General features: G+C 32.7%; 1 protein-coding gene across 1 annotated transcript; it reads left to right on the forward strand.

Moving 5' to 3' along the window:
- The first annotated feature begins 4,152 nt into the window (after nt 1–4,152).
- LOC127738873 (receptor-type tyrosine-protein phosphatase kappa-like) lies at nt 4,153–40,810 on the forward strand. Its single transcript, XM_052250330.1, has 15 exons — nt 4,153–4,605; nt 8,066–8,209; nt 10,483–10,570; nt 14,007–14,065; nt 16,510–16,546; nt 17,396–17,493; nt 20,176–20,324; nt 20,571–20,706; nt 21,230–21,379; nt 24,372–24,414; nt 24,871–24,944; nt 28,246–28,377; nt 31,385–31,533; nt 39,023–39,158; nt 40,736–40,810. The coding sequence occupies exons 1-15, from the start codon at nt 4,153–4,155 to the stop codon at nt 40,808–40,810; spliced, it is 1,923 nt and encodes a 640-aa protein (XP_052106290.1).
- Nucleotides 40,811–72,089: the final 31,279 nt, after the last annotated feature.

A 72,089-nucleotide genomic window follows, 5' to 3' on the forward strand; every position in this document is an offset into this window, starting at 1 on the left:
TTTCAGACCTAAATATGCAATATTTAATCTGACGCATTGTTAAGTTTCATTAAGATTAATAAAGGCAAACTCCAAAGTTATCTTTAACAAATATCTCATGAAACCATATTCTATATCTCTGTATTAATTCTCGAACTAATAGTGAAAATTGTACCGCTGAGAGCGCTAACAATACAGGACAGACAGATGGACAAACGGATAGACGGACGGTCGCCTGGTTCCCGCAACGCGTTACGCGGGGAACAAAAATGTAGTCATATTTGTTCAAATTTACCTAAGAAGAGGTCTAAATTAAAATTTGTTTAAAGACAAAAAAATCAAAATATTTGTTTAATTTTTTATTAAAATGTTATACAAAATACCCAATTACCCTCCTATCTCATGCTTGCATAAAGTTGAGGTATTCAGTCCACCCCACCCCAACCCCCTGGTCTCCAGTCTTCTCCCTGGTCTTCAGTCCAACCCCTCCTCCACTTCCAAAACCAAATCAAACCAAAGATTTTAAAACTTTTTGTTTGCTACATATCCACTGATCATTCAAAACTGATTTGAATGACAATAAGTCTGTCAGTATTATTTTTAATTAATAACATTCTTAAATTTGAATTTAATTGTTAATTTAATTTAAAAAAGTCCTATATTTTACAAACATCAATAATCATCATAACAAAAGCTATAATATTTCAAAGTAAATTCATCCTTTTGATTGTAGTAATTATCAGATTAAAATCATTATACATACTGGGCAATGTAAATGTTATATGTATTAAGATTATGCCTTGCAGATATTTGAGCAACTGAACATAATTTACTGGTCACATGTTTTATTATTAGTTTCTCACTTTGGGACCGCAAAGTAAACTTTTTAAAAACCCTTAATGTTGATTTGCTTATATATGTACACTTTGTGGATTTTTTTTTAAGATTCATTATAGGGTAATAAGGACGCCATCAAATAGATAGGTAAGAATGACAATTTCAGTCATTGAAACATTCAAAATTCATTTGAGTGTATGAAAGTATGATTCTTTTTCAATTTATACTATAGAAATTTTTAAAAGTGACTATGAATTAGTGAGTCCTTTTTTTATCAATTTGACAACACATTTGTGAAGGGATATTTTGTATTGTTCTTGTGTGCGTTGAGGCCATATACATAGTTTAAAGTAAAAACTGTTTTATTTGATTTAAAAATAAAAAAATACACATCCAAGTTAAAAACGAGATGAAAAAAAGTCCAGACTTATAATTTTTGCAAAGGGAAAAAATCAGCCCGTGGTAGTATAATATAATTTGTGGCCAAATGATGTGTCGTTAAGGTAGATGGGGTGTCTAAATTATAATCCATAGAATTTTTTAATAATTTGACAAAATGTAGTTTATATCAAGCTTTTTAAAAAAAAATGATAAAAAGAATGGGTCACGGGGCTTATTTTCACGCTACAGGTTGTTCAAAATTAACAGATTTTGTATAGATTATGCATGGAAAACCCAATTTTCCACCATAAAACGAAAACTACACCATAGAATTTTGAGATAAAATATGAGAAGATAGCTTTAATAGAATGCTTTCAGATAAGAAAAAGAAAAAATGGGGTCACCGGACCCGTTTTCTTGCTACATAATAAAATAGGTAAATTCCTAACACATTCTATTGTAAAAGTACCTTTATCTGAATTATCTGCCCTTACATTTGAGTTGCCTCCCCTTATGTGGCAAAGTAGGAAAAAATTGAATCAAACAAAAGTTTTCTGTTTTTTGTAAAATGCAACCATAAATATGATAAAACATGTCATTTTCTATATAGAAATGAAAATTCTTACACATGAATTACCTACTACTCTCAAAATTTGCACATTCTATTAAAGATCTAGACCGATTGTTTTCAGGTATTAAAAAATCCAAGATGGAGGAAGACACCCTATCTACCTTAATGGGTGCAAGTCATTGGGACACTGATAAGGGGGTGGACAGAATTATGGAAACTCGGGAATGAGAGGGCTGGAAGTGGGAATTGGGTGGATGGAAGCTGGAGTCAGGGTGGTGTTAACCGCGAGTAAACGGTTGTTAAAACAGGGATAATTCATGCTTGACGAAAAAATGGGAGTTTAGAGGAACACAATACGAATTGGATTTATGTGGAGAGTAGTAGGAGTTTGGGGGAGGTAACTGGGAATCAATTCCCCCCCCCCTTGTCAACCACCTCACTGATACCCATAAAAGAAAAGGGGATGGGGTCATGTATATAATTATAAGAAACATTTTTTTTTTTGGTAAAAAATCACTAATAAAAAAAAAACCACACAGAAGCTAACATTTATTTTAGTTAAAACAACTTTATTGTTAATAAACAACTGCAAAACTGTACCAGAAACAAACACTGTTTTTGGAACAAACTATACACTACGAACGACAACTCAAACTAGTATTTTACTCTTGATAATATAAACAAAATTGATTTAATGAAAACGGTAATACGTAGGAATTAATAAACATCTGAATGCCGTAGTAAAAATCATCAGGAATTTGATCTGTTTTGCCGCTCGGAGATGCCGATAAGTGAAGTTTTACAAAATCATGTTTTTGGGGGAAGGAAACACATGTTGATACCACGATAATAATTCTGTTACCTCGTTCCTCAATTTATATAGTTCGTTTGATTATATTCTTAATCTGTTTCTGTGTTCCTAGCCTAGGATGATTTTTCATTCTTAAACCTTATAAGTACTTTAAACATCGTATCATCGTTACCTTTTCCCTTTCTCACACGTATCCGTTACAGGAAAACTGCAAGGTCATTACGATACCGAAGAATATTTCGTAGAGACGTCATCTTGGACACAATTTGTGGCTAACCACAGAGTGAGTTAATTTTATTACATTGTATCTGAAGCCTTCAAATTGCTCTTCACATATTTGAACCTTTTCTCCGTGAAATACTTGAAATTTAACTGTTCTTGAAAGTACATTTTCTCGCATTCAATGGACTGTGCTATCAATTATATATGACATTTCGTTCATCATAACAGTAATTCACGCATTGTAAATTTGTATTTTATTTTGTATTTCAGCTTTTTACCATTTGTTAGATTGACTCTTGATTAAATTATCAGCACCTGATAGTCTTTTCTGCTTGAGCCCAATCGTCGGTTAAACTTAATAGTCAGGCCATTACAGTAAAAAGTCTACAACTTGCCTGTTGTGTCTCACAGATAACGCCACTCCACGTCAGTTCTACAGCTACAACCTGCCTGTTGAGCCTTGCAAAAACGCGTCATCCCTTGACGTACAGTCAATTGACGACAACCTGTCTATACATATCCAGACAAGGAACTACAACGTAGCATCGTTCGCAACTGTTACAACGACATTACGCAACACAGCTTGTGTGTACCAGGCAGCAAACCGCCAACGTTTGCAACAGTTTATTTTTAATCTTACTATCCGTTAGTTGATTGGAAACATGGATTATGATCACGCAGAACGCAAAGATGACCCGAACGTCAAGAAACAGAACTCCAAACAGAAGAAGAGCGTCAAATAGATGCTGGACAGCTTGTAGACAATCCGCCGAATGTAGAGGAAAATCCCGAGACTAGGCGAGTACGTGACCTCACGGAAAAAGGCCAGGGAGCATTCACAGAAAAACGTGACAAGTTCTGTCAGGAATTAGAGGCCCTCTGGTCTGATATAAAATCCCAGTTATTGGAAGTCAGCACGCCTCCTAACAAGCTCCAGCAACTGTTAACAGCACAGGACAAACTTGTAAAAGCCTGTACTTACTATCGTAGGCTCACAAATGAATACCTGGACTCTCTGAAAAGGACCAGAACATTGGACAGTCTAAAGGACATAGATGCATGTAATCTTTCATTGGATATTCGATTTTCTAAAGTGGACCTGGCAATAGAAACATTGCACGAACATCGCCTCGCCCTGACAAAGGCTAAATCCACTAAAACAAAGAAGTCAAAAGGTAAGAAAAACTCTCACAGCGGAAGCTCTTATTTGTCTGACATGTCAAGCCTAGCACGGAGGAAGCGTGCTAAAGCAGAGGCTGCTAAATCAAAAATAGCATTTGTCGAACAACATGCCCTGATCCTTCAACAGGTAGCAATTATAGAGGAACAAGCTCTGTTCAGACAAGCTGAAATGGAACAGGAAGCCACACGTCAAAAGGCTGAAATGGAACAGGAGGCCATACGCAGGAAAGCACAAATGAAACAAGAGGCCGCACGTGTAAACCGGGAAAAAGCCGAGCTGAAAGCAAAATCAGACCTTCTTGAAGCACGAAGAGAAGCTGCAGCCGCAGAGGCCGAGGCTCGTGTCCTAGAATATGACGACAGACAAGCGTTGGACGATCTTCCTAAAGAAACGGAAGACCCGCTCCAACGTGTGCAAGATTTCGTAAACAAACACCCTGTACCAACTGCCGTACAGGAAGTGACAGGCCCTCTAAAGAAAAAACAAACTCCTATTAAGCTAAGTCATGAAGCACCAGACTTCGTGCCATCCGTGGCTTTGAACTTGCCGTCACAGACACCTCCTGCCTTGCCTACCGATACAAAGTCACCAGAAGTTACTTTATTCCCAGATCTGGGAGCGGTAACTGGCATACAAAAACAAGGCGTTTCAGAGGAGATCCTTGCTCAACACCAATAACAGGGTGTTGCAGAAGAGATCCCTGTTGCATACCCTAGCTACATCGGAGATAACCAGATTTCTCCTACGTAAAGACCTGCTGTTCTCCCGGTTAACAAGCTTTAACGACCGGGCAGAATCCTTCCATACATGGAAAGCTAGCTTTAAAAACGTCATAGACGAATTACAAGTTTCCTACTCTGAACAGATAGATCTACTTATCTAATGCCAACAACCCAACAAGAGGCCTGCAGTGGTTATGGGGGAGACTGGATGAGCGATATGGTGCTCTAGAAATGTTGGAGGCTTCTCTCACAAGTGAACTCGTCAACTTTCCTACTTTGACGAACAAAGACAGTTCACGTCTTTATGATTTGTCGGATATTATCTCAGAAATAGAATATCACAAGGAAAATCCCAAGCTGGGATGTTTGCTAGCTTATTTCGACTCTTCGTCCGGGATAAATCCAATTGTGGAAAAATTGCCATACGGACTCCAAGAAAAGTGGATAACAAGGGCTTCAAGATACAAGTCTAAATATAAAGTTGCCTTTCCGCCTTTCACAGAATGCTCTGCCTTCATCAGGGAAATTAGCAAAGTAAAGAACGATCCTGGGTTCATCTTTGGGTCAAAAGTCACACCAAATACAAAAGGCGCTGCGCCAAATTTCACACCTCAGACGTATTCTAAAGTCAACGTCCATAAGACGGCTTTTGAATAGCAACCTGGAGACAGGAGTCAACAACAAGATCTGTGTATCCTACACAAGACAAAGCATCCCTTGAACGAATGCCGAGCGTTCAGAGCCAAATCAATTGAAGAACGCAAGGAACCGTTAAGACAAATAATGTTTGCTGCAAGTGCTGTGAGTCAACCACACACAGAAGTCGGGACTGCAACGCAAGTATCAGTTGTAATGAGTGTGGAAGTCAACGACACACCACCGCACTACACATAACAAGGGTGCAACCGCACGAACATTCTCAATCTAGTTCCTCTGGCCCAATCTACGGCGGGGAGCAGACAGAGTCCGCTGAAATCAAGTTAACCTCTGTGAGTTCAACCTGCACAGAGATCCACAAAGATCCTAAGAGTGAGAAATCATTGACGACCAAAGCAACCGGTCTCTTGCCTCGCCTGAATTTTTCAGTCTGTTCCATGTTCAGGAAAAACCGGAAAACTACTCTCTAACAACATGCTCCGGCAGAGTAGCTACTACCGGGAAAAGAGGAAGAGATTTCGTCTTAAAATCTGTACATGGTGACGTACAATTTGATCTGCTTACATTAATTGAATGTAATAATATTGCCAATAATAGGGACGAAATACCTACTCCTGAAGTCACCATGCATCATCCTCATTTAAAAGAACTCAGAGGAAGCATTTCACCAATAGAGGAATATTGCCAAATTCTTCTCTTAATTGGAAGAGACCTAATAGAGGCACATCACGTCCTTGAACAACGCCTAGGACCATCTAGAACTCCATTTGCCCAAAGGTTGAAACTTGGTTGGGTCATAATTGGAAATACATACATTGACAAGCAAACTAGTATATATATTTGTTTAGGGGCCAGCTGAAGGACGCCTCCGGGTGCGGGAATTTCTCGCTGCATTGAAGACCTGTTGGTGACCTTCTGCTGTTGTCTGTTCTATGGTCGGGTTGTTGTCTCTTTGACACATTCCCAATTTCCATTCTCAATTTTATGTTCCACTTGAAGTCAACACGAAGATAGCTAACGTTTCAATCACGAGACCAGAACAACTTCTTGCCCCAAGACCGGAACAAGCCTTCAGGAAGAAAATCTAATTTTTGGTCAAGATAACGACCAAAACTTTGAGTTCGAATGTCAAGGTTGCAAAAATGTATTCCATACAATTCCTTGAGTCTGCTGGATCTAGTACCAAGTCTGGTAGATTCGTGAATTTCTCTAAAGGGACAGCACTCGTGTCACCAAAAGCAAAATCTGTGACTTGTATAGAAGATTCTATGGATAAAGAAAATTTCATTCTGAAATCAACAAAACCTGAAGTTCACGGAGAAGTGATAAGTCTCATTCACAAACAAAAACCTATTCCGAAATAAGGACCGATTGCCAATCTCAATCTGCCTTTGAAAAAGCAGGAAATACTCCGAATAAGAAGCTGTATAGTCAAATCTGACTTGGATATTAGTGAAAAGGAACCAGTGATCTTATCTGGACATCATCACAAAGTAACGCCTTTTTTCACACATTACTACGACAAAATCAAACATCGAGGACGCCACTTCACAGATAGAGCGACTAGATCCGCAGGATGGAACGTTAGGACGAAACGCTTAATTTCGTCTGACACTCGCAAATATGTGACATTTCGCCAACTCAGAAGAGGACCAAGTACTAACTCTCGTCTGACATTCCAAAGGACCATCGTCAACCGTCATCGCCGTCTAACAACGTTGGAGAAAACATTTCCTATTATCGATACAGCAATAGTGGAACATTCTACAGATCACAGCGATCTCATTGGAGACATCCTTCTTCTAAGGACAAGAAACTGTGCCGAACCCAGTTTCCCGTGGAATGAATTTATTCAAGAAACTTTTTAGTAAAAAATCATAATTTGCTCTTCACATATTTGAACCTTTTCTCCGTGAAATACTGGAAATTTAACTGTTCTTGAAAGTACAACATTTTCTCGCATTCGACGGACTGTGCTATCAATAAAATATGACATTTCGTTCATCATAACATTAATTCACGCATTGTAAATTTGTATTTTATTTTGTATTTCAGCTTTTTACCATTTGTTAGATTGACTCTTGATTAAAGTATCAGTACCTGATAGTCTTTTCTGCTTGAGCCCAATCGTCGGTTAAACTTAATGGTCAGGCCATTACAATAATACATTGATAACACTGTCTTGTCAAATATACCGTATTGTCAAAGAATGCAGCACTTGTGTCTTCATCGACGGCCATGGAAAAATGGTGATGATAAAGCATGCAATTCCGGAAATTGACCGTCTCCGAAAATAATATATTCTAAAATTGAGTAATCGGCCTTTTCGCGTCAGACAACTATTGAAAAGGCTCAGTACTGTTTAGATCCGATTTCGTTGTGTAGCATGAATTGGGTATATTTGTTAAAGAAGATTTTTATTTATTTAAGATTACGTAAAAACGATATGTTGCTTTCTGCCTATGCAAAGATGACCATAAGTAAAATAACAATCTACAGTTACTTTTTAAATAGCCATGACTATTTTTTACATTTTAAGAAAGCGAACACTATACACAATTGATATATATTCTAATGTTTGTATTAAATAGCAGATATCTTCTTATCTTAATATTAAATTTCATTATTTTTTCCAAGAGACCAAATCATACATCGAAAAACCAGTAGTGGAAAGTCATACAAAAAATGTTTATTACAACGAGGTAAAGGAAGATAACGAAACTGGTGGTTATTATGCATTCAGTGTCGGCTCACAGCTACCTAAGGATGCCATTGAAGTCAAAAACTTTTACGGATATGTTGAGAAGAGAAGAGGAAAAGAAGGGGATATACTTAAAGAATTTCTTGTGAGTATTTTACAAAATATGCATTGTATTTTTCTCAAACAGGACATCACCATTGGAAGAATAGTGAAACAAGTTTCTACTTAAGGTGGCTCGGGTGTCTTCCTCCATCTTGGATTTTGAAGTAGCAGACAACAATTGGTCTAGATCTTCAATGAAATGTGCAAATGTTGAGAGTAGTATGTAATTCATGTTTAAGACTTCTAATGTTAACATAGAAAATTATGTGTTTTATCATATTTACGGCTGTAGTTTTAAAAAACACAATATTTTTGTTTGATTTATTTTTTTCCAACTTTGCCAAATAAGGGGAGATAACTCAGATAGAAGGGGAGATAACTCAGATAAAGTAATTTTACAATAGAAAGTGTTTTGAATTTACCTATTTTAATATGTAGCAAGAAAACAAGTCCGGTGACCAATTTTTTCTTTTTCTTATCTGAAGGCATGTTATAAGAGCTATCTTCTCACATTTTATCTTAAAATTATATGGTGTAGTTTTCTTTTTATCACACAAAATTGGATTTTCCATGCATAATCTATACAAAATCTGACAATTTTGCACAACGTGTAGCGTGAAAAAAAGTCCATTGATCCATACTTTTTTATTGTATTTTTGAAAAAAGCATGATAAAAACTTCATTTTGACAAATTAATAAAAAATTCTATGAATTTTAATTAAGACGCCCCAGCCACCTTAAGGTCAAGGAACAGTAAATGTGCTATGTCACTGACCCTATCATTATTTTACATCATTAAAAAAGAAATTTCTGTATCAACAACATATAGTTTTTCAAGAAAAATCTATGTAGTAGAAATTAGAGATATGATGATTATAAGACAAATTTAAGAATTTTTTTCGCCGATTTAATGTGCTTTCTATACAAATGTTCACCTATTTTGAGAGAATTCAATCAGTAATCTTTCAGACGATAAAAGAGATAAATGCATATTGTTTTCGATTTTCAGTTATAGTTGACCGAGCCGAAGTTGTATGCAAAATTTTAGCAAAATTGGTGACATAGCCCATTTACTGTAACTTGACCATTTAAGAAAAACGTATTCACCTACCGCTGAACATATTGACATGAGCAAATACGTTTTGTTTTGCTACGAAAATTTTAAATACCATGTTCTGCTAACGAATGCAAAGCTTTCCACAACGAAAACGCGTATGCTATATTTAATTTGTATCTGATATTGGTCGTTTTCCCTTGATGCCTTTAGTTTATTTTGAGTAGTTTTCCTTTCGAGTCATATTTGAGCTTGCAGCTATAACAATCTTGACTGCGATGATGTTTGAATCAAAAACTTGAACAATAATAATTATTACAAGTTTGAAACCAATGCTATATAACTGATTTCAGTTCAATAATCAAGATGACATTTCAATAAATTTGACGATTCTATTTGGTGAAGAATCGGATTTGTGAATAATAAAATGAAGCTTTTTTCTATACAGTTGTTTGCTGTTTGAATAATAGATCTGTTTCCAATTCCAAATGCTATTATTCGCAATAAAATAATCACATATATGATTTCAACATCTGTCTGTCCATCTGTCAGTCATTCCGATAATCTGTTGTTTTTCGATAGTCCTTCCCAAATCATGTAAAATTGTTTATGTTCATTTATTTTCATAGCACTTGGTAGATACCGCTGCTTGTGAACTATAAGTTCCTGAAAGTATCATCAGCTCAGTAATAAGTGCTTCGGTACTGACGTGATTTTAACATTCATGTACTTTTGATTAAATTGTGCGTTTATAAATTAAGAAATTTTAAAGAAACTGAGGTTTAAATTCCGTCAGGCAAAGTTGACCTGAGATAGTTTTGGCTATATTTGACAGTCTCATTTTGGTCATATCGCTTTTCATCATATGTTTCGGTACTTCTTTGGCTTCAAATATTTGAATTTGAGTTTATATTGAAGATCAATTCAGAAAGAGCGTCGGACGCATGAAATCTATTAAAAGTTAATTCATTTTTTTTTATTTTTTTTTAGGCAATTAACTATAAAAGTTGGGGTCAAATTAAGTTTAAACTTAATAGTACACTTGTTCATTATGATTTGAAAATAAAATGTATGCCTTTTTTTAAATTGTTTCCGGATTTAAGGGTTAACTTAACATGAAAACGTGATAGTTGGAGGAGGCATGGTGTCCTATGTACACGTATACTTTTTTGTTATTAATTATTAGGATGTGATGTTACATAAACATATGTATGTGGTTTTATATTTATCATTTTCAGTATAATCTTTATCATATGTTGCAGAATCTGAAAAGTGGACTACAAAAACCTACTGACGCTGCATTAAAACCAGGAAACAGACTGAAAAATAAATATAAAGATATGTATGCATGTGAGTTTGTTAGATTAATTGAATTGAATATAAGAAATCATTCGAATTTTGATCCATAAACATGTGACACAAATTTTGAAATATATTGACAATGTCTATGAATAAAATAAAGTAATACATCGTCAAATTAACATTTTATATTTCTTTGCTGAATTTGTATTCCCCGTAAGTTGAGTAACTCATCACATGGGTATTCAGACTAACGCTGCAATCTGGGTAAAATGTGAAACATGGTTATGCAATAAAGTTTTGTTTAATTGTTAAAAAAATCATTCACTAAAACCCGGCACATCTTCTTTTCTCAGTAAATGACGTACTTTTTTCAAACGAAAAAAGGCTCAGATGTTTTTGTGATAATTGTATCGCTTATGGCACCTATGCCTGAGAATAAATACTAAAACATTTAAATAATTGAGGCGTGATGTCGTATGTGATCCAGTTCTTGAATGATATTAAAAAGTTAAAATATACTAAATGGGCCGTGATTAAAAAACTAAAATTCGAAGAAAAACACCATTGTCAGAAGAGCACTTGGTACACGAAAAGACCAACAACATATCAAAAAACGCAAAACAGAAAACCAACGATAAAGTGCCACTAGTGAATTAACCAATCTTTAGAATTCGTTGATTAGTCATAATCAGTGGTAAGTTACAATAACGTTTTGCATTTTGATAATAAGTTATGAGATATAACCAATTTTATAAAAAGAAAACGTATATAGTTATATATATATATTCGACCTGTTAGTCAAATGCGTTTTGTTAAAATATACCTTTTCACTTTTTTGGTCTCTTGGAGAATGTTGTTTGTGCTGTATTTAGACCCCTCTATCAAGAAATTTGTTTTGCATGCACACATATAAATTGCGATTTTTATCCAACGCAATCATAGGTTTGAACGTTGTTTTCAATTTAGACTTGTTTATATTTTTTCGTTTGGGCTTGTATTATATTTTCCTTCGGGTTTATATGATCCGTTCATCCTATTTCTAATATTTCGAGTCTTTAAATTTCAAGAGTCTATCCTAAATTTAGGTGAATCATGTGGCCTTCCAAATACCGTTTCGATCCCTAACATCACTGAAGAGATATTAATTGTCGAAATCCGGATATGGTGTACTAATTTTTGCACCTTTTGTTAGCGGTATACCATCTTTTCCGCAAATTTATTGTTTTTTGTTTGGTATTAAATTAATAATTTTAAAAGATCCATTTTGTAACATCTTGTGATCCGTTTATTTGGCAATCGCCAATGGCAGTCAGCAGGGTTTAAGAACATCAGTTCTTCGATCTGTTAGTCAAATGCGTTTTGTTAAAATATACTTTTTCACTTTTTTGGTCTTTTGGAGAATGTTGTTTGTGCTGTATTTAGACCCCTCTATCAAGAAATTTGTTTTGCATGCACACGTATAAAAATTGCGGTTTTTATCAAACGCAATCATAGGTTTGAACGTTGTTTTCAATTTAGACTTGTATATATATATCTACCGTTGGTAGAGGGGTCTAAATACAGAGCAAAGAACATTTTCCAAAAGACCAAAAAAGTGAAAAATTATATATTTTAACAAAACGCATTTGACTAGCAGGTCGAACAACGGGTGTTCTTAAACCCTGCTGACTGCCATTGGCGATTGCCAGATAAACGGATCACCAGATGTAACAAAATGGATCTTAACTATTAATTTAATACCAAACAGAAAACAATAAACTTGCGGAAAAGATCGTATACCACAAACAGAAGGTGCCAAAATTAGTACACCATATCTGGATTTCGACAATTAATGTCTCTTCAGTGATGTTAGGAATCGAAACGGTATTTGGAAGGCCAAATAATTTACCTCAATTTAGGATAGACTCTTGAATTTTAAAGAGTCGAAATAAGATAAACGGTCATATAAACCCGAAGGCAAATATAATACAAGCCCAAACAAAAAAAAATAAACAAGTCTAAATTGAAAACAACGTTCAAACTTATGATTGCGTTAGATAAAAACCCCAATGTTTATACGTGTGCATGCAAAACAAATTTCTTGGTAGAGGGGTCTAAATACAGCACAAACAACATTTTCCAAAAGACCAAAAAGTGAAAAAGTATATTTTAACAAAACGCAATTGACTAGCAGGTCGAACAACAGATGTTCTTAAACCCTGCTGACTGCCATTGGCGATTGCCAAATAAACGGATCACCAGATGTACCAAATGGATCTTAACTATAAATTTAATACCAAACAGAAAACAATAAACTTCCGGAAAAGATGGTATACCGCAAACAAAAGGTGCAAAAATTAGTACATCATATCCGGATTTCGACAATTAATGTCTCTTCAGTGATGTTAGGAATCGAAGCGGTATTTGGAAGGCCATATAATTTACCTCAATTTAGGATAGACTCTTGAATTTTGAAGAGTCGAAATAGGATGAACGTCATATAAACCTGAAGGCAAAAATAATACAAGCCCAAACGAAAAAATATAAACAAGTCTAAATTGAAAACAACGTTCAAACCTATGATTGCGTTGGATAAATACCGCAATTTTTATACGTGTGCATGCAAAACAAATTTCTTGGTAGAGGGGTCTAAATACAGCACAAACAACATTTTCCAAAAGACCAAAAAAGTGAAAAAGTATATTTTAACAAAACGCATTTGACTAGCAGGTCGAACAACAGATGGTCTTAAACCCTGCTGACTGCCATCGGCGATTGCCAAATAAACGGATCACCAGATGTAACATAATGGATCTTAACTATAAATTTAATACCAAACAGAAAACAATTAACTTACGAAAAAGATGGTATACCGCAAACAAAAGGTACAAAAATTTGTACACCATATCCGGATTTCGACAATTAATGTCTCTTCAGTGATGTTAGGAATCGAAACGGTATTTGGAAGGCCATATAATTTACCTCAATTTAGGATAGACTCTTGAACTTTGAAGAGTCGAAATAGGAAGAACGGATCATATAAACCCGAAGGCAAATATAATACAAGCCCAAACGAAAAAATATAAACAAGTCTAAATTGAAGACTATATATATATATATGTATATGTGTGAGTTCGAATCCCGGCGAGGGAAGAACAAATTATATATATATATATATGTTACTGTTCTCTTATTTATGATGGTAACTTTTGTATGATAAAAGATAAACAAGACTCTTTGATGTAAAAATGAATAAAACGTGACGAAAACAGAAAACGAAATCAAAAGCAAAAGTAAAACAAAGCCCTTTTAAACTAACTAGAGCTGTTAAACTCAAATGATGTGAAAGCGTAAGTAGGTTTGCTCTTCTAATGGGATCCGTCGTTTTGCTCCTTCAGTTAAGACACCTGATGATAAATCGGTTCTGGATTAGTAGGATACATTGTAAACTTGTTCGTAAAAGGCTTATGTAAGTATGATCATTACAGTTATTTTTATCTTACAGATGATGAAACACGGGTTATACTTGACAACTCGAGTTATATAAATGCATCTTTCATTCAGGTAAGTCGATTTGAGGTTTTCAAAATATTTTTGATGACACGAGTCTAACGAAAAAGATTCAAACCATAATGTATATAGATTAAAGTATTATTTGTTTCAAATATGACAGAATTACATATTTCGTAATGAAATGATTTCAAAACTATTGTATGAACATTTATCAACATTTACCAATTTTCGTGTAATAGGAAAAAAGAAACTTCTTTCTTGAAATGAATTGATACACACATCCCCTAAACTACTGCTTAATATGCTATATGCAGAATTAACATTTGCTAAATGGTGGCTAAAATGTATTTCATTACTGCATTTCACCTGCGGTTGTTATCAATGTCTTCACTTTCAAATATTATAAATGAATGAAAAATTCGATGTATATGAGGGAAAATTGTTATTTACTAAACTTAAACATTAAAACATGCAGGTAATTTGGAATTTTTAAAAGACGAGCTGACTTTTTCATGGTTGCAAAAATGAACCCGGTTGGAATTTTAATTAAAATTGGAAACAAGATGTTTTTGGATATCCGTTATTCAAATGAAAAAAGGATATGGGTAATTACAAATGTCTTCGCTCTATATTTAATTTAATTTAATTCAACGTCTTTAAGGCTGATTGCCTATTGTCGAGCAGCATATTGGTTATAAAAAATGCAAATTGTAAACAGCAAATATATTTTTTTCTAGCTTTGTATTCAATTTAAAAAAAAAACTGACGAACTTTCATAAAATGATCTAAATGTCGTTCAAAGTTCCTGTAAGGACCAGGTCACACTTTCTTTTATGCAGTTTCTGGGAATTTCAAAATAGAATATGGCGCAATATGAATTAGAATATTCCACGCTATCCTCACGCACTATTACAACTTTCACGTTCAGTGATTTTTAACATTTTTTAATCGAAAATACAGTTTAAATTGAATAGAACTTTTGAATAAAAGCTCATACAGAGATATCATAAGTGTCATATGAAAGCTATTGATGAATATTCAAGAAATCTAAGGACAATCTTTCTTTCCTTGGTCATACGGTGTCTCTAAAAATGTCACTTCGACTAGCTGAAAAAAAAGTGTAAAATATGAAATTCATGAGAAAAACAAATGGTGTCAAGATATCTAATCTACTAAAATAACGAGGGAGGTCCAATTTGTTCGCCGGCATGACGTAAAAACGACGAATCAAAGAAACCAATAATTAACAAGTTCCGGGTCGAATCCGTTACTTATACCAATACTATATGTCACATATAGTTTCCGGTTGTAGTTACCTGTTACCTTCTGTAAATCCCTCCTCTATCAGGAGAACATGGAATTCTTCCAGTAGCTGTTTCATATCTATGTAACAATATAGTACACTATTTAACAAGTTTGTTTTCTTCCACCTCAGTACCACTATAAATTGTGGTTAATTAGTTAAAAAAAATTAGTTTATAGTAAGTGTATTGAAGTAAGAAAACTAGGACGGGTTCAAACAGATAGATTTTAAAAGCAGAGAAAACTGTGCACCTCACAATCAGTATGACTTTATCAGATGACTGTACGAATTCTAAAACATCCAGGCTTCAAATAAGGCATAGGTACTTTAATTCAGTAACGCACCGGCGATGTCGCGGATGTGTTCTAGTATTGTTGTAAAGGGTATTACTTTGATGCAGAAACGATGGTCCAAATCAGTTGGTGCAAAATGTCATGAAATATCGATGCCCTTAACGTCCAAAATAACAGATTTTAAATGTTTTTTGTGTAAAAAAAGTCACTGACACAACTAACTGGAAATATCGTTGAATTCAAACTGTTATCCAAATCAAACCTTTACACATTTTTTTAATGAATAAGCAATAATAATTTGATTTAGTGGCGCACCCTTGATAACAAGCAAACACGTTTCATAATTCTTATTCCTGTTCTGTTTTAATATAATGTATCTTAAGGTTAAAGAAAATATATTATGAGTTACTTTTTTACACATGTGCCAACCAAATAATCAGGGATAGAGAATCGTTTTAAAGTCTACAGATCAACATAGAGTTTTAAATGAATTTGTTATGCAGTTATGGCGAAATTTGAAAGAGTGACACGGCTTTTCATATCATTTTTAGAAATGAGTTATCATCTGACCTAAACTATTATTTCTTTGATTTAATGCAGGCTATATTTCAGAGTAAGCGAGCTTTAAAAAAAAAATGGATTATATTTTTAAAAACAATAGTTAGTTATCCGATCTTATATTTTATGGATAAGTAAAAATATTGGAGTAAATTCAAATATTTAATTTCTTAAAACTGTTCAATATATGTTTGGTTATCTTGAGAAAAGATAGCAATTAAGTAATACAAAAACGAAAGATATCTAGCGTAGATCATGAACTCGTTAGATATATATATAGGTATCTACACAAGAAAACACGGTCTAACCCGCCATACCTAAATTTGTTTGACCTATTTCAGGGATATGGACAAGTCCGCAAATATATAGCTGCTCAAGGTAAGAAGGCTAAATGATATCAGTAAAATGCAAACTGTGCTAAGTACATAAAACTAGAGGCACATAGAGGCATATTTTCCAGGAACGATATTTATACATGTCATTTACTTGTGTTCCTGTTCGATGTAAACAGAGTATAGTGCTTTTGTAGATAAAAGGGCATTAAATATCAAGCATAATCATGATAACCTCTTTTGTTTTGATAAATTCATTGGATTAAACTTTTGAAAAAAATATCGGTTTTAACAATGCTGACCGATATGTAGTTATTATATGTTTATTTGTTAAAAGTTATTGGTTAAACGATCACATACACCATAGCAAGTATGGGTGTAAAACGGTAGTTTAAAACAAAAACAAAATAATACAACTAAAAAAAAACAACATACAAGTTATATAACGTCAACATTATAGGTGTAACCCGCGGAACATGATAAACTAAAGTATCAATTTATGGGCTACTCTCGCTGTACTTCCGTTGATGATGAAGTCAATAGTATCATTTCACTTGTACCTGGCAAAAATGATTGATTTCAAAAGACAATATAATTAACGGTATCGTTTTCAATCTAATCAAGGTATTCCGTTTATAAACTCCATCGTCAAATGAATAATTAGTTATTTTAACTTTTTTATGTTACCTTTTCCTTTCACAACGGAGCATATTCTCTTTTATGTCGCATTTGTTATCATTTTAGCAATAACAATGAAATTTCAACCCAAATAAAGTATCCGAAAATAGAAAAAAAAAGTTCTTCTGAAAATATTTATAAAAAATGTCGTCTTCAATAAAAAGAACATGAAACTCAAAACAAAAGCGTCGTTATTAAACTCTGAAATTTATTGTAGGTCCTCTTGATAAGACTGTCGATGATTTTTGGAGAATGGTTTGGGAGTATGACTGCGGTAAAATTGTGATGCTGACAAATGTGTTTGAAAATGGAAAGGTTATTAAACAAACCGGTGGCATAACATTTTATTGATTAATGACATGATCTTATATCGCTTGTTTTTTGGTCTACTAGTGTTACATATATTTAATGGTATTAATTACATACTCGTGTTAAATATACAAAACGCAAACATAATCTAAGTTTGCCGACAGCCCGTCATGGTCGATGGACGCCAGGTGTATTATATAATATTCACAAATATTTTTTTTGCAATGCATACATATTTCAAATTATATAATTCCTATCTAAAAACAACAAAACCAAACCAAACCAACTTTGACTAAATAAACCCATTCATAGACGGTTTGGGTCGACCAGAACAACTAGAAATAAAAAAGGACAAAAGCGAACTAAAAGCTATTGAAACCCGTGTCAAGTGCGCATTTCCTTCTCCAGAGTCAGGTACTCGGACCTTCACCTAAAACATGTGTGTACTGGTAATCATTTGAGAAGAAATATGATTCTGTTTTAACGATCAGAAGAACTTTTCTGGTGTTATTTATGACATATTTAATAACTGATTTTTATGTGGTTCGTATAACGCTACTTTAATTCTACACTAAATTGTAATCTAAATTTCTTAAAATCATTACAATTTTAGGAAAAATGCATTCAATATTGGCCAGATCATGAACAGCAGAATATATCCTATGGATCTATATCTTTATTGTTGGTTAAAGAAGATGTTTATTCAGATTTTACTGTCAGAAGAATAAAATTGCAAAAGGTATTTCGAGAAAATATATTTTTCATTTTGTATTGTTGACAAATAAAGGCGGAAGATACCACGGGGACATTTAAAGCTTTAAAAGTCGAGAGACACTGACAAAGTTATGGCAAAACACGAAAGGTTACGAAAATACAAATATGTTGAATTTGGAGATAGACTTTTTCAATAACATGTCGACATTCGTATGGGAACAAACTGCGCGCTTATCCATGGCGACCTCGTCTTATTTTCATATGAGTCGGAGTTCCGTCAGGCACTTGTCAAAAACAAGACGATCAAAGAAGCCAGATCATTTAATTTCAAATTCAGATATATTGATAATGTTATTTCCATTAACAACTCAAACTTTTCTATTTGGGTTTCATTAATATATCCCCCAGAAATAGAAATTGAAGAAACAACAGATACGGCTTCCTCCACCTCATTTTTTGACTTATAGCTCGAATTTGACATAAGCGGTCATCTCAGTACCAAATTCTCTGACAAACGAGACGATTTTAATTTCGAACTCGTCAATTTCCCACACCTTAGCAGCAATATACCAACTTCACCTGCATATGGGATATACATTTCCCAACTCATTCGTGATTCAAGGGCTCGAAGCTGCTACTCAGACTTTATAAAACGTCACCAGTGTCTGAGCAGAAAGTTGATGAACCAGGGTTATGTCAAAGAACGTCTCGTCCTTTTTCTAAAAAAAGTTCATCGGAAGATATCAAGACCTTATTGATAAATATTCCGTATCAACTTCACAAATTATAGCTAGCCATAACACCAGGTTCAACTCATCATTTTTTTCTTAAAATGTCCTGTACAAAGTCAGGAATTTGGCAGTTGTTATCAAATAGTCCGTTTCTATGTATGTTGGCGTTTGTTTTCGTTGCAGGTCAGTGTTTCTGTTGTCCCGTTGTTTTCCCCTTAAAGTTGATGTGTTTTACTCGGTTTTAGTTTGTAACCCGGATTTGTTTTCGCTTAATTGATTTATGACTATTGAACAGCGGTATACTACTGTTGCCTTTATTTGTTAATAAAATGGAATTCGATTCGACTGTCATACAAGTGAGAGATTTAGCTAGCTATAAAACCAGATTTGATCCACCATTTTCTACATAAGGAAATGCCTGTACCAAGTCAAGGAATATGACGGTCGTTTTCCGCTCGTTTGATGTGTTTGAGCTTTTGATTTTGCCATTTAATAAGAGAATTTCCGATTTGTACTTTCCCTTGAGTTCGGTATTTTTGTTATTTTACTTTTTTTTTAATGGCTTATTTTCGAATATGTTGGAATAAGCACGATTTTAACGATAAGACATTATTTACTTATACCAAGGAGCTTGCGGTTTGATAATCGCATTTTTAGATTGACACTGCATTCATGTTTAAATAGGATTTGCTTACCCTTCGGGAGTAACTGAGATCATCACGGTTTATTTGCGGGGTTCGTGTTGCTGAGTCTTATGTTTGTTTACTTATTTGTCTTTTCTTTTTTAGCCATGGCGTTGTCAGTTTATTTTCGACCTATGAGTTTGAATGTCCCTCTGGTATCTTTAGCCTATCTTTTTCTCCTCTAAGTATGCGTTTTTTTGCCATGTCTCCTTGGTATCTTTCGCCATTTTTATTTACTCTTGGTCATTTAAAAAAATCTTAGATTATGCAGTAATACCAATTGAAGAGTATTTATATTTATCATGCATTGACCAATGTGAAAAACGAACAACTGTTTCAGTATGAAATTAATTTTCTTTTTTACAAGACTACTACCATCTAAATATGCCGACTGCAGCAGATTTGTTGAATGAATGAAAAAGAGATAACCATTAACGTTCAGGATAAAATTCAAATATAACGGATCATGCCATGAGAAAATTGCGAGTTATTATCTAGAAGTATATTGTTAGGGTCATTATTTTAAATAACCTTAATGTGTTTTTTTTTCAAATTGACAGGAAAAAGAGACGAAAACTGTTTTTCAGTTCCACTTTACTGCCTGGCCCGACAAAGATGTTCCAAAATATGCATCATCCTTGGTTCACTTCCGACACAAAGTCAATACCACAAGAACTGTAGCAAAAGGGCCTATGGTGGTTCATTGCAGGTTAACATTTTAAATTGCTTATTTTTCGCTACATAATACAGGATTAGGTATTAAGTATTGATTACCTACAATTTTGGCGATTTTCAGGAAAACAGCGATAAACAAATTATCAATTGTCTCTTTGGTCGGGTTGTTGTCTCTTTGACACATTCCCGATTTTTATTATTAGTTTCATTTCAAACTCGTTTTGAGAAGTAATTTTAGTGTTTGAAGATAACAACAATTTTTTTAATCTTTCTATTTCAGTGCAGGGGTAGGTCGTACTGGTACATACATTGCATTGGATTATATAGTACATGAAGCTAAAGAGAGAGACTATGTTGAAGTATTCCGAAGTGTTGAAATATTAAGAAATCAGAGAGTGAATATGGTACAAACAGCGGTTAGTAATTTGGAATAAAACAACATAAAATAATATAATAAAATTGATAATAAAGTAAACAGTATGTTATCAAACTTCAAAATATTAAAAATAATATTACCTTCTGTTCAAGTAAAAAGTGACAGCAAGACGAAAATGGTTATTTCCAATTGGTTGATTTCTCCAGAAGACATCTGATCGGTAACAAAATGTAGACTCCTTAGGAATGCGGACTATTGTTTTACATGTTTCATTGAACCCATCCGAACTTTTCCATTTCCTACAAGTGTTTCGTCCCAATTTTTTTTGTGTAGCAACGACAATGTTAATTTTAGTAGTAATCAGTAGACGCGCTTTTTTTAATGTAGAAACCGTTATGGGATAATGCAATCCAGTTTGTTTAAAACTGTCTTAAATGTTTCACTTCGGAAAATGTTTGGAATACATACCTAGATCAAACTGATCAATATACTTATAATTCTTGTTTTAATGTTTTGTTCACTGTAAATTACATGTCTAAAGAATTTTTTTTCTAAAATTATAGCATCAGTACTTGTTCTTGCATGAAGCTGTTCTTGAAGCCCTGATGTGCCCGAACTCAGGAATTCCTTGCAGGGATTTTTCAGATAATTATAAAGACCTGATGCGATTTGACAATAACAAGAAAAAGCACAAGCTGCAAGTAGAGTATGAGGTAAAACTACTTAAACCGAAAAAGCATGTATTACAAAGATAATTTATTGTAGAAAAAACTTTTAATGCTAAGTTTGCTAGTATTTTGCTTTTAGGTTCTCATATATTTAAAACCTATCTAGTTTATCATTCCTATACTAAATGTGCATGATCAGTTATAATTGATTATGACAAGTTAGTGCAAGTATGCATCACATTTAAATATATATTCCTTGTCAAATTCAGTCTTATTTAAATAAAAGTAAACCATCAAAATGTTACATTAAAAAAGTGCTTAATATAGTCGCATAAGATACAACCTATAAAGGACCGAGATAAAAATAATCTATGTTCTGTATTAACTTATTAAAGGTTGCTAATAGAGATTTACGGAAAGTCTCGGTACCGACTGTTGACATCGACTTTGACAGGTAAAATGTAAGGGGTCGTCTCAAATGGGAATTGTACGGCGCACTTGATTCAAAAGGTATTTAAGAGCAAATAAAACCAGTCTCCATGAACGGAGCGTACTATCGCTCCACCGACAAAAAGCAGCAAAATTTGAATTCACAGTTTCATTAACAGAACATTTCAATCGGAAGTATCGTCAAGTTCATACATATAATATATGAAGTCAGATAAGTACTTTGAATGATATTTTTTCTACATTATGATGTAGTGCACAAATAAAAAATATCCGGTTTTCTAAAAGAAATATATTCCTGTTCTACGGGTACGAAAATAAGAAAGTTTAGTTAACCATGTGGTGGGAGAAGCGAGAACAGATAATCAGTGCTGAAAAAAGTTAACCAATTAGAGTCTGTTGCGGACATTCTGGCAACCCAGGGAAATGCCTATCAAGTTTGGTTCGAATGGGCCAACAAGTGTTTGACGATTTTATATTTGTCGGAATAATCGGTCGCACTTTTGGCGGAGGATCATTCCAGAAACATTTCTTCCGTCTAACTTCAAACCTACATTTAGTAGATTTTGACGATAAGTCTACCGCTCAAAGTCTATGATGGCCATTTTGAAAATTGGATAGGGCTGTTAGACATAATTTTTGTAGTAAACTATGTAAAGAGCATTTCTATATGGGTCATTTAAAAGAATGACGAAATTGCAAAATTGAATAAAAGTTTCTAGTTTTAACCATCCTCCTGATGTTGTAGTTCCTGTTACTTAAACTATAGTAACAGGATATGCAGTAACACTATAGACAAATTTCCAACACGTAATTGCACATTTTACAAGTATAACATTGTTGTAATTTATAGATTTATTGGTAACAGTATAGAAATGACAGAAGGGTACGCACTTTGTATTTTTAATTAAGCTCTTTTCTCTACACTGAGATGTGAGAAACGTGCCGTGTACAATTTTAAGATTGCTTTGTGCTTTTTATATTATCACTGAATAATTCCATATTTAAAAGGAGAAATAATTAAATGGTTGATCTAGTATCGTTAACAGTAAAGTCATGCATTTTATGTACGCCGATTGAAATTATTTATTATAACAATGTTACAATAGAATAATAAAGAAACTGTGATTTTTCCTGCCCTTTTCCGGCGCGGGACGTTTGCGCTTTTTCATAGGACATTTGCGCTTTTTTTAATGGACATTTGCTCTTCAACTCATAGGACATTTGCGCTTTTTAAATATGGACATTTGCGCTTTTTGTATAGGACATTTGCGCTTTTACAATATTTTCGTTATGGTTAAAAGTTAAATAGTCATTCCATAGCACATTCGTGTTTAAAAGACATTTCATAGCACATATAGTAAGTAATATATACCTAAAATAAACATATAAAGACATCAAAGACAAGCATAGTTATCACAGGTCAGTTTTCGCTTGATATCTGAAGCTCAAGGAATGAAAAATTTTGCTCTTGTAATCTGTCCTGACTTGTATTTCGCCCGCATTTCAAATACATATTCTAGTCTCTATTTCTCAATTCTTGACTGAGATGCCTGTTCATCAATATAACGAATTTTAATGTAATTAAACGACTGTTGTTCAATGATAAAAATCCATCGTGACATATACATTTTTCCCCTTTACTTGTCTCTATAATTTTATACTCTATGCTTAAGACTGTGTCAATGTGAACTAACTAACGACAAATACAAGTTGAATTTATTTACGTAACTCATCAAAATTACAGATAGACGACTAAAGGTAAAAAGCGCAAATGTCCGGTCAATTTACTATAGGTGTATCAAAATTTAAAGCGCAAATGTCCATAATATTCCGAGCGCAAATGTCCTATCGTGTTACAGGTAAAAAAGCGCAAACGTCCTGTGCCCGATTTTTCGTTAGTTATTTTAAACATTCTAGTTTATTTTTGAAGATTTCAAGGCAATCAGATAACATGGAAAACAAAATCAAAATTTGTTAACCTGACACTGTACGCACATTAATTACGCAAACATCTGACCTAAAAATACCTTAATCACATAAAAATAGATCTTAATCGTGTTTATTATTGATTTAAAGAATCATAAAAGCTACATTCTTTCATTTAAACACTTAAAAACGCGTTTTTCATTAACCAAAAACAATTTAGCATAGGTGTACTCAAAATACGATATTTTTTCGAAAATGATCCATTTACAAAGTTTGGTTCAAATACTTTTTTAAGCCTGTAAAACAACCGGTCAACGACGGATGCTAAGTGGTCATGACAATAGTTCACATTTACCTTTGGCCCAAGTGAGCTAACAAGAAGGCGGGTTAAGAGTTGTGAAATTTTATATGACAGTTTATTGTTTCATTCTAAAAGCTATTTACAACTTTCACCTTTAAATGCTAAAAGTTTAGTACATTTTTTTTATTTTGAGACGATCCCCTTAATTTTTCCTGTCAGAGTAAGTGTAAACAGTCGGTACCGAGACTTTCCGTAAATCTCTATTATAATCAGGTATGACAGGACAAAGAAGACTAAACAATTTTGATGTTAGAAAAGAGTTTATCTTCCCCTTATCAAAAAATATCATTTATGTTATAGCTAATGAATTCTATATCAAGTCGACATGACGAAGAAGCTTTCAGTAAGGGGAAATATGAAGAAAACAGAGGAAAGAACAGATATAGCAATATTATTCCAGGTGCAACATAACACATTTTAATATTACAACATAAGAAGTTATTTCGTTATGATACATGTAACGTACTTAAACCTGCTTGCGACTTTATTTGGTAATGCACACACTATAATATTTAAAAGTAAAAATGCATTGACATTAAACCTATTTGTATTAGTATTTCTTTTTTTTAGATAAAAGATGCTTATTAACAATTTTACATAGCCATCGAAACGTATACATTATTAACTTTAAATGAATCATAAGATTATATAAGTTCATGAAACTGAAAATCGAGCCTAATAAACAACGTGACGAGTTAGCTTATTTTCTGATTTGCTAATGAAGAAAGTTAAGATAGAACACATCGAGTGTCATCGATTCAAAGAATAAATGTTAATATTGGCCTGTTATATTTTATAGTTGGATCAGAGATGCCACTGTTATCGACAGCTGTAGATGGACGTAATGAGTATATAAATGCAGTGTTTTTACCTGTAAGTATTTCTTGTTAATATAGAAATTAGAAAGACTCTGATAAGATTATACTATTGTTTCCGGATTAAACAAATAAAACAAAATTTACGAATATCCCTTTAATCCTTTTAAAAAATTATTCAATATTTAGGTTGGCGCCATTTTGTAGCAAAGTGATCACATTAATTCCCCAAAAAATATTAAAGGACACCGTAGTAAAAAGTGTGCAAAACAACATCAATATTAAAAAAGTACACATTAAATACAACTATCAATTTATATTTCGGATTATCAAATACACGATATATATAAAGAATAAAGTATGCTCAGATTGTATTATTGCACTTTTTTGTAAACGAATTCTGCAATAATTCCTCTGTACGACATTTTAGCGATATATTTTCTTAGTTGTATACATATTTTTCAATAAAAATATTTTTTCGTCTGACATTCGACCACGGTTTGGTAGAAATTTACCCTCAACATATAGATCCGACTCTTTTGCTTCGAAATCAAACTGTTGAAACTAAGGCAATACCACCTACATATTTTGTAGCGGCATTTACCACTAGAACAAAAAGGTGTAAATAATTACTTCTATCTGACCAGATCGGTTTGTAAACTGACTAGGGCTTAGCTGTCATAGCTTTAATTGTAGATTCATTAGTGCTAAAAAGTAAGAAACAATCATTTTAACGAAAGCTTACAGTTATATGATACTTAAGAAATAATTCCTGGAAGCCATAGATTTGTTGGACATTTACACATGACATGGGCCGTGATATTAACGGATATCACGGCCCAGGCCATGTGTAAATGTCCAACAAATCAATGGCTTCCATGAATTATTTCGATTCTAATAGGACAAATACGGTAATTTGAAAACTGAAGCGAAGGGTAGATTGCCGTGTTATGGCTGTTCTATTTTACCCCTGTAAGATAAAAGCTACAAATTTCAAATAAATCTAAGTTTCTTAAATAAGCACTAGAAAAAAATGTTTTCAAGTCTCATAATTCTTAACCCAAACAATTTTTTTTTCGTTGGCTGCTATTTACTGTCAAATCCAGAGTTGACATGTCGTATCGTCAGATCATATGTTTTCGTACGTCGTATGAATTCGTACTATGCACGCTTTTTCAATGGAAATTGTGACGTCACAATGCATACTAAATAGCAAGAAAACCTATAATACGAATAGAATGTACTGCTATTTAACTATTGTCTTCCCGTTCTCTAATTCGCCGATAGGGTTTCCGTATACAGTGACCATACCTACGATTCCTCTCGTTAATATTTAGGCAACCGCATAGCGAGGGAAAAACCGTGATGAAGGAACATGTCAACAAACGTGAAAGTAAGATAGTGTTAATTGATTCTAAAAGGAAAACTTAATGCACCAAATGATTTATCAACTGTTATGACAAAGTTTAGATCACAAATGAAAACGCGTGAAAATTATATAAAAATAATCAAACATCGCTGTATTGCATGTCTATTACTTCACTTATTTTTCTCGTACTCCATGGTTCTGTGTTAATTATTTAATAAGTTCAAGATAGGCAAACTTCGGCAATAAAACCAGAAATTCAATTAGAACGCAAATTTTCACTTTAAGAAATATTTTTGTCGATTATGCGTTATGGATTCGTAATAAACGTAAAACAAAATCGTGCTTAAAGAACTTAGCTTAGTATATATATGATATGCATCAATTGAATAAAATTTCAAGAAACTGAGTAAAATAGGTGCCGATTTAAATCTTAATTAATCTGCATAAAAAATATTTTCCTATGATGTTGTCCTATTTATTGATTCCTAGGTGGTTTTTCGTTTGGAAAAAACGGGAATTTGAAACAATTACTAAGCTGACAGAGCTATTAATTACAGTGGAGATCACTTCTAACCTCTCATTAGAACTGTCAGAATAATCTGTCATAGAACTGTTCTAAACAGTCCTAGAACAGTTCTACCTAGAACAGTTCTAGCCTAGAACTGTTCTAAGTAGAACTGTCAGAATCAGTTCTAGGGTAGAACTGTCTAAAACTGTTCTAGGTAGCACTGTCCAAATCAGTTCTAGTCGTAGAACTGTCAGCAGAACTGACCAAATCAGTACTAACCGTAGAACTGTCAGCAGAACTAACTAAATCAGTTCTAACCGTAGAACTGTCAGAATTGTAGAACAGTTCTGAATGACGTCATTACAGTTAGAGAAATGTTAAAACAGTGCTGTGATGAGAATTTTTTAATATATATTATATTCTTTTGACTTATTTATATTTAAGACAAAGAGTTCTTAAAACTGTTCTATGGATAGAACTGACTAAATCAATTCTAGCCGTAGAACTGACCAAATCAGTTCTAATCGTAGAACTGTTCTAGTCGTAGAACTGTTCTAGCCGTAGAACTGTTCTAGTCGTAGAACTGTCTAAAACTGTTCTAGGGTAGAACTGTCAGAATCAGTTCTAGGTAGAACTGTCTAAATCAGTTCTAGGTAGAACTGACCAAATCAGTTCTAGGTTAGAACTGTTCTAGCTAGAACTGTCTAAAAGGTGTCAGGATGACAGTTCTACATACTGTCCTAGAACAGTTCTCCTGACAGATTCTGACAGACTTGATGAGAGGTTAGAAGTGATCTCCACTGTACCAACAGCATCGGTACGGTCAGAAGTACAAATTAATACGTCGAACAAAAAAAATATAACATTGATTTGTAATCTTTTTTATTAACGATTCTATGCTCTTTATTTGCTTTAAAGCTAAACATATGGAAAATGTATAGCAAAATCCAAAGTATTTCCCCTTTTACTCTTATATTTGACAATAATGGTCCTAATATATACGGGATACCTGGATGCAGTGCTAGCAATGATTTTCCTAAAACAAGTTTAAAATAAAGGTATTAGGTGATACTGAATGAACATAAATATTCGAGATAAGTTTATAAAGTTCCTCGACTCTATAGCTACCTAGAAAAATAAAGATTTCTAATGTATCTGTACTTATTGCATAGTACTCATTTAAGCATAGTAGCGCAACGTTTGTAGCCTGTTTATATAGACAAGTGCTTTTTGAGTGTTTTTGTTTCAAAATGCCAATTGTTCCAGATGTTAACAACCGATATGACGACACTAGATACTTATTTTTTTTACGTGCAAATGTGCGCCAAATTTAAGAGTTAATTCGCTAAACGGATACACAGGCCTACAGAAGGGGTCATAAACCTAAAAGTATTTATTGTTTAAATATTAAAAACTTGAACGTTAAAAAACCTATGTAAACAATATAAACACAATGTCAATGTGTATTTTTAATCATTTCAGGGATACAGAAACAATCAAACATTTATTGTGACACAAATGCCTTTGGAGACGACCGTTGTTGACTTGTGGAGACTTATATATGACTATGAAATTCCAACTATTGTTATGCTTAACAAAGATATACAGACAGGAGTATGTTGTTTTATACTCTTTTACCTTTTAAAAAGATAAGGATGCTTGATAATATAATATTTTTTTCTTTCAAGTAAAAAAAAAAGTGAACATCTACTTTATTTTGATATTTTTAACTACTGGTTCGAGCGTCACTGACGAGTCTATTGTGTACGAAACTCACGTCTAGCGTACAAAATTATAATCCTGGTATTTATGATGGGTCTATTTACAAACATGGCCTTCAACAATTGACAAATTACCGTTTCTTTGGGTAAGTCCCGAAAATATGACATCTGAAAAAAAACCAAAAAGGAAAACAAACAACATTAACGCAATAACAATAGAAAAAGAGAAGATAAAATCAACAGCATGTTCTATTTCGTCTCTAGGCTTTGTCATTAGGCGTACCGAGTTATAAGTCTGGTATCTTTGATAAGTTTTTTGTAAAATGTATATCAATATAAAGTGCAGGTAATCATGTTTCCGAGAACTGTGATATTATACTAAACTGGAACAGTGGTTTAAAAAACATTACTATAATGAATATTTTACGGATTTGTTTTTCTCAAAACTGCATTACATATAAAATTGAAAAGGTGAATAATATTAGTTCAAACATTTATTCAATTGTGGTGTTATTTTGAGATTTTGATTACTTGCAGCAAAAATGTCATTTAAAAATAAATAATACTAAGTGTTGTGATTTATTAAAATCAGAAATCAACAAATGTGTACTGGCCAGCAGGTGATGGACAAGTGACATTTGGTCCATTTAACATAACAAGAACAAATACAAGTAATGAATACATGTATACATGTTTGGATCTAACATGCAAATACAAGAACCAGGTACGGCCAATTTAGCATCATATAAAGATGAAAAACAAGTAATACTATATTTATTATATTAAGAAGGTTTATTTACATCATATAATTGTTTAAAATTTGCGATTTAAGTGATATTTCTTGTTATTGTACGTGATTTAAAACTATTTCGACAGGGGTATTTACACACAAACAACAATTCATTTGTTGTACCCCTATTTTTGACATTTTTACCTATTATGTCTGTTTGTTTTGTTCATACATTTTTGTCAATATAATAAAATTCTACGTGACTGTCATAAAAATGAGAGGTTTAGCTAGCTATAAAACCATGTAACATCCACCATTTCCTACATAAGGAAATGTATGTATCAAGTCAGGAATATGACTGTTTTTTGCGTTGATTTGGTGTGTTTGAGCTTTTGATTTTGGCATTTGAAATGTGACTTTCCGATTTGAATTTTCCTTGGTTTCGGTATTTTTGTTGTTTTACATTTTAAATCATCAATATTTGTTCATCTTATTAAGAATTTTACATCCTAATAATACAATTTGTATTTCCTTTTCTGAACGTTAATTTCAGTTAAAGTCAGTTCACTGATTGCGGGAAATTTTATCGCCATTTAACACTGTCGCAACGAATTCCATCTCTTTTTTGACAAACAATGTCCGTTAATATTTAATCAAATTGAAATATGCACAATGGCAACGTATACACATATAACATATGGCAGAAAGGAGCGAGTGTATCCATGTAAAAATGGTTTAACAAAACCTAATTTCGAACTTCGCAACATGTGACGAGGGTTGTTTGTTGTCACCTGACTTTGTTTACATGTATATATTCTCGAAGTAGTCAATGTAAGTGGTTTGTGTGTTCTATTGTACTGTCAAATTTATATGTTAATTTAGGTTTTCTAATTGAAACAATTAAAATGGATTATGAAAGTTTAACGGAAATCAAGTTACACACTTGTATTGAAAAGTTAGATGCTGACGATGTTGCTAAATACTAAATGACTGATCTATTTGTTTGGTCATGACCAAAAATACTTCTGTCATTTAATGACGAAGTCGACTTTTTGATATATTACAGGGTTTGTACTTACATTTGCAATACGATGGGTGCCACAGAACAGGATCGGCTTACCCTTTTTGAGCACCTGAGATCAATCCAGTTTTTTGGTTGGGTTTATGTTCATCGTTCTTTAATTTTTTTTATTGTGTTTTGTATACTGTTAAATTTTTTTTAATGATTTGTCTGTTCCTGTCATTGTCAGCTTATTTTCGACTTATGCGATTGAATATTTATTTGGTATATCTCGTATCCCTTTTCACTCCTTTAATTGGGGAAACTTATAGTGGTTGTTGTTCGTTTATGACTGTTATGTTTGTTTTTCGTAAAATGTTATGTTATAAATTAGGCCGTTAGCTTTCTCAATTGAATTGTTTCATAGTTTTCATGTCGGGCCTTTTATAGCCGAATATACGGTATGGCTTTCCTCATTGTTGAAGACCGTATTTTAGCCTATAACTTCTAATATCCACTTCATTTGAACTTTGGTGGATGGTTGTCTCATTGGCAATCATATCACATCTCCTTATTGTTATACTTGTTTATAATTTTTAAAGTTATTTTTCCTTTGTCTGTAGTTTTTGTTATTGTCCGCATTTTGAAAACCAGTTGAAGGGTGGATTTGTTTTCTTATATTTACAATTATTTTGAAAAAAAATATAAATATCTCATAAACATACGTCAAATGCTATTAAGAAATTAACCTGTCAGTTAATCGAGCACATTTTATTTACTTTTGGCCTTCCATAAATGGTTCGCCAGAGGGAGTTGAAACCTTAGTTTAAGATCAATAACGTGCTAAAGTCACTGAAAATAAACAGACAAAATTAATCAATTATACCATGGCAGTGAAATGAAGTACTTCCTACGGGTCGAATGGTACCGTGGAGAACTTATAGTCAAACTTTTGATTATAACGTTACTAAAATTACCACCCTAAATCATGGCATTAATGTTTTTTTGATAAAATTCATAAAATATGAAAGGATTGGAAATTTTGTGCAATTTGCACTTGAATGGACGAAACAATGGTTCTTATAATATCTACTCATTCTTTCGTCTTTGAGTATATAACTCACCTTGAAAAAACACCTCTGTAATATACATATAATAAAATATTTTCAGGTGAGGCAGGTGAAATTATTCAAAGCGAAGTTTTGGGAAGAAAACATGATAGTTCCTGGATCTGCAAATGACATGTTGTCATTCCTATCTGGAATCGAAGATGAACATAGCAATAACAGAGGGTGTGGACCTGTCCTCGTTCACTGTTTGTACGTAATAATATTCAATATATAGAAGTGAGAATGAGTGAAGTAAAATTGAGAATGGAAATGGGGAATGTGTCAAAGAGACAACAACCCGACCATAGAACAGACAACAGCAGAAGGTCACCACCAGGTCTTCAATGCAGCGAGAAATTCCCGCACACGGAGGCGTCCGTCAGCTGGCCCTTAAACAAATATATATACTAGTTCAGTGATAATGAACGCCATACTAAACTCCAAATTGTACACAAGAAACTAAAATTAAAAATAATACAAGACTAACAAAGGCTAGAGGCTCCTGACTTGGGACAGGCGCATAAATGCGGCGGGGTTAAACATGTTTATGAGATCTCAACCCTCCCCCTATACCTCTAGCCAATGTAGAAAAGTAAACGCATAACAATACGCACATTAAAATTCAGTTCAAGAGAAGTCAGAGTCTGATGTCAGAAGATGTAACCAAAGAAAATAAACAAAATGACAATAATACATAAATAACAACAAACTACTAGCAGTTAACTGACATGCCAGCTCCAGACTTCAATTAAACTGATTGAAAGATTATGTCTTCATCATATGAATATCAGGCACAATCCTTCCCGTTAGGGGTTTAGTATCATACCATCATAACATATATGAGAAGAACATAACCCGTGTCATGCCAACAACTGGTTTTTAAATAAATGTGTTTAGTGCCGATGCAAAGACCCTATAAGTGAATCAATTTTAACGCCAAAATATGCAATCTTTAATGACCTGACAACAGTATCGTAACTATATCCCTTCTTAATAAGTCTATTTAAAGGTTTTGTTAGCTTCAGAGGTGAATACTGACATTTTTGTGCTTTATAAAGAATATTTCCATAAAAAATTGGATGTGAAATACCTGAACGTGTAAGAAGTCTGCATGTTGAGCTATATTTACGAATGATGTCCTTATACCGATGATAAAATTTAGTAAATGTTTTGACTAGTTTGTGATATCGAAAACCCTGGTGTAATAATTTTTCAGTAATACATAAATTTCTCTCGTTAAAATCTAAAACATTGTTACATACACGAGCGAATCGTACAAGTTGAGATATATAAACACCGTAAGATGGTGACAAGGGAACGTCACCATCTAAAAATGGATAATTAACGATAGGAAATGAAAAATCATCTCTTTTATCATATATTTTAGTATTAAGCTTTCCGTTAATGATATAGATATCAAGATCGAGGAAAGGGCAGTGGTCATTGTTAGTATTAGCTTTATTTAAAGTAAGTTCAACAGGATAAATTTCTTTAGTATACATACTGAAGTCGTCATTATTGAGAGCCAAAATATCATCCAAATATCTAAAAGTATTATTAAATTTGTGTATCAGATGTTGTTTCGATGGGTCTTTGCTGATTTTTGTCATAAATTGTAACTCATGGCAATACAAAAAAAGGTCCGCAATTATCGGTGCACAGTTAGTCCCCATTGGAATTCCGATAACCTGACGATATACGGAATCTCCAAAGCGAACAAAAATGTTATCTAGTAAAAATTCAAGGGCATATATAGTATCAAAGCATGTCCAATTGACATAGTTTTTTTGTTTATTGCTACTAAAAAATGACCTAAAAGAGTTTGAACATATATATTCATATTCTGACTTTTTAAATGCCCATTTAATTAGGTGTGTGAATTTTTTCTTAATGAGAATGTGAGGCAATGTGGTATATAGGGTAGAAAAATCAAAACTTTGAACAGATTCAAAATCACCAATATATGCATGTAATTTATCAAGTACTTCCAACGAGTTCTTGACACTCCAAAAGTAATTAATTCCACTATTTTCGAAGGCCTTATTTGAACAATTGTAAAGTGACTGTTAAAATGCACAGTGGGAAAATATTGAAAGTAATTCTGAAATGTCATGGTTAAATTTATGACTTTTTAAACATTGCAAGAAACAAAATTATTCTTGCAACATTATTCTGAAACCTTTAATGTTTTTATAAACCTACAAAATTGTCAAATAATTTGGCTTACAGATATCAGAAAACAGAATACATTTTGGACAAAATTCAGATTTTATTTATAAAACCATCGAGTATCTCCTTGCAATATTTTTTGCGCGTTAGTGTTAGTTGTATGGTCCCAAGAATAACTGATAAGCAAGTTGATAAGAAAAATCAGCTATATTCACTAAGGGACGATTACCCTGGGGACGAATTGATATGAGGACATTATAATACGCAAGGTAAGTTTCCTTCCCTACGAATTCAATGTTTCCTAACATCTAGTCAATAAACTAGTCAGCTGGCAAATTCAATGTATCCCGAAATAAACAGACAATCTGTCACTATCTAAGTACTAAATAAATACAGATAATTCAGACATTTTGAATTAAAATATGGTCAACAGTGCCATATCCTTTTTTAAAACCTGCTTGTCCTTCACATAACAAGCCCATACTTTCCAAATAATTAAACCATTATCGTGACATCAGCCTATTCATTTAACGTGGATTCTTTTTTCTAGAACCAACGCTTCCTAAATCTGTCGCTGAAATGGACTCACCAAAGTATATTCAATTGTTTCCTTTGTGTGCCTAATTTCATTAAGTTTGAATTGGGTAATTTACTGATTTATGTTCATTTATGGAATAAATATATGTAAGAGAATGATAATCCCTTTCTTCATGATTAAGAACGAGCGTTATCGATTACTTATCATGATGAAAGGGATTATCATTCTCTTACAAACTTAGAATATTGTAAAGTGCTCAAGACTCAAATGATTTCTTGATTGGTTTTATTCAAGAATTTGTTTCATTGCAGTGAAATGTTTATAATTAATGGATGACTTCCCTTTTAGGCATTTCATTTATGTATTGGTCTTAGTTTTGACTTACTTTTAATTTGGGAAATTTTAATAAATTGTGTTTTAGACATAAGATGACACAACGTTACAATGAAATTGCAGAAATTATACATAAGTTTCCTAATTGTGAGTATGAGTGTAAATTATGTAATAATTTAGTGAGGAATTATCTTTTTGTTCATTTACAGTTCCATTTAATAAATTCAAAATCAGAGTTACAACTAATTTGTATTCTACAGCCAATTATATTCAAGCTCTTTACATTAAATACTTCTTAATTAACTAAAATCTAAATTTTGGAAGAAATTGCTTTTTATAGGAAATTCAAAAGTAAATTCAATGTCCAGTGTGTACCGGTATTTCGGAAATGACTATTCTTACTAACTGCGAATACAGTTATCTGAGTTTTGATAAGCGTAATACATGTAACTAAAGATTTAGGTTATATTTGATTTGATTTCTTTTTCATTTTTCTTCTTGATATTGCTTATTTTTTTGTAATTTGAAAGTTCTAAATATTCACATGATAACATAAACGGTATCATTTGTACTGCACAAGTAAACTTCAAACTTATTTTGATCATTGTTGTTTGTTTCAAAATTCAACTTTCAATCAATAATCCTAATAAATGTGCTTCAGGCAGTTGTAACTCATTTATAGAAATTCTTTGTTTTGAACTGTAAATAGGCCTAAACAAAAAAGGATAATCCCTTACTAAGAACATGATTTACATTCATTCTTCACAATTAAGGAACACCAAATTCTACACTTTCATTGGTCGAGAGCTCATTGCTATATTCTAAATTTAAAAACTTACCTTTAATTTTTGTAATTTTTATATGCCTTCACTGGAAATTGAACCCCTCCTCGAAATCTGTTATGTGTTACTGACATCAACACTTCGACGAAACCTCTCGGCTATCAATTGGTTACAATTTAAAAGTCTATTATATTTATACAAATGAACATATGATACATATCGGTACAACGGACACACAGGGCTTGTACCTATATATAAGTCTAAAGATTTGTACAACGGTACTAATATAAGATGGTAATATACGAAGATGATGTTATAAAATCGTGTTGACAAATATATCGGCTTAACTAATAACCTGCGTCAGTGTCAATAATGTATTGATTCATCCCAAATCTTGAACATCATAATATAGAACAAAACTCAATAATCAATAGACGTGACTGTGTATATATACATCCCAAAATGAGTGTAAAATAAAACTGCTAATATTTCTTATTGATGCCGTTTGGATGATGTACATTCAAACGGCATCAATAAGAAATACTAGCAGTTTAATTTTACACCCATTTTGGGATGTACATTTAATTTGTCCATTTTTGTTTTATAAATATAGTATGATTTCATCTGTTTTACTACATATCTTTGTACATGTTTATTCGCAAATCCCTATGCAAGTAAATCGTGATGTGCCTAGAATAAGGCTTCTTGCTAGAAATCTGGTTACATACTTATTATATATACTTAGAAACAAGTTCGAATATGTCATAATTTGTAAATTACGAATAATATTTAGATGCCTGATAATTCAAAGACAGACGTGTTATATTATATTTGTATTTCTCTAACCAATTAATTGTGAACTTAGGTTTATTAGTGCATCGTTGAACAGGGATAACATAGTTATTTAAACTCACTTACAATACCTTCTAATTAAGAAAAGGTTTTTAATTTTGAAAATACATCAGCACAATAGTTTAAGTTAGAGATAAAATAATAAGCGTTGATTCATGAAAAACAAACCATTCGCCCTCCGCTTATTCATTGTATCTATAAGACTTAAACAATCTATTATTCAAAATACAGGTAAATAATTTGCCTTAACACTATATTGTTATACTTCGATAATTGTCAACATTTGCACGATCACCTTTCTTTTTATAAAAAGGGGCAGATGAAACCCTTTGACCAAGAGTCTGGAATAATACCACTATCAAATACAATATTAAATTTTTCAACAAAGACAGGCATAAGTTTATTAGCAGCATGTTTCAAAAATTCATTAAATATCATATCATCACTACATGCTTTATATTTTTTTATTACGATTTAGTTGCATAAGCAATTTCTTTTTCACACATTGACTGATTTATAACAGTATTGTACTCACTAATATTTTCAGGTAAAATAAACAGCAACATAATTTTTAACAGTATTCAGATTCTTAAAATGGTTAAAATACATCATGAGCAACCTTCTGTGTAGTATTTTTACCTTTATCACAACCTTTATTCAACAATTGCCAATACGACTTAGGATCAGTGGTACGCAAACCACGTAGTTTGTTAACAAATGCCGTTTGATACTCATTAAATTGCCTTTTCAAAGTATTTTCATACTCTTTGCTTTTACATACCATATCGTTATAATTAATTGATAAACGAACTCAATAAAAATGCTTCCTTGAAATGTGATATTCTTTGCGTTTTACATATTAATCACTATTAAAATACCTTTTACAACCTAAATTCTGACGTTTTAAAACTTTTGTCTGTGCATTGCTATAATTGAATGTAATTCACGAGTTCATCTATGCTGTTGTCGTCTAATTTGTCCGTGAAATCAGGAGCCCGGTCGCTGGCCCATCATGGTTAGACAATAGATTCACCTTCACAGGCGATTACAATATCAGAGTCATTAGAAGTGTCTAAATCATTTGAAACATTTAAATTATTTATACTTGCTATATCTTAACACAATTGTAAACAAATATAATTATGAACATCACTTAGTATTGGATCAAATGATAAATCATTGAAGTCAGTTACTGCTATAAATTAATTAGTGATACAATTGCATTGTCAATAACTGAAATAATACATGTTGAATGACCAATACCTTCTTTGCTACCCACTCTACAATTTTCAAAGAAAAGTTCTAAACATCTAAATAGTTCTAATAGTCTTTTGCCATATTTGTCATCGTTTATCTTGTGAATCTCTTACAACTGAAATTCCACATTCTTCTAACATGTGCATATTATTGAGGAAAGCGTAATCAGAATTAGGAACATTGCAATAATCAAGAATATTATTATCAAGTACAACATATTCATTAACATCACTTTGAGGTGCCCTTACATCACCAATCAAACAGATTTGTAGCTCTGTATCAGTAACAACATGTTCGATTTCACTTAACATATCAACATCACTGTATAAACTATTCTCAGGGAGAATATACACAACCTCAAATAGTGTTGCTTAAACAACAGTTTATCTTCAACTGTAAACCACAAAACACAATGACCCCAACAAGTATAAGGGTCACCAACATTAACATATTTACATAAATTTTTCCTTACAAACAACTTTCAGACTAGACCACACACATTTGAAGCTAAACCTTAAATTTCAATAAATTGCAAAACATTTTTAAATCTTTATTTATATTAAGGTAGCTGGGGTGTCTTCCTCCATCTTAAGTTATAAATAGCAGATATCAATTGGTCCAGATCTTTAATGAAATGTGCAAATTTTGAGATTTGTATGTGATTCATGTGTAAGACTTTTCATGGTAATATAGCAAATTGTATGTTTTATCATATTTTTTAACTGTATTTTACTAAAAACAGAATATTTTTGATTGATTCATATTTTTTTCTGCCATACAAGGGGAGATAACTCAGATAAAGTAACTTTTACAATAGAATGTGTTGTGAATTTACCTATTTTATTATGAAGCAAGAGTCCGGTGACCATTTTTTCTTTTTCTTATTTGAAAGCATATCATTAGAGCTATCTCCTCATATTTTATCTTAAAATTCTATGGTGTAGTTTTCTTTTTATCCCACAAAATTGGGTTTTCCGTACATAATCTATACAAAATCTGACAATTTTGCACAACCTGTAGCGTGAAAAAAGACCGGTGACCCACACTTGTTATTATATTTTTGAAAAAAGCATGATATAAACTACATTTTGACAAATAATTAAAAAATTCTATGGATTTTAATTTTCCTGAGATACACACGGTATGCTTTCTACACAGACACTTCTCAAATATTTCCTCCACGCACTTTCCAGGACTTCCTATACATTTGTAAGAGTTATCTCACATACCTTAGGTCTACCCTTTAAAAAGGAGAAAATGTGCTATACAGTGATCTTTAAATTCCTTCAAACAAATTATAGCGTTTTATTTGTCTATAAAGATGTTCGCTTCTATTGTTTTTGAATTTTTGTCAAATATTCGGAATCCTCTAGTTTTATCCATGCAGTGCTAATAAACTTTTTGCCCGCCTACCCTTACTTTTCTTTTCGTAGTTTATTTCACATAGTTTAAAAAACCCTATTTGAAAATCTTATAAAATCCTTGTCATTTTTTCATATTTTTTGGAAGAAAAAAAAGGTGCCAATGTTAAATGTCTGAAAAATCCAGAGAGAATCATTTCCCAACTATTTTCAATGTCTTTTATCTCGGAAACAAGGTCACGGACCCTTAACATTTTTATCTGTTTTTTAGCTCCAATATTTATATACTATCAATTAATAACAGTCTTTTAAAAAGCTTGCTTTTATGAAACAGAGTAGCAAACATCCTTTTTTATACATTACCTTAGATTTCATTTTCTGATATAAACTGATTTATATTTCATAAGAAATGGTTGTGACAAAAGTGGTCTATACTGTGTGTTGGCAACAGTAATAGAACGACTGAGAATAGAACAAGATGTGGACATACAACACATCATCAAACAAATGAGGAATAGAAGACCTCAGATCATTCCAAACTACGTAAGTATAAATAACATATAATATTAAGTTAGCTTATTTCATAGAAACATATCATCCTTATTTGTTCAAAAAAAATAACACATTAAATCAAATATTAATTGTCATTTGGATCAATTTATACTTTAAACATAATAATGTATGCAAAGTACCAAATTTGACCAAAGAAAATGAATTTAAAAAAAAATAGTTCAAATTGCAACTCGCAGTTTTATCCTTTTTTGTTCTTTTTGCTTTTACGACGGAAGTTATCTACGTTATTTGTTTAGGTTTAAAACATTTCTTTTGAATAGTCGTTGCTACCAAGGCGGCTTTTTATTCGCAACCAGCAATACAAACCTTGGAATCAACTAAAACATAACATTGATTTTTGATTTCATGTATCCGTAGTTCACACTTTTGTTGCGAAATTATTGATTTAGGACATTTAGAAAAGGTAAAACCTTTGCTAAATTTATAGACTTTACATGTATATCGTTAGAACAATGTGCAACATCCTGATGTAATTATTTCATAGTTTAAGGTTTACAATTTTGAGGAAAATCAAATGTAATAATAGGTCGCAGAAAATACACAACATATGAGCAACAGAAAAAGTGAATCAGCCAAATAATTGTCTAACAAACACATATAATAAAATAAATATTGAGCAAACCAAACCTCCGAGTGTGAACTCAAAATGTTCATGTGAGATCAACTGTTACTGTATGCTACATGAATAGTTAACTAAAAATTCCAAACGTTTATTTTGTTAACACAAGTACTTCCTTTACAAAAATAAAAATAGTTAGATTTATTTGCAAAGTAGAGGTTGAAAATGCCATAGGGATATTCAAACACATAATAAGTCGATGACACGTTGATAACATCATAGCATTTTTATCAGTTATATCCAAATAAATTCAGAAACTAAAATATTGTTTCTTTTTAAAGATTGAGTTGTTATTTTAACGGTTTCTGAGCAATATATGATTAAGGATACATGTTGACATGATGTTGAAGTTAAAGATACTTAAGCAATTAAAAAAACAAATATGAATTATACTTTTAATTCCGTGAGTTCGTAGCGTATTTCTGGATTTACCTTTTATCAGGAACTCTCAAACCCAAATATTTGAAAGCCGAGGATGTACAAGACCTAAACACGTTAAGGTATTCGTGACCAAAAAAAGACATTAAAATAGCCAAATTCCACTAAGGACAGCTTTGCCTTAGGGATTTGGAATCTTATTTTCTCCATATTTCCTTATTTTATCAACGGAAAATTAAAGGAAAGTTATTTAATAATAATGTCAGTACCGAAACACTGACAACTGAGTTGGTGATACCATTATTTAATTTATTGATTTTTAGCTTTTAAAATTTGAAATAGTAAGACTTTTAACATGGTACAATTTTAGTCGTCCAATTACTGTTTTGAAATAGGTATCATATTTATATTGGTGTATAGACTTAGTTGTAAGACCAAAACAAATGAATTTGACACAAAAGTGTGAATTTTTCTACAAAAATGAGTTATCAAATTATTAATTCTATCTTTATGAGGCTATATTTTTATTTGACTTTCATTTCTTATTCAGGAACAGTTTCAGTTCATATACGAAGCAGTTATAGAATACCTGAAGGAGTTTGAGACCTACTCAAATTTCCAGTGAATTTCAAACTTGTAGATCTTAGATCTTGCATAATATATATTCTTCTTTAATGTAAATATCTCCATTGGTGCAATGATATACTTTTAAAATTCATACTATTCTTTTCAATCAGTGAAATATAAATTCAGGGCATGCTTAAATAGTTCTTTTATCCATAGTTGTACTTAAACAAATAAAATTTTAATTTTGTTAGAAAGATTCCGTAGAGAAGGACGAGAACTAGTGACATTCGCATATGGTGTTAAGGTTCCGTTATTCATCGAATAGTTTAAAGAGGATGGCCATTTTTCCATGTACATATTTTTTTCTAATTGTCAAAATTGGACAGTTGTAAAACGTACGTTTCAACTCTGATTACGAGAGGCGAAAGATACCAAAGGGACATTCAAACTCATAAGTCAAAAATAAACTGGCAACGCCATGGCTAAAAAAGAAAAAAGAAAAGACCAACAGACAAACAACAGTACACAAAAAAACAACATAGAAAACTAAAGACTGAGCAACACGAACTCAATCAAAAACTTGGGGTGATCTCAGGTGCTCCGGAAGGGTAAGCAGATTCTGCTCCATACTTTGGACCCGTCGTGATCAATGAGTGAATTCCTTTTCGTATCCTGAATACAATACACCACACAAATGACAGTAATATTGCTCAAGGAATTTTATATTTGATAGGGAATTCTGTTATGTATTTGTGAATCTACAAATTAATATTCCACCAAAAGTTTTACATTGTATTAGACAGTCTTGTATTTTTAGCTGATCAATTGATTAGTTAAGTATTTAGTGTATCTTGTCAACAACTCACCAGGTGAACAACAGTCAACATTTTGTTCATAGGAATTATTTTGTAAAGCGCCGATACAATGGATATATATAAAAACTGCATGTGAATACTGTTTGCTGTTACATGTAGCCGCAACGTTTGATTTTATTATTTAATGTGTTAATACTGATATTCTTCTACATGTATGAGAAATAACCATTTACTTTTTTTTCAAATATCATTGGCTATTTCGCGTATTTTAAGAGAAAACTATAACATTGCCTTTTAAAACATGAAATTGTTGTTATTGAAATTCTTTAAATCATATTGCTCATTTCATCATATCTAGAATTTGATGAGAATAAATCGAGATGCGGATAAAATTATATTCCTTCCAAGTAATTTGTTGAAAAATTCATCCTGTAAAATTAGTTCTAGTATGCCCAATTTTGTTATTACGGATATATTTCTGAGTAATATTTACTTTTTATAGGTATACTTATAATTATTGGTAGTGCTTCCGTTAAGAGGACATTGTGGTAATGTGATTCAATGACTATATGATTATAATTATAATATTTTCGTTTTGAATGTTACACTCCTTGTATAGTGCACATTTGATAAGCGTTGGTTCGTAGAAAAAGACAACATTCAACCTGCTGACTAACTTTTCAAAGATACTAGGGTTGTGATGTGTTACGCCAGACGCGCTTTCTGTTTGTAAAAATCTCACCTGTGACGTTCGAGTAAAAAATCAAAAACGAAGTTGAATAGAATGGCAAACCAAAATTTTATCAATGTGTGCACGTTTCGAACCAGCGTTTCTCTAATTTGTCCTTTACGTGCAGAGTGTGTCCAAAGTAGAGCATTTTGAAGCTATATATTTCTCAATGCTTTGATGTTCATATTTGTTAAATCTGTATATACCTTGTCTTGTGTATCTGCAGGTAAAATACATTTTAAACATCATTTACAATGATTCATACGAGGTAGATGGCTTAAGGTTAGTAAAAGGGAGCCACCATTTTTTTCTTAAGGGGAGTGCAGCAATTTTTTTAGATTCCTTTTGATAAATGAAAAAGGAATAAACTGTTTGTACTAAGAATTAAAAAACGATGTTTTCGATATTGCGACGAAACAAATAAATTGATATGAAAAGCGAAAGGAGTGACAATATCATAATTAATTTCACATAACAACGTTACAAAATTACTCCCAATCTTATATTGATTTATCATCCTTAACGATTTATACATTTCATAGGAAAATCATATCCCATTTATATATTCTCCAGCTATCCGACATACAATTTGTGACAATCTTATTGAATGTTAACGATATTGGCTCATTCATCTATTTAGATAAAACGATCAGTACATTTTTAATAAAAGATTAACATGTATAAGCAACTGAAACATACATTTCAACACATTGTTATATAATTTAGATGCAATTGCACCCCATTAATATATTTGACATTCCAGCTGGGATTATACCTCCCAAGACTTTGCTTTTGAAAAATGAAAAAAAAAATGTTTGATTGTTTGTTACAGAGTTGCTTCGTCAATTTCAATTGAATTACGCATTATTTATTAGAAATGCAGTATTTAATTTATAATCATTTCGATTAAACAGAACATAATGAATGATGTTTGTGTAAATTCAGATGCTTTAAACAGTTAAACACAAATAACTTTCCTAAATCAGTAGTTCTTTAATTTTTTTGAAAATACAAATTTTGAACATTTTCGCATTTTGTAAAGGAAATGATTTTCTGATTGTGAAAATTCATGCTTTGAATCATATGAACTCTCAATTAAAATGTATACCATATATACATGTAGACCCTCAATAAACTCTTACTAGATCTTTTTCCATCTCATCAATTTTAATGTTGTTTTGTTTCACCTTTTAGTTGTAAGTTTAGTTGTTTTATATATTTTATTTATTATTTATGTAACTTTCGTTTTCAAAATAACTTCTTAATTAGTTACAAAAAACAAAAACTTGAGAAACCCAATTTCATATTGAAGAGAAAATCTTCTCAAGATCAACACATTTGAATATACATAAACATGTCTCTGCGACTGTCCTAAGCCAGGAGACTTGTTATTAAGTGTGTTTCGTTTAAGTAAGATATAAAAGGCCCCGCCATGACATAATGTGAAACAATTCAAAAAAAAAAAAAAACATCAGCCTGATTTATCACAAACCATATAACGCAAAATAGATATAAAAGACAGCAATCAACGACAACCACCGAATTACAAGCTGCATGCTTAGGAAATTGGCACATAAATAATGTGTGTTAAAAATGTGTTTGCTCTCAACCCTCCTCTAACCAGAAACAGTGGTGAAACAATACAACATAAGAATATACTGTAAAATTTGTTGAAAATATCCTGACTTAACAGATTGGCATGAAGCACACACTATATCTAACATATAGACGACAGACACAAAGAACATTTCTAAGAGCACTCACAGTATTTGAAATAAAGCCAATATCAACGCTTAAATAAACCATGTTCTCCCTGACTTAAGTCTTTTTTCCTTAAATGTAAACGTTTTCTTAGGCAGAGCGATTTAAAACTTGCCATTGTGTGTAGACACTTATATACAGCTGAAAACCATATGATACTTTACGTGACTTTTCAAATTATTGAAATGCTCTCTATCAATTAACAATCTTATTCCTTTTTCATTAAAGGAGAAAGACAGAAGAGTGATGTTAAAGTCATGTGAAACGAGTTTCTTGAAATTTTATTGTTAACGAAATAATTGAACCAATGCATGCATATATACTAAATTAAGTCCTGTATGTATGTTTCTTTTTTATGTTTATAACGAATATATAACGTATTACTGACAAATAATAACTCATTTCGTGATTGTTGATCGCAAGCTATTTAACTTTGATTTTCTGATTGTGAAAATTCATGTTTTGACCAACATGAATTCAATCATCGTTACAGCGCCTCAGTTTCAAAACTACTCACATTAACTTTGCTATAGATGAGGCATGCACACTAATGTCAGTGCCAGGTTATGACAGTTTTATTTTTTCCCCTGATTTAACACTTATACGATTCTATATGCTTAACTTCCATGTTTATGTCTGTAAAAAATGTGATATCAAAGGTGCAATTAAAAACCGATATCTCTTAGAAGGTGAGAAAACATCATGAGCACCTTAGTAATGAAATAAATACCCAGAAGAAAACAATTACACTAAACACAAAAACAAAACAAACTAACGATTGTACACTACTAAAGACCGGGGAATCACTCATGTGCTTCTGAAGTATCTGCAGTTCCTGTCCAGAAGGATGTCAACTTTATATACAGAAGGGACAATTTCTGCTAGACTAATGTTAATCATCTGAATATCCGATAACTTACAGACATACATAAGAAGATGTATTAGCGAATTTTGCCTAATCGTAACAAATATGACTAAATGTAAATTTTAAAATTTAAAATTTAAAATGATTTGTTTTTAATTATTGATAGACGCAACATATTGAAAAAATGCCTATGAAAAATCAGAAGAACTAAGCACGAGTGACATGAACCGAGCAAAATAAAACTTCAAATGTGAAAAAACAAGTGTTATGAACTGTTATTTATATATTAGTTGAATCGTTAATATCGTTATTGGCAAATTCAGATTTCTTTTCACTTGTGTAAGCACTTTTTTGTGAATAATAGGTTTCATTTTTAACAGCTATTTACCCATTTGCATATTGTTAAATTAATGTCAGAACTGATTGTTTCGTGTTTACATTTCAATTTTGGCAGTTTTGTGTTTTCGGTCTACTTTTTCGCTTGCACGACTTATTGCACTAATTCGTTACGGGAATTGTTTTACATTTACTTGATACTGAATGATCAGTCTGCATAAATTTGAAGCAGCAGTAGTCGACCGATATTCAAATCTCATAAATGCATAAGAGCCAGTCTACCAGAAAACCATGCAATAGGCTCCAAATGAAGTGTTTTGCATACATGATAACTTCATGACAACTACTTTCTGTGCAAAATCTTTGTTAAAAACATTCAATTGTAGTCTCTTTATGGAGCGCTATCTGTATATAGCCATTTATGGTCAAAATAAAGCTGAAAATAAACCAATTTCAGCAGTTTTAAGCGGACAAATACCAGTGTTTTTACATGTTACTGTTTTATTAGTAAGAATATGTTGTAATACTGTATTTTAAATTTCAAAATATGTTAATATCTGAGGTTAAAAGCTATATTTTCTAAAGTGGCAAAAATATTTGAAAACCATTTGTTTTTTCTTAAACCCTTATCTAGAACTAGAAATTAAAGAAACAACAGACACGGCTTCCTCCGCCTCATTTTTAGACTTATACCTCGAATTTGACATAAGCGGTCATCTCAGTACCAGAATCTATGACAAACGAGACGATTTTAATTCTGAAATTATCAATTTCCCCCACCTTAGTAGCAATATACCAACTTCACCTGCACATGGGATACACATTTCCCAACTCATTCGGTATTCAAGAGCTTGCAGCTGCTACTCAGACTTTATAAAACGTCACCAGTGTCTGAGCACAAAGTTGATGAACAAGGGTTATGTCAAAGAACGTCTCGTCCTTATTCTAAAATAGTTCATCGGAAGATACCAAGACCTTGTTGATAAATATTCCGTATCAACTTCACAAATAATACACGATGGTCTTGAAGTAAAGATATTATAGTGTTCTTTTATTTGTCTTTGTAAATTATTTACTTTACTGTTTATATCATTTTGGTAATATCCTCTTGTCGTGGCTCGGTAGTTATACATCCCACCATTGTGTTATTGTGCTATCATCATTTTTTTGTATTTTTTATTTCATTTTTTGCTTATGTGCTTTGTCTATAAGTAATTTTCTTTTTCTTTGTTGACATATTTGTTTGTTTTTATAGTGATTAAGATTATAAATCAATGTTGACTGCTGTATCCTATTTTTGACATTTATACCTATTTTGTCTGTTTGTTTTGCTCACACATTGTTGTCAATATAATGGAATTTTTTATGTGACTGTCATACAAGTGAGAGGTTTAGCTAGCTATAAAACCAGGTTTAATCCACCATTTTCTACATGAAGAAATTGCTGTATCAAGTCAGGAATATGACAGTTGTTTTCCATTCGTTTGATGTGTTTGAGCTTTTAATTTTGCCATTTGATAAGAGACTATCTGTTTTGAATTTTCCTTGGAGTTCTTTTATTTTTGTTATTTTACTTTTTGTCATATATATACAAAATATAAAAAATCCAATTTCGGCAAATGAAAATAGTACTCAATGTAAAATTATTAGTTTGGAAGAAATTGTGGTTTAGCAGGTGTTATCCTATATAAATGATATTTCTCCTATTTGGACCCGTCAATAATCCCCCTCTGGGGCCCCACCTTGTGGAAATTAAATATGTGATGCACAACTCATATCTCATACAACTTTCAAATTAAACCCTTTAGTGGTTGCAGAACTCAAATATTAAATTAGTATCTCATACAACTTTCAAATTAAACCCTTTAGTGGTTGCAGAGGAGTTGCAGACCGCAGGTAGTTACACTACACCACTACTGATTTTCTCTTTTGTTGTCTTAAGTTTTCCCCATGAACCCTCAATAGATAAAACAAATGGTGCACAATTTCACGACCCTCACAAGACATACCATCAGTTTGGTTTAAGTCCATTCTGTACTTTGACAGGACTTAAGTATTGTAGATAGACAGACTTTATGAATATTATAATCTCCCAGCAAGCATTAGCATGGGTATCATAAGTCTCTTCACAAAAGGTTCAAATAAATTCAGGACAGCCAATAATTACAAGTCAAGCCAGCCCTTCTGGCCTGTTTAGTAATTTGTTAATAGAAGAACGTTGAGGAGTTATGGTTATGGTTTGTTCACTATTTTGGATACTCGTGTGAATCTTTCCAATGGAATAAGACCTGAGGAGAAAATATATCAAATCACCAATTACTACATCTAAATTATAAAGGAGGGATATGTTGTATAGATTCATGACACAAAATCTTTATATGTACTTAATAAAATCCAAGCAAATTAAAAGAGCTGTTGTTGCTGTTCTTCATCTAAAAGTCACAGTGATGCTTTTAACATGTACAAAAAGCTCAGACCTCACTATTACCTCTTTGCACTGTTTAACTTTATCTAGACTTTGTCGGATTTTTATGCACATACAATAATATGTTTCAATCATTTTCCTTTTATATTAATTCAAAATACATGTATCAAGGCAATTAATACTGGAAAGTAAAACACTAAACACTAATACAATGATAGTGGCATTTTGTTTTTGTAGTTTACACTGTACTGTTTTTGCAACAAGAATGAACGTAAACTTGAAATGTCTATGCTAACTGTATAATTATATATTTTGCCAAGTCTGTAGAAACATCATGTACCAGTATGTCATCACTTTACATTCGGCCAAGATGTTTTGCAAATCTTCATCATCAGCTACATTCAAATTCTCAATTTTAATTAAAGACGACTTTGTTAAATCTTTACATCCAAGTTTGACAAATTTGGCAAATACACCCCAAACTTAAGATATGGTAACCACTCATCAGAGTTGAAATCCCTTGTTCCATCATCTTTTAAACTATTAAAGTTTTGATAAAAAAAAACTATTCTTTTTCTATGTACGCGTATTTATCATGTAAGAATTCCTTAACCCTTCTACTAAAACGTTTCAATGGCTAATAGAAACTGTATAAAACCATCCTTCTGCAATATTTAAAATGAAAAACAGCTACACATGTCTCAGCCCAGAGAATTTTTGCTTTGTAATAACTAATAGTTTCGATGGCATATACATGCTTGCCTTGTTTGTTTCAGTATATCCTCCATCTTATGTGTCTTTGCTATAAGTGCCTGGTACGAAGGATTTCTTCTAATAAATGGTATTTGTACCTGCAAAAGAAAACATAACCATATTATCATAAATAAATTGAATTGATTAAGCATAAAGTAGCAAATATTGACAAAATGCTAAAAGAATAATGTGTTAGCTCAATACAAAGTTTTTTTTTCTGCAAAAATGAATCGAGACATATTGTTGTCTCAAACAGACTAGAAATTTTACGGACATTGAATTTTTTACAACAATTCAAAGGTAACTACTAGTGGAGCACGACAAGCGTACCCTTCCTAACTACCTGAGTACATTGTCTTATTATTTTATGAAGTTTGTATTGATAACTTCAATATTTATAATTCTTATGCCATTCATTTCTAACAACGATGTTTATTGGTTGTCAAAATGTATTATGAGGGTTATATTCCACATTCTTCCGGTCTGTAACTTCAGCATTTTTAATTTCTGCTTTTTGTTGGTATTTCATATCTTCAAGAGATAAAAAATTATCACATTTTTTCCTTGAAAACCTCCTTTTGGTCAAAATTAATTGGTATCTGTTTACCTGCCACTGTCACTTAACTCTTATGAAATGTGAGTTCATGCCCTGTGCGCATTTTTCATTTGTCTACTTTTTTTAAGTGTGGTTTTTGCTTTGAATTTTTTTATGGGTTGAAAAACTGCAAAATTTCAAAAAAAAGGTAAGGGGAGGTGGCAGGAAACAGGAATCATGGATCTGCTCAAAATTTGTTCTTTTTGAAGATTTTATAATTGAGTACAATTTGACATGTTACTGCTTTCAAAAAGGTCTTCATGCCTCCAATAGCAATTTGTTACATTTTTTTGTGATCATTCATAAAAATATACATATATTTGATAACCCATATCAAATATATGAATTTGTTATTGTAAATTTTATCTAGCCAGTGTCACAGTCCTGACATTGATCTGAAAATAAACAAAGCTAAAAATCATCAATAATTTGTTCCACCAAGACAATGTATATTTTCATTGACGGGTATGAAATCCTATCCTCATAAATTAGGTTTTATCAGTTTTTCAGTTGATGTTTCTGAAAGTTGGCACAAAGTAGGAGAAACAGGGAAACAAATCTTAATTCATATTCTAGTGAAATTGAAATCAAAATCATAAAACTCTTGATATGAGCAGATTTTTACAGATCATTGTGGTGTGAGGCTGTTCCTGAATACTTCGTAAGCATAATCCATGTAGTATAAAACTTGCAAAAAGAAACATTGAGAGGAAAATATAAAAACCTATTTATTGAAAATTGAAAAAAAAAGAAAATGTATAATACAAATATATTTCTATATAGATTGTAAAAGTAGTAATATGAACAATGCAATTTGACACCCTTAAAATTATAAAACTGTATTAAAAGAGAATAAATTGACTAAAAGGATAAACATGAATATCAGCCAATTGTGAATTGTTGTCTGAAGGGGCAATTGATTTCAAAGAGGGTTTTTTTTTACCCGTATTATATAGTACAAAATGTATGATATTCTGATTGGGATATTTTAAAGAAATAAATAATTTCTTTGCCTCAGATTTTAGCTCATTTCCCCTTGCATGAAAATATCTAATTTAAATTAGCAAATAGCAAAAATTTATAATTAACACCGAAAACATTGAAAATTAATATTTGATCCAAAAATCTTCAAAGCTCAACCATCCCCTCTTTTCCCCAAAAAATCAAATGGTCTTCAGGAATCTATCTATGAGTATGTGTATGGAGAGAGGGTGTATTTTTACCTGTTTCTATGTTGATGAGCCCCCAAGGGTGACTGGGGAATAGAAATATGGTCACCATTGGTCTTCCTCCGACCGGCGGTAAAACCCTCGCTAAAGTGGGGCGTCCGTTTGGCTGTGCGGGATGTACAAATTTGCAGCCACGTCCGGTCAGAATGGGGACGTTAAATCCGATGCCTCGTGTAAAGAGAGTGCCACGCTCTTTGCACGTTAAGAACCCTTGCAACAACTCTTTGAGGGGTCCGTAGGTGACCTGTTGCAAGGCTAAATTTCTGTCCCTATCCAATATACCCTCATTTCCCGTGGCAGTCTAAATTTCTCCGACCTTAATCCCTTAATCTATTACAGAACCTACCTATTGTATTTATTGTGAAATTGTTCTCGTCCTGAATATGCATGAAATATTTGCCACTGGACGTTAAGCAACCAACAATCAATCAATCAATCTATGTTGATGACCTCTCTTGGCAACAATTAGTAGGCTTTGCAAACTCTTGTAGAGGCACATCTGTCTTCTGTCGCCTTGCTGGAAGATGGATGTTCCAGGAAGCAACATTTCATTTGACTTAAGGTTCCTCTCCAATAAATGCCAAAAATAGTCTCTGTGTTGTTGGTATATGTTTACCTGAAGCAATATTGCACTAATATTAAAAAATCAAGTGCAATATGAAAATAACTTTCTGGGTGTAATGTGACTTCTTTCCAGCCACATACAGAATCAAAAGTATATGCGTGTTCTTATTTCCCTGTGAAATAGGTATTGTGAGTGTGTCATTGTCATAGCTTGGTTATTTCAACAAGAAAAACAAGCAAATATGAGATGTCACATTTCTTGTTCTCCTCCTCCTTGACAGACAACTTAGTGTAACATTATGTTTACACAACGGAGAGTGTAAATAAGGGGAGGTAACTCATAGAACACATGTGACTGGTTTCTCCCTATTTCAGAGATTTTTTGGCAATAATGCATAAGTATAATGATATTACGTATGTAAAATGTGTCATGCAGTAATTTTATGTAATGCATGTCTTGATTTAATTCATAGCTTAGGGTTAATGGGTGTTAATCAGAATTTAAATAATTCAGAAATTTATCAAACTATAGAAAAGCTAGAAGTAAATTTTAAAATCTTGCAATGATTTGCCAAAATTGGATTTTTGATATTTTTGACAATATTCATTGGTCTATTCACTTATGTTAATTTCAAGAAAAAAAAAATGCCACTTTAGGAGATTGATGGACTCAAACTTCATTCAAAATTCACTGTGGTCTACAAGACCCTCTGTAATACTCTCCCACCGAATAATCATTAGAAAGAAATCTTTCCTGACGTGGTTTATTTTCGTCTATTCGAGTAATTTTTGGAAAATATAAGGTTAAATGGCCAGTAACACTAATAAATCAGAATGTATGGAGTTGAAGCTATACACATTTTTCACTAGCATTTTAGTGATTTTAGGTACTTTTCCTTTATGTATAAGATTTCAAAAATATAAAAATATTTCAAAATTTCCGACATGCTATTTGGACAATATTTTGGTTTCTGCATGGTTTTTCTGGCTGACTGGCTCTTTAGAGAATACAAATCAACGTAAAAAACTGATGTAATTGCAAAAGCAGCGAGACTGGTGTGTCGACAGGATAAGTATCTCCTCCTATGCAAGTATCGACCACCGGCATGGCAATCCACAATCCGTCAAAATGTCAGAATCGAGAATAGGATACAATCGGTAAACATACAGATCAGACGACTGTTCATGTATATAAAGATCTTAGACCGCAAACCATGTCGCAAGTGAGTTTAGACAAAGACATATCGTATCGGTCAACCAATTATTGGTGGTTATCGTAAATCCTGTAGGGTCGATGTCAGTCGTCCTTCATAATAAATCTATTGGATCAGTTTTATGCAAGGAACACTACCATGTTAATGAATTCTGCATAATGTGAACATGCATGAGCGTAACATATTAATTGCAATATATGAACGCCATGCAACAGGGCAAAGGGTATGTAACAGTTGAGTGATTGGTTTGACAGTTTGACATCATTTGTCTTAAATTGTAGTTTTGAGTCGTTCATCTATGTCAGTATCGAGGAAATAATCAAGATGTGCAACAGACTTTCTAGTTTCGGTAGTATCCTTAATCTCAATTTAACTAGGATATATGTGTTATGTAGCACTTAGAAGTTGCTTTTTGAGTGACAGGACGTCATCATTGTAGATTATTTAACTGATTCAAAACAATAGGCCAGATTTTTGGACATTATCAGGTGATTAAGGTAATTGCTTTTTCAATATTTTCAGAATCAGAAGTCCATAAAGACAGACAACACCATGACAAAACATAAAAACGACGAAAGGAAAAACAACAATAACAAAACATTTAATAGAAAACTAAGACTGAGCAATAAGATCCCTATAATACAATTTATAGAATTGCTTTTAATAATATAAATTAAATTCCTGTTTAGTTACCAATTCAAATGAAATAACACTTCGCAAAAATGATTTGCATTCTGAGAGATCTGAAAACAATCATTACTCGGTGGCAGCGTACATGGTTTTATTTTTTGTATTTACATTTCATGAATTTGTGGCACTGCTCAACTTCGCACGCATCTCGTAGGAAATAGTTTGAAATTAATTATCCGTATTTGTTTACACTTAAACAAAAGCACAATTGAGTGAACACTGTTAAAGGTGACACGGTAGTATTTCCTGGCCCATAGGGATAATGATAGCCTTTTTAGAATTTTCACCACTTTCTAACACTGCACAAGAACTTACATCAAAGTTAAATTAAGTACTTAAATTCCGGAATGTAATTACTACCGTGTCACCTAAAGAGCCCTTTCAACAAAAGATGAACTAGAATAAAAATGAATTATGATGTTAAATAATCGAGAAAATAAGCTTTACATTTCTTAAAAAGTTAGGTTGAGAACAACGATATGTATTTTTCCAAATTGAATTATTTTGATAATAAGTACAAAAGCAATAAGGATTAACTGTAATCCAAGTAAAGATAGTAAATTCAAACTCTTATACTGAATTATACACAGTTCAAAGCAGGATGACTAATTTGAGAAACAGACAAACATCGTGTAATTTTCTGTTGGTTCTGTGTAGGAAAGGGAGGAGGAACAAGAAAAACCCTTTTAAGTTGTATAGCAATTTAATCCAAACTACTCCATATTGGATGTTGATGCTTATTTCGCAAAGGATTTAGGGAGTTCATATGATTATTTGGGTTTAAGATTTGTCCCCGACTTTAATCATATAAGACTATAAGCCAGTACTGAAAATATTACCAATTTTAGGTATTAAGGAAACAAGGGAAATACCTTCATGTTTCGAGCTCTCACTTCGTTTACACGAAGGATGGAAGTATACCAAATTTCTCCTCATGAGATATCATAGCAGAGCAATAAATGCATGAATGTAAATCCAGGTTCGGAGCAACAATAAAATTTCATTCGGACCACGATATCTTTTCAACGGTTTACAAGCATCTTGAAATTTTTGAGACAGTGACAACAGCTTATCATCCAGCATCGAACAATAATCTAGAAAAACCTAATTGATCCTTACGTTGTGTATTCTTTTTTTAATTTTAACACGCAAAAATGTAGATTTCATAAAGGAAACCACCAAAATACTTAATTTATTTTACCAGCAGAAATCGGGTATTTTTAACTATAGAAACCACTCTAAACTGCTGTGAATGTCATATTAATCATATAATTAAAGCGTAATGAAGTGCAAATTTTCAAAACTTGTCCTTTTACATAATTCTATTAAAAAAAAGGGTTTTTTTAAATGTTTTTCAGTGAAACCATTTTTCAGTTAGAAATGCACATGAGTTTTTAAGTCAACATAATGACATCATCACACGTATTATGATGTCATTAAATAACGACCGATTAAAATAATGCTAAGTACAGATTGCAGTGTTAGATAACGAACAGTTGCCTCATGGTTTAACTCGAAATGTCGAGTAGAAAGGATCAGTAACTAAGCATTTTTATATAATATCAAGACCATAGCTACAGTTTACATATCAGCATATTTTCAAAACTTTGACTGTAATTTCAATTGCATAAATACGAAAAATAAATAATTTAGAACTTGCCTAAGAAAACCAAATGCTTACCAGTAATTCAGAACTTTTTAAAACCTCTAATTTGCCGTCTCAGGTTAAACTGGAACATAGGTCTGAAACTGAAATAAGACAAAAAATTGACTCAGGTTGTGTTATCATATCATTTAATACAAACTGTATTATTGAGAGAGAAAAAAAATCAAACTCTTGAAAGTTTTATCCCTTAAAATGAAATTGCTTCTCCCTTGTGGTTTCACAATCTTAATTTTAACCTTTTTAATGAGGAACAATCAATAGTAGCTATATAGTTGAATAGGTAAAAAAGTTTGACCCTCCCCCTTTTTCTCTGAGAAAAGAAACTATCTTGTGATTTGTTACGGTGCATTAAAATGTAAAATACATGCTTTTCAATAATATGTTTGTCTGTTTATTTGCATACTTTAGTGACCAGCTGCTAATTAATTGTCAAATAATGGTTTAAAACACATGTGTCAAATTATACTCATACAAAGTGTTATTTCCTTTGATTATCAGTTATTCCTCAACACGTGTGTAGTGACTGGAACGATTATGACATAAAAATGTCTTTAGTGTGTTATATTCACTTACAATATTAAATAAATGTTTCCATAAGAAACTTAGAAGTTAGTGCCTTTTTCAAGTCAATAGTGCTTTTCGGTACCTCTCGGCCGGTAAACATAGTTTTTATTGTGCCTAAAAGAAATGCACCAGCCCCGTGCCAGTAATACATTTCAAAAGCGAAAATTGATGCTGATCTTTATAAATAATCTTAATCTAGAACCAGCTGTGATAACTTGGTGTTAATAAAAGACAACTAACCTTCATTTTCACAATTTTCTCTGGTGTACAAGATGCAATCATTCATAAATCAGCCTGACATCTTCTTAAATTCATCTCTTAAATTGGGGCAATATGCGCAATTGTTTCTACATAAGCGGTAATGGTGACGTTTTCTTCTCTAGCTCAGTCCATATCGTAAACTTGGATATGTATGATGGCTCGTTTCGAAGCTGAGACATTTTCACATATGTGGTTAAATTTTTGGGGTACGAAGTGTGATTCATTTTTCCGTAAATTAGCATACCCCAAAAATCCATTCGTGATGCGGCTCTTCATGGTAAAAAATCCCTTTTTTCACACAATAATGTCTTTGAAAATTTAATACTTTGAATACATTTAATAACTCCATAGTTTTTACACATTTATTCTATGGTCCTCTACTTTCCAGATCAACACAAATGATTAAGCTCAGTCACTTGTTAAAAATTGAAACATGTCCAATATTACTACACAGAGATTTTTCGTTTACAGACAACTTTTGTGTTCCTCAATTGGAGGCGCATTAGGGATATTGACCCAGATGTTACGAATAAATAACAGAAGATACTAAGCAAAATGACAATGATCAACATAAATTAACCAAGGCCTACTAGCAGTTACTGACATGCCAGTTCCAGATCTCAATACATGTTTGTTTTGTATTTGCTAATACAATACTAGCGTAACATTCCTTAATTCTGTTAAAGGTAAAAGAGAGGCGAAAGATACTCAAGGGACATTCAAACTCATAAGTCGAAAACAAACTGACAACATCATGGCTAAAAAAGAATAATACCAACAGACAAACAACAGTACACAACACACAACATAGAAAATTAAAGACTGAAACTAGACGAACGCCACCAACAACTGGGGGCGATCTTAGGTGTTCCAGAAGGATAAGCAGATCGTCTTGCTCATGTAAGTACAAACCCGGTGATAAGTCTAATTCGGTAGATCACATTCGGGAAAAATGGGACGGGATTGTAGTTACGACAATTGGAACATATCCGTCGTCATCTGCGAAACAGATATTCCATAATGGTCAACCAACTCGTGATGGCATCCGTAAAATGTACGAAGGGATAATTTCAACTTCGCCACTTGGAACTCTTGGTTTAATAGCTTCTTTGCAATGAGTATGACATCCTTTGGTTTAAGCAATTGTATGATATTAGTGATTTGTGAGCAGCAACCCTCTATCAAGGAAATCATGATAGGAAAAACAAGCCCTTGAATATCGTATCAACTGGGAAATATATACTCCGTATGCTGGCGCTGCTGGAATGTTACTAAATAGAAATGGAAAGTTCACAATTGGGAAGCTGAAATCTTCTGTTTTGTAGTAAAGCTTGGTTTTCAAACGACCCTCATTGACAATTTCTAGAAGTAAGTCAAGATATGAAGCAGACTTAACTGTATCTGTTGTATTCTTTATCTCAAGTTTGATGGGATAGATGCGTCCAACATAGTCACAATCTTTTAAATTATTTAGTGAGAGAACATCATCTCTATAGCGGAAAATGAAGTAAACGGATACTGCTTACTTCTTTTTTTTTCTAAGAAGTTTCTGTATGAAGTCATCCTCATGTGAATAAAGAAAGACAAAGTTGGCAAGAAGAGGGGCACAGTTGGTTCCCATGGAAATGCCAATTGTTTGTTCTCCAAACGTAACAAATATGTTGTCAATCTAGAAATCAAGCATCTTGATAATGTCAGTAACAGAGAATTGTTTGTTTTAATCAGATTTTCAAAGTACGATGTATCCCTCCCTAAGACAATATCTACGTTGGCCATTCTTTTTATGAAACAAAGTAGCATCAACTCTTTCAATTTGTCTTATAGTTTGGAATGGGGAATACTTGTGTAAAGTGTAGAAAATCAAATGTGTTAATACTATTGCAAGATGAAAGAGTCTTAGATTGTATGTCTAAAAGATCTTTGGAATATGTTAGTATCCACATCTGATTCACGCCACCTGTAGAATTAGGATTTATGATGAGGTTATTGCCCAAGTTGATGGCATCGAGATCTTTGTTGGCAAAAACAAGTTTTAGAACGGATCTTTTCTCCTATTCATCTTTTCCACAGCGAACTGTTTTGAAAAGTCTGTGACTGGCAATATCCGAGATGATAGTGTAAGTTTGTATTGGTTTGAATGGGGGTTTGTAACAGTGGATTCCAAACATAAGTTGTACAGAGAATGAAATTTTGAAAGGGGTAAATGTAACTACCTTTATAAGCATCAATGACCATTTTTTGTTAATTAAAAGAAGAAAAAAAAGAAAAATTAGCAACATTAATTGTCATTCTTCACAATTAACACAATTATATAATCGAAATACAATGGAGTTAATGGCTTTACAATTTGTATTGCTAATCCTAAAATGAACAATTTTTTTTCTGAGATAAAAATAAAACGAACAAAAATATATACTGAATTCAAAGGTTTGTTTTAGACAAATATATATTGACAAAATGTAGGTGCATGCATTAAGGTCAGTTGCTAGCATTTTGGCTAGCACTTTTGTTTAACTCTAAAAGTACAATACTGTTGTAACAGCTTATTTTTTTTTATATTGATTAAGAGCATGAGATGATGTAAAAATAATCGTTCAAAATGTTTAACAAAGTTAACTCATATAAATAATCATTGCAATCTCTTAATACTTATAACTACAGATGTTTTTCCGTAACATTAATCTTAGAAAATCTATAAAGTAATTACGTATTTAAGAAATCTAATATTCAAATTTTGTTAAAACGAAAGTCAAAAAGTTATAATTTTTTTTTCTGAATTTGACTCCAGATTACGACAACGAAAAATCTAAATGGTTTAAAGCCAACATTCTTTGATCTTCAGACAAACGACATGTAAACATGTTGCCATTCAATCAATCAATCAATCATATATCCGACCGTGCGAGACCCTCATAGGTATTCAAGGTTGTTAAACTCCTCCTAGTAGTAATCATATACCATGCATTATTCAACTTTCGTCAATCTTTCATTCTTTATTCATTATCTCCTAATAACGAAGTCAAATTTGATTTGACAGGACATCAATTCGTTTGTAAAAATTTACATTTTTTATGGTCCTAAGGCTTCTCTAAGTTATTTGTACATGTAGCTATTTGCTCAAACAGAAGGCTCAGTGATATACCTATAAATGCGACCTCTCGTTCAAATGAAAGATAACAGACTTAGTTAAGGTATTTGTGAATATTGATATTGAAACCAAAGGAAATCGTACCTAAAAGTAATATGAACAGGTAAAACACCGTTATCACCAATGTGTATGTATGGAAATAAATGACTGTTTGCACCATGTCTATCTTGTGTACATAGTGTCTTCCATTACTTCCCGATTCTATTTAAATCTAAATATGAAGTCGTCTCTTCTTCATGTAATAATTATCTATGGATTTATATTTATATTGTTCCGTAAGTAATTATCGCATGTATATTTTTGTCTTCTAACTAATATGTTAATTTGACTAGACATAAAAATAAGAAGATGTGGTATGATTGGCAATACGACAACTCTCCACAAGAGACCAAATGACACAGAAATTAACAACTATAGGCACGGCCTTCACCAATGAGCAACGCCCATACCGCATAGTCAGCTATAAAAGGACCCAAAATGACATGACAGAGGTAAAACAATTCAAACGAGATAACTAACGGCCTACTTTATGTACAAAATAATGAACGAAAACAAATATGTTACACAGCAACAAACGACAATCATTGAATTACAGGCTCCTGACTTGGGACAGGCACATACAGAATGTGGCGGGGTTATACTAGTTTGAAGGTGCCACCACCCCCTCCCCCTAACCTGGGACATTGGTGTAACAGTACAACATAAGAACAAACTATAAAAATCAGTTGAAAAAGTCTTAACCCATCTGATGGATATAAATAGAAATACAACTAACATAAACACAGAGTGTATGTGGCAGGGTACTTATACATCCGCACAACAAAAAGACACTAAGTACAGATATGAGAGTACTAGCAGTTACTGACAGCTAGTTCAAAGCCAAAAACAACTAATAAAAAAATCATGAATCTAAGACTAAAATATCAATCAGTACACATCCAACGTCCAATGGATTTAGTGTAAAGACGTCATTAACAGTCCGAGAAAAACATGACATTGTGCAATGCCAAGATACAGATATCGACAGATTGTAGAGCCATGAATGTGCATATGTATATAAAAATAGTATGTAGTTTGATTTTAATTTACTGATAACAAAATCAATGTTAATACCAATAAAAACAATATTCATAGATCTAATTACAGTGTTGAATTGGTAACCTTTTAGAATAAGTTTATTTAAAGGATCGATAAGTTTACCCGGATCGTTTCTAGTATCTATTGAACAAATAACGCATTTGCATCGCCCTTTTTTCTGGCTTCTAATACATTTTTGAAGGTGACACTTTCAATTCCACTCTAAATTCTTATTTTTTTGGAATCAGCATAAGCCTATATATGGTAATATAGAGAATGGAAATGGGGAATGTGTCAAAGAGACAACAACCCGACCAAAGAGTAAAAAACAGCTGAAGGCAACCAATGGGTCTTCAACACAGCGAGAAAATCTCGCACCCGGAGGCGGACTTCAGCTGGCCCCTAAACAAAAATGTGTACTAGTTCAGTGAAAATGGACGTCATACTAAACTCCTAAACATATAAATGAACTAAAATAAAAAAAAGGATTTCCACGACTAACAAAGGCCAGAGGCTCCTGACTTGGGACAGGCGCAAAAATGCGGCGGGGTTAAACATGTTTAGTGAGATATCAACCCTCACCCTATACCTCTAGCCTATGTAGATTAAACAAACACACAGCAATACGCACAGTAAAACTCAGTTTAAAAGAAGTCCGAGTCCGATGTCGGTTTATTTCTTTCATCAGATTATGTTAAGGACGGTTACTATATACAAAGTTTTTAACCGTACATTTCCTCTTTTGACATTGGATTTTGATTGCCCCATGGTGTCTTCGTACTTTCTGAATGATTTGTCATTTTCAAAAATAACATAATGTATGTTGCATCATTTTTTATTTCAAAAAAGATTTTGACATCTTACTAGAAATGCTATTTTTCTATTAATACACGGGGTCTTCTGTATTTGAATGCTGTAAATCAATACATCCGAATCCAGTTCATTTAATTTGCCTTACTGTCTATTTCTAGAAATCGGTATGACAGGCACAATAGGTAACACAGATTAAAATAAGCTGTAATCTGTTGAAATAGTACATTGGCTATAGGAAATGCAGACGACACAAAACTGCTGTACAGGATAGCAAAACCAATTGTTTTACAACAATCTGGAACACATACCCAATTTATTTGCCGTACCAATACAGCTGGTAATACATGTCGAATGTGAATATTTGTAATCCTTATTGCATATTAGATCGATGTTCCTTCCCCCTTTCAATGCTACGATCTAACTTTATACTATATTATTTGAATTTCCATCCCTAACGTTTTTGTCTCCAGCTTTGAAAATTTACCTGATGAAATAATAATTTGTCTCAATGGAAAATTATGCTACATGTGAGAACACCTCTCTAGAAAATTTCCGATAAGATAATGGTCGATTGGCATGTTATGTAGACCACAGGAGGTACTTACATTTTTGAAGTATTTTAATGTAATGTTGTTTTGTATTGGCATGGTGTCTTATTGAGAAGGTTAAATAAAAAAGAAGCTTAAAATACCAAAGGGGCATTAAACTCATAAATCGAAAACAAACTGACAACGCCATGGCAGAAAAACGACGAAAAGACAAACAACGGTACAGAAAACACAACATCGAAAACTAAAGACTGAGCAACAGGAACCCCACCAAAAACCGGGGATAATTTCAGATGTTCGGAAGGGTAAGCAGAACTTACTCCCCATGTGAAACCCGTCGTGTTACTCCTATAAAATATGTTGACAAGTTTTATTAAGTGATTAGTTATGAAGTTAGCCATCTACCAATCAAAGTATTTATCATGGGAAAAGAAGTTACATTCTAAGCCATGTAAAATTGTATTGGTTAAAAACATTGTCTAACATTAGCAGAGGCGGGGCTTGAATTTTCAACAAGAAGCTCTGAAGAACCTGATTCACTCGCCTGGGAAAACTATTTAGAAATTTTCAATTGATGTTTATATTAGTGTTTCATGTTCTGTCCGACTCGGCTTCTGTCAATTCCATTATTTATTTAGGTGGACGATACACATTTTATTACTAGATTTATGATGTCTGTGGTAGAGACGGCAATGTTTTCTTAACCGTCTCATGAACCTGGTGCACGTGTTAATTTTCAATCTTTTCAGGCTTATTCAGTCAGTTGCATTAATTAGTTAGTAGCAGTAGCAGTGCAAAAATTCAAATCAATTTTTGAAAATGTGAACCCCCTTTGTAATAGATTTGGTCATACATACCAACGCTTGCAAAATGTGTTAAATGGAGTTAAAAAATCTGAGAGTAAGCCATTACGACAAAAGTTACCAATAACGTTTAAAATTCTACAGGAAATAGTAACTTGTTTGCAATGTGGATTTTTCAATCATGATTATATGGATTTAACATTTCAAACAGCGTGTGTTCTGGCATTTTATGGTTTCCTGAGATGCAATGAGTTTACATGTAGAACTGTTTTTGATCCAGATTCAAATTTATGCGTTTCTGACATAAATTTCGTTTCAGAAAGCGAAGTAACTGTAAATTTAAAAGCTGCAAAGACAGATATTTTCCGACAAGGTATTATAATTTCCTTGTTCAAGATAGATGGCGTCGTTTGTCCGTATAAATTGCTATTCCAGCTGATGAGTGTAAGACGAAACCTGAACGCAAGGCACAATGATTCGTTTTTCGTTGAAGAAACCGGAAAACCACTTTCCCGGAACTATTTTATAAGCAAGCTAAAAACAATACTCATGCCATTATTGATGGCATTAGGATATAGTGAAAAGGATTATAGCGGACATTCTTTTCGATCAGGTGCGGCCACTAGCGCTAGTTCTCAAGGAATTGAGGACAGCATGATACAAACACTGGGACGTTGGAAATCAGATTGTTTTAAACGCTACATTAGAACTTCTAAATTGGATATTAAATCCGCGCTGGAAAAGATTAAATAACAAGAAAACAATGCAGGCAAACGTTTTTTACAATCGCTTATAACTTTGTAACTTTTCCTCCACCCTGGCCTTGTGTCTTTTCTTTTTCACGTTGATCTCAATATTGTGGTTAGGGATTTTTATATTGACATTAATTTTTTCTCTAGATCAACTTTAATTTTAACAAGACACAAGGCTTCATCAGGCACAACATCTTCAAATTTTGGGGTTACTCAATATGCAACTTGGGCAGGCAACATAACGTTGCATATTTCGTTTTGGGCTATGATATTTTATTTTGGCCAAATATAATATCGTTCCTCAAAAATTTTCTGAGTAGTTAAGGTGCCTACGTACCTTAACGAGGAATAGTCTCATCTTGATTGCTCAACAGCTCTATTTCACGTCGGTCTATGCCCACAAAGATTTACTCTTATGCGGTACCACGTGGAAAATCAAGTAAGGCTCTACCGCTCGGGAACGGCTTGCTAAAGTACTCTGAGACAAGTAGACTGGTAGTCGTAGACACACGTGTATGCAAATACCCCTATGGTGACGCATTTCTGTCAAAGATATGTGGCTAGCTCAGGCACAGTATTTTAGCGGCAAATTATCCTTAATTATCTGAGAACACACTTTCATTTTATGTACATACTGTGTGTTTTGTGTCAACTGCAGGTAGCATGTAATTTGTTTTGTTCTTGATTTACAATATGACAGAACTGAGTGAATTACATGATACTAGAGAAAAAATATCCTTAAGCATTCACACAGTGTGCCGCGCACACTGCTCGGATAGTTAAGTATAATGGTGGCGTCAGTTAGTTTACATTCATCGCTTTTTATTCAATGACGCCAAGAAGTTTTCTGTAACATAACGTGTTGCCCTTAAGCCCAAATATTTGTATAATAAAAATAATTATTTTATCATGTTTTATATTTCTTCAGTACTTCAACAATATCAGACTGGGTATCTTGAAATACTTCCTGCTGGACGTTTACAGGCTTTATATCAACAATAACTACTTTTGTAATTATGGTATAGTGTCTGTGATCGTTCTTATAAGGGTGGTCGTTAATAGCTATCAATTATCTGCGGTCAAGGTTTATTTATATTTAGTTGTATATCTCTAATCATTGTTCACGCCAGTAATCCCCTTATCAATTGGTCTATTAAGGTCAACGCATTGAGGTTTGTATTAGATACAATACAAAGGTAACAAAGAAACAGGCCGGTAACAACCGTTGCCGGATAGTTTTTCTGCACGAGTAGTCAGGTGAAGGTCCGAGGCGATAGCCGAGGACCTTGACCTGACTACAAGTGCAGAAGAACTATACGGCAGTTTGTTTCCGGCCTGTTTTTTGTTACCTTTGTTTTGTATCTGACTTGTACGACGTTTCAAGAAAGAAGTAGTACATTTTGCATTTAAAATAGGTAGCAAAATTAAACAGACTCGAAACTTAAATGGCCATATACCAGTTAATGTAAGTAACAGTTTAAACAAACTTTTTTTTCACTTCCCTTCAGCCGAGAGTTTTTTTTTCTCAAGAAATTCAAGAATATAATAATTTTATAAAAAAGAACCATGTCAAGTAAAAGATGAATGTCGTACACATTTGAGACTTTTTAAAATGCAACTTCGCAAGTAAGTAATGTATGAAAAAGATTTCAGAGGTAGGCAAAGCTAACATTTGATTTTTATTTGGGGAAAAACGGAAAAGGGGGGAGGGGTAAAATAGATTTAAAATAAACAGGCTTGATCCTTTTTTTGTTGAAAAAATGCAGAATGTGCCATTTCATTCCCCCATTCTCCCTTAAAAACTAATAAAAATCGTACGTTTGCGCCCAAATGTATGAATTCAATATATACATGAATTCATTAACAATATAAATGTATAAAAAGAATGAATTTCCTATTTCATTAGTGAATGAAATAATATGAAAAAATGGATATTGTCTTGTTATTAGACATATATATAGGCATATATTTTGAATTTTTAAAAATCTGTCATGCTAATAGGTTTTTATTTGTCTCTAATAGTGTTGATCAGGATTAAACACGTGTCACAATATGATCCAATCGCAGCTTACCGTCCAAAATTGGTGACATAAATTGAATGATTTTGTACGACTTTGCCCCCAGCAGAGCTATAGAAAAACAGTACATTAACGGGTGTTACACGGACACTTTTTAGATGATACACGGACACTTTTTAGTTGTTACACGGACACTTTTTCTGAATAGAATCACTCGTGCATGATCAGTGAGTTCATGGGCACTTTAAATTTCAATTAGATTTGAACTTTTTGTTTCACCGACATATTTCTTGTCTTTTTCATTAAAATATTTACGTTGGCATAAATAACTATATTTTTTTCAAACAATTCCAGTATATTACTATTCATATCAGTACACTAAGGGATTGACCATTTAACTTCAAAAGTGGAGTTATGTTTTTTCCTAAAAAAATATTCTGATCCCCAATTTTATGAGAAAAAAATATATTGTGGTCAATCAGATGACAAAATAATGTTCTGATTCCTGATTTTCCGAATACCGTATATAAAAGTGCTAATTTCGAAAAAAAAATATTTGGGTGATAGCGTTGATTAACTAAATCATTTTCTTACTCAGAAAAAAAACATACCCCCTTTTGAAGCTAAATGGTCGGTCCGTAAATGTATTTTTTTTTTCAATATATGGACATGAATAGTATTCTGGACAATGCTGAAAGTAAAGACATGCTGGTACCGACATTTATATTTCAATAAAAAAGACAGGAAATATATATAAAAAAAATCAAATCTAATCAAAAGATAAAATCCCTATCAACTCACCAATGCACGATTGATCCTATAAATAAAAAGTGTCCGTGTTCAAATAGGCAGCAAATCTTGAAGAAAATCATTCAACTTATGTCACCAATTTTGGACGGTAAGCTGCGATTGGATCATATTGTGACACGTGTTTGATCCTGACCAACACTATAAGAGACATATATAAAAACCTATAAGCATAATTTAAAAAAAAAAATCCAAAATATATACCTATATATGGGTGATTTTAACAAGACAAAATCGATATTTTCGTACCATTTCATTCACTAATGAAATAGGAAATTCATTCTTTTTACATTGTTATTGAATTTATATATTTGGGAGCAAACGTACGATTTTTATTATTTTTTAAGGCGGAATGGGGGAATGGAATGACACATCCTGCATGATTTCAACAAAAAAGAATCAAGCCTGTTTATTTTAAATTTACCCCCCCCCCCCCCCCCCCCCCCCCCACTTTTCCGTGTTCCCCCAAATAAAAATCAAATGTTAGCTTGCTTACCTCTGAAATCTTTTTCATACATTACTTACTTGCGAAGATGCATTTTTAAAAGTCTCAAATGTGTACGAAATTCATCTTTTACTTGACATGGTTCTTTTTTATGAAATTATTAGATTCTTGATTTTCTTTAGAAAAAAACTTTAGACTGAAGTGAAGTGGAAAAAAAGTTTGTTTAAACTGTCTTGTTACTGTAACTTACATTAACTGGTATATGGCCATTTAAGTTTCGAATCTGTTAAATTTTGATACCTCTTCTACATGCAAAATGTACTACTTCTTTCTTGAAACGTCGTACAAGTCAGATACAAAACAAAGGTAACAAAGAAACAGGCCGGAAACAACCTGCCGAATAGTTTTTCTGCACTCGTAGTCAGGTCAAGGTCCTCGGCTATCGCCTCGGACCTTCACCTGACTACTCGTGCAGAAAAACTATCCGGCAACGGTTGTTACCGGCCTGTTTCTTTGTTACCTTTGTATTGTATCTAATACTTCTTCAAGATTTGCTGCCTATTTGAACATGTATTACACGGACACTTTTCATTTATAGGATCAATCGTGCATTGGTGAGTTGATAGGGATTTTATCTTTTGATTAGATTTGATTTTTTATATAATTATATTTCCTGTCGTTTTTTATTGAAATATAAACGTCGGTACCAGCATTTCGTTACTTTCAGCATTGTCCAGAATACTATTCATGTCCATATATTGAAAAAAAATACATTTACGGACCGACCATTTAGATTCAAAAGGGGGGTATGTTTTTTTTCTGAGTAAGAAAATTATTTAGTTTTTCAACGCTATCATCCAATTATTTTTTTCCAAATTAGCACTATTATATACGGTATTCGAAAAATCAGGAATCAGAACATTATTTTGTCATCTGCTTGACCACAATATATATTATTTCTCATAAAATTGGGGATCAGAATATTTTTTTAGGAAAAAACCATAACCCTCCTTTTGAAGTTAAATGGTCAATCCCTTAGTGTACTGATATGAATAGTAATATACTGGAATTGTTTGAAAAAAATATAGATATTGATGCCAATGTTAATATTTTAATAAAAAAGACAAGAAATATGTCGGTGAAACAAAAAGTTCAAATCTAATTGAAATTTAATGTGCCCATGAACTCACTGATCATGCACGAGTGATTCTATTCCTAAAAAGTGTCCGTGTAACAACTAAAAAGTGTCCGTGTATCATCTAAAAAGTGTCCGTGTAACACCCGTTAATGTACTGTTTTTCTATAGCTCTGCTGGGGGCAAAGTCGTACAATATTAGTTAATTGGCTTTGGTATGCTGTGTCGGTATTTACTTTAGATCATACGCTTGATGTGTATTTTATTATGTTTGAAACATGTTATATAAATTAGAAATTTTTAATTGATGTTTATATTAGTGTTTCATGTTCTGTCCGACTCGGCTTCTGTCAATTCCATTATTTATTTAGGTGGACGATACACATTTTATTACTAGATTTATGATGTCTGTGGTAGAGACGGCAATGTTTTCTTAACCGTCTCATGAACCTGGTGCACGTGTTAAGTTTCAATCTTTTCAGGCTTATTCAGTCAGTTGCATTAATTAGTTAGTAGCAGTAGCAGTGCAAAAATTCAAATCAACCCTCCAGCCGCCCCAACACCGCCGAATTTTTACGAAGATGTTGTGCCTTTATGGTTCACGTTATGTTACTATTATAAATGTTAAGGCCAGACATTTATGAACATTTTCTGAGTAGTTAGGGTGCCTACGTACATTAACGAGGAATAGTCTCATCTTGATTGCTCAACAGCTCTATTTAACGTCGGTCTATGCCCACAAAGATTTACTCTTATGCGGTACCACGTGGAAAATCAAGTAAGGCTCTACCGCTCGGGAACGGCTTGCTAAAGTACTCTGAGACAAGTAGACTGGTAGTCGTACACACACGTGTATGAAAATACCCCTATGGTGACGCATTTCTGTCAAAGATATGTGGCTAGCTCAGGCACAGTATTTTAGCGGCAAATTATCCTTAATTATCTGAGAACACACTATCATTTTATGTACATACTGTGTGTTTTGTGTCAACTGCAGGTAGCATGTAATTTGTTTTGTTCTTGATTTACAATATGACAGAACTGAGTGAATTACATGATACTAGAGAAAAAATATCCTTAAGCATTCACACAGTGTGCCGCGCACACTGCTCGGATAGTTAAGTATAATGGTGGCGTCAGTTAGTTTACATTCATCGCTTTTTATTCAATGACGCCAAGAAGTTTTCTGTAACATAACGTGTTGCCCTTAAGCCCAAATATTTGTATAATAAAAATAATTATTTTATCATTTTTTATATTTCTTCAGTACTTCAGCAATATCAGACTGGGTATCTTGAAATACTTCCTACTGGACGTTTACAGGCTTTATATCAACAATAACTACTTTTGTACAAGATTCATAATATTTGGTTGAGGCAAACTAAAGTTAGAGAACGGCAACAAAAAAAATCAGCAAGTTTTATGTTTATAAAGGGCATAACTCATGAACGGTAAAAGTGACACCCAATTTCGAACTTGATCTGTGTTTTGTGGTAATAAGCATTGTGTATAAGTTTCATAACATTTGGTTGAGGCAAACTAAAGTAAGAGAAGGAAACGATAGATTTAGCAATTTTTCCATTTATAAAGGGGCATAAATCAAGCGCCACCCAATTTCAAACTTGATCTGTGTTTTGTGGTAATAAGCTTTGTGTATAAGATTCATAATATTTGGCTGAGGCAAACTAAAGTTAGAGAACGGAAACAAAAAAATCAGCAAGTTTTATGTTTATAAAGCGCATAACTCATGAACGGTAAAAGTGACGCCACCCAATTTCGAACTTGATCTGTGTTTTGTGGTAATAAGCATTGTGTTTTAGTTTTATAACATTTGGTTGAGGCAAACTAAAGTTAGAGAACGGAATTTTGGGGACGTACAGACGGGATGGACGGGACGGACGGATAAGGGTAACACTACTCTACGGCGGCGTCATAAAACACAAAAAGATAGCACTGTTGTGTCTTACATCGATTTTGTGTGTATAAACTATATGACAAGGATATAATTAAAGAGTATAGGAGTAAACGTCAATATAAAAACAACGATCTTTCAGACGAATATACTTTCGAGCCTCTTAGAGATATCCCCATAGAGCAAACAAAGCAACACTGAAAAATGTTGTAGTCTACCTAAATTTCATTTAGCCAGACGTTAGTACTCTTTAAGTCGTCATATTTCGGGTTTATAATTTTGTATCATTTTGGAGAACGATGCAAACTCAAGAACAAAAGAAAATGTTCTATCTTCCGAATATGAATAAAAAACAATAAATCCGTTTTTTACTTGTAATCTCGTGTCGCTGTTCTCGCCCGATAAACCATTGTTCTCTCATCGCAAGATTGAACAGTAAACTGTTATTGATATAATATTCAAAATATTCAAATGCGTCATTTACTGAACTGTATTTATATTTCACTTCCGTAAAATTAAACCGTATCTAAAAGTTCGGGCTGCGTTTATGATACACTAGTGCAATTAGAAGTAAAATTGCCTATAAAAGATTATAGAGTTAATAGTCATGCAATTTAAGCTAATTTACTATTTTTTTATCAACCTGAAGTGTACTTGTTTATTTAGATGAAAATTTATAAGTGGAAAATTTCTGCCTATCATATATCAATGGGTGACAATTGTATTAGATAATATGTCAATGGGTCATAATACCTTAATGAATGTTAAATAAATTTATCCCTGCGGTAAAAGTGTTAATCTCCAAATTTTACAGTCGTATTTTATCATCCACAGTAAATATAAATAGAAATATAGATTCTACCACTGCATCGAGTGTAATACGATATTTATCCACTCGAGACAGTTAAATTTTCAAATTTAAAACGCGAGGCTCGCCGAGCGTTTTAAATATTTAAAATTTAACTGTCGAGAGTGGTTAAATATAGTATTACACGAGATTTGGCGGTGGAATCTGTTTCTCTAATGATTTTCAAACCATATGCAGGCAAACTTATTCCTTCTTTTTGAATGATCTGCAAAAAGATGTGTTCTTTCTATGTGACGTCATCAGGCATGGTCGCCTTTTCATGCCGTCACAATAGGAAATTCAGAGGAAAGCAAGAAAATTCGACGTCATAATCGGATTTTAACCAATGAAGAACTGAGATCAAACGAACCACACGTTGATTAAATTTTTTTTATACAATGGGTGCAGAAAAGGATAAATTGACGATGAATTAGAGAAACACTTTTTCATAAACCATACGAATAAATCGAATTTTTGGACAAAGGCAATATACGAATCATGATACTTTTCGAATGCAAACGGCACCCCTGTATCAAAATATAGGTGACCAACTCCCCGACCCCATACCTTTCTAGTGACATGCGTGTCAAGAAAATGAACACAAGTTGTACCAAACATTTCTTCTTTGCAACTCAAGTCAAAAAACACATTATTTTAGAATTCCAGGAATCAATCATTTCTTAAGAAAATACGAAACACGTATACAATAAAGGGCCGTAATTTGATGTATATATATATATCTGGTGAATTCCTCATTGTGGATCATGCCAGTTTTTCCCCCCGTGGACGGCAAAATGGCTATATAACACTGGCGGCATATTAACGTTTGTCTGTATCATGCAAGGACTTCAGAGAGAGAAAAGGTGTCGATAGCGATGTCTTTTTGCCATTCTATTTGCTTACTAGCTTTCAAACTGCGCTCAAAGTAACCAAGTATTATTATATTGTAATTTTGATATTAAAAGGTTAACAAAAGTGTCAACCAAATTACATATATAATACATATGTATTTTTATTGAAGTGAATTTTTTTTTTTTTTTTTTTCATTTCAAACGTCTGCTAATTGTGCATCCCACGGTAATGGCTATCCGATATAACATATGGCAATTTGTACATTCACTTTAACGCTTAATATGTTTATCATAATATCTGACAAATGGTCATATCTGTGATCTGCATGTTTTGTTTTTTTCCTCTTTCAGAAACCGATACAAGTTCATTAAAAATGGACATGGACTTATGTTCAAAAGGCTGTACAATCAATAATTCAGTTTGCGATAATACAGGGCAATGTATATGTAAGCCTGGTTGGTATGGAGACGAGTGTAATTATAGTAAGTAACTACTGCAATGTAAAGTGTGATGAATGTGAAACAATTATTTAGTCAATTTTCTTATATCGCCTTAAGCAAATTTCAGTAAGGTATTTTTTTCTGTATTTACAGCACACTGCCTCAAAAATGGATTTTAGCATTTTTTTTAAATACATATTTAGTCTTATGCTAGATACTTTTTAAATGAATTATGATGATTTGTTCTGAAATTTACATCGGAGCAAGGGTTTTTCTTGATCGCTACGAGACATGTGATCTCTCATTTCGTCGTCCTATCAACTGTATGAAAGTGCCCTTTGTACAAGGACAGCCCCCCCCCCTAGTTACTTCTTTTTTTTTAGATCTAAAAAAAAAAAGGCTAAGAATGCGTGTGACTGTACAAATGGCACGACAAAAAAATCTTGATTTTGTATAATACATAAAACACAACTTAAGGTAATTTTATATGGTTGGAACACTTAGATACGTTAAGTTATCCTGATAAGTCATATGGTCAGGTCCGCTTAAGCTAGATCTTTTGGAGGAATATCTTTGACCGGCCTAGATGACACACTGAGATTCAATGGGACATTTTTTCTATGAGTCAATAGTATACCACTTAAAATAATCACTGAAAATTAACGTCTGATCCGTCTAGTTTAGCTACGATTCCATCTGAAATATTCAACAGGCAACACCAACCACCCACACACGATTACTAAAAATAGATGGACGTACAAACAAAGACAAACAAGGAATAGTACATGGCCCAGATAACCAACCAGACTTTTCTTTTTCTGGTGCTAATCCTTCTTAGAACTCTCACGTTCCATGAACTCCTTCTTAATGCATATGCAGCTGAATAAAAGGAGATACAGAATATAATGTCAATGAGACAGTTACTCGAAAACACAAGTCTTATAAAGCTATCTTTAACCAACAACCATTATAGACAGGTGCTTTCATAATATGGGATTTTAAAATTGCTCATAATTTCAGCAAATTGTGATCTTTAAACTACTAAAGATTTGTCATTTACCACAAAATCCATTTACAATTTGAAGCTTGTGATGTCAAAGCATCTTTCAGTTTAGTCGCTTTTGAAACGTGCTCATCTATGCCATTTTCTTCAGTGTACGTAGAAGGTATAAATGTATTCTTTGACCCTTTCCGAGAGTTTTTAATTTGTTTGTAAGTCTTGGTTTTGTTTAAGATGCATTTGTATGCGTTTTCTCTAAGATTGGCTGAAGG

Source organism: Mytilus californianus, unplaced genomic scaffold (assembly GCF_021869535.1).
Source record: "Mytilus californianus isolate M0D057914Y unplaced genomic scaffold, xbMytCali1.0.p SCAF_1, whole genome shotgun sequence".
In the NCBI taxonomy this organism is placed as follows: Eukaryota; Metazoa; Mollusca; class Bivalvia; order Mytilida; family Mytilidae; genus Mytilus; species Mytilus californianus.

What these genes read in the sequence shown, in the direction of transcription:
- LOC127738873 (XM_052250330.1), top strand. Translation starts at nt 4,153, where the DNA reads ATGGAACAGGAAGCCACACGTCAAAAGGCTGAAATGGAACAGGAGGCC. An exon ending in ATATAAAGATATGTATGCAT is followed by an intron (nt 10,571 to 14,006) that starts GTGAGTTTGTTA and finishes TTTATCTTACAG; the next exon opens with ATGATGAAACACGGGTTATA. An exon ending in TAAATGCAGTGTTTTTACCT is followed by an intron (nt 24,945 to 28,245) that starts GTAAGTATTTCT and finishes TAATCATTTCAG; the next exon opens with GGATACAGAAACAATCAAAC.